At 40.2% G+C, this 60,948-nt stretch overlaps 1 protein-coding gene across 3 annotated transcripts; it reads left to right on the top strand.

The window, feature by feature from the left end:
• Positions 1-2,158: 2,158 nt before the first annotated feature.
• Positions 2,159-60,606, top strand: LOC121317121 (growth hormone receptor-like). 3 transcript variants are annotated; one of them, XM_041252759.1, is made up of 9 exons: positions 2,159-2,472; positions 26,713-26,805; positions 51,475-51,604; positions 52,484-52,644; positions 53,038-53,216; positions 55,295-55,448; positions 55,709-55,799; positions 57,489-57,558; positions 57,985-60,606. In XM_041252759.1, the coding sequence occupies exons 2-9, from the start codon at positions 26,724-26,726 to the stop codon at positions 58,810-58,812; spliced, it is 1,695 nt and encodes a 564-aa protein (XP_041108693.1). In that variant the 5' UTR covers positions 2,159-2,472; positions 26,713-26,723; the 3' UTR covers positions 58,813-60,606. The 3 variants fall into 3 exon arrangements, with proteins under 3 accessions (XP_041108693.1, XP_041108675.1, XP_041108684.1); XM_041252741.1 differs by having other exon boundaries at positions 2,160-2,472; positions 52,481-52,644; XM_041252750.1 differs by lacking the exon at positions 2,159-2,472 and adding an exon at positions 6,592-7,639 and having other exon boundaries at positions 52,481-52,644.
• Positions 60,607-60,948: the final 342 nt, after the last annotated feature.

A 60,948-nucleotide genomic window follows, 5' to 3' on the forward strand; every position in this document is an offset into this window, starting at 1 on the left:
TAATACTCGCCATCACTGATTGGTAAACAGTTCAATGGGGGATGTTACAGGGTTTCTGTGACACCAGTTTTTGGATGTTGGGCTCCAGTTATAATCTAAGTCAGGGTGTCCAATCCTGGTCCTGGAGGGCCGGTGTCCTCTCGGTTTTTGTTCCAACTGTACCCTAAATTAATTAATTGGACCAATTAAGTAATTTAGGGTACAGTTGGAACAAAAACCATGAGGGGCCGTCAGTCTTGTTCAGCTTCATAATGGAGAACACCTGCTCACATATATATAAGAACTACCAAACAAGAAGACCAACTTTAGAGCTTCTCTTCAGAGACTGGGAAACTGATCATGATCCAAAGATCAATAGAATTCCAACAGTGGCATTTCCCTATGCTTGTTCTTCAGCACACTGATCATAGCCATTGTCAGACATGTCTACTATGCATTGCTGCATAGTCATTCTGGAAGGGCAAACATTCTTATAGGTAACTTTTTTCTTTGCAAACAGCATCACATATTTCCATCAGACATTCTTTTACAAAATCACCATCTGTGAAGGGGCTGATTTTGCAATGAGCTGAGAGACTTTGAAACTTGCTATCATAGTAGATTCAAATGTATTGTATTTGTGTTCAAAAACACCTTGCTGTCCTAATAACTGCATTCTGAGATTTTTTTTTAGCTCTGTTTTGTCTCATAATAATGACAGAAATGGTATTCTTTAGGAAAAGCAATACATTCAAGGCAGACAAATGTAGACTGCCAGCCTTGTTTCACAGCACACTTTTCCGTAGGTCAAGGGCATATGTATTTTTTCCAACTGAGGAACAAAATAGAATCAAACACAATATGTGTATAGATTGTACACATGTTGCAAAATCCCCAGATTCGAGGAATGAAAGCATCATTATTTAACTGTGCAAGTTGTACGTGGTGCTCAATGTATTATCACCGATGTAACTGCCAAGCACCCTGGCTCATACCACAACTCATTATCGTGGAGAACAGTGCCTTGTTCAGAGATTCAAACAGGGGCTTGATTATAAGTGGAGGCTGGCTAATTTTAGAATACTGTATATTAAATAAATAATTAACGTATGACCATTCGAAAACATGTAAGTTATATGAATATTAATATTGCATCAGAGAATTGTGATTTTTTTTTTTGTATTATTATTATTATTATTATTATTATTATTATTATTATTATTATTATTATTATTATCATCAGAAGACGTTTTATCCATAGATATCTACAGAGAATAGGGGCTGCAGTACAACTGCTGTTCTGCCATTTAGGTCCCAGAATCTTTTTTGGACTTCTTTACAGTATTTTACCATTTTAGGGAAGATGTTGCGTTTTTTTTCTTTCGGTTATATCCTTCAGTATTTTAAATTTAGCAGTAGCTCCCGACCTTTTGCCGAAAATAACAATTTTATGTGCTAAAATATCATGGAGCAAAAGCTCAACTTGGATGGCTAAGAATGCATTTTTTCCGTATGATTAGGTGGCAAAACAACTCGCAGTGAAAATGCTTTGTTGCCACTTCTAGTTTCTCTATTTTAAAATGACCCTTCTGAAAATCAGGCCCTAGTTGTCACGTAATTAAAAAAATAAAATAAAATAAAATAAAATAAAAGCTTTTGTAGTTTAATGCGGCCCATAGCAATCTCAAAGTGCTTGTGGAAGGCTTGTGCCAGTGCACGTCGGTATATGCACAATAAAAAAAAAAAAAAACTATTTAGACATAACGTGTGTTTTTAGATAAGGAATACTTGTCTGGACAAACACTGTACATACAGTGCGATTATCTGACTGTACGAGACTGCTGCAATTTAAACCAAATTAAACGAGAAAGCTGAGCTTCAGAGGAAAAAGGCGCAGTTTTGTGGAGTGGGTCGTTTAGTGTGAAAGCTCTCTTTGTTTATTAGTTATAACGCGGCTCTGAGTTTCTAAATGTTGATGCTGGACACTGCGACAATCACATTTTATCTGTCGGTTAACTGGACATGTAAAATTCAAGACTGAGCTGCAGACGCTCTCCCCACCACGTATGCTACACGCCCACGTGGTCCGTGGACGGATTTCTTTTTTTCATGCGGTGCAGTGTTAAGCGTCTGTCGACAGAGAGCGCCTCGAATTTTCTTACTGACACACACGCAGAGAGTGAAATTAAAAGCATACAGGAATTTGTTGAGTCTGTATTTTTCAGTTCAAGCTGTGAAAGCTGGCTAAAATATATTGCAACTGCCAGATTCAAGAACTATGAAAGCTGCAGAAGGATCGTTTCTATCGCAGCTGTAATACATGTTCTTTGCAAATGACATTTAGGTTGGAAATAAAACATTTTTCGATCGCCGTCTTGTAACGGGAGCTTTATGTTCTGGGTTATACTACCAGCAGTATCCCTGTTTGTCCCGCAGCAAAAGATTATTGCTTAAATTGTTTTGGATCAGACAACTCCTGTGGGGAAAAAAAAGGTAAGACAGTTGTATGGTGCACGTGTTTCCAAATAACGTATATTGTAGTGAGATTGTACTTTTTTGTTTTGTTTTTTGTGTAATTAGTACACATCACTTCGTGTGCACACTTGGGAGTCGCATGAATGTGTTTTTCTGGTGGTGGTCTGCACTACGGACATCAAGTTCAAGTTCTCACTTGTTACATTTAAAAAGTTTGCAACTGTGTGTGTGTGTGTGTGTGTGTGTGTGTGTATATAGGATAATATATTATATATATATATATAGTATAATAATATATATATATATATATATATATATATATGTATGTTTGTTGTTTTTTTCTGAAACAGTGGATAGCTACTTACGGTCATTTTCTTAAGTTATGTTTAAGAGTTGCGTCGTTATGTTACATCCCACAGATGAACAGCCAGGGTAATGTGAGGTTGGACCGCTGTTTAGTTTGTGAATCTGAACATTTCAATAGTCTTAGAAAAAATAATTAGGCATAAATGTACAGCACATCACGTTTAGACTGTTTAAATGTGTTGAGCCTATTTACTTTACATTAAAAAGTCTCCACATTACGTTTGCAGAATAGTAACAAACAGTATTTTATTCTATTTTATTTTATTTTAAAGCAGGGGAGCCCAACCTACAGACCCACCACAGCACAGCCCCGCGACCTGCTTACTGGCACAGCATAGTTTACAGAGATCCACTGGTTTTATGTATAATTTTCACGTTTCGCATACGGTACTTGCAATGTTTTAGTGTAAACTTATACATAAACTGCTCAGTAATGAAAGCACACCAAGCTTTCCCCAAGAGTAGATTAAAGTGACGTAGGCTACCTATGGTAACCATGGGAACCTTCATCGCAGACTCGTCGAGGTGATTTTTTAAAGTTTATTTTTAGCATGGGTTTTAACTTTACAAAAGAATATTACAAAAAATACAACGCCGTCCTTTATATTTCCTGTAATCAACTGGACAGCATTTCTTTAGACTTCTTAATATCTGCTACTGTAACTGCACTGTAATATCTACACAAGAAATAAGATTTAAAATAAAGTCGAAAGAAATGCTGTCCAGTACCGTGAAAAAAAAGGAAAAAAAAAGTTGATTACAGGAAATAAAGATAAAAATAAATAAAAAAGCTGTTGACATTGTATTTTCTTCCCATGTTTTGTGTAAAAAGCCGAAAAAACCTTGACTAGCTAAAATAAACTTAAAAGCTGAATCTTTACGCTTCTGCAGATTTTCCGTCTGTTTGAAACCCCTTTGTTGCCGAGGTGGATAATGTCCCTGCTTCTCTTCAAATTGAATGTATTGATCTGCAGTGTAAGGGAACTATATATATATATATATATATATATATATATATATATATATATATATATATATATATATATATATATACACACACACACACACCATTCTATACCACGCCTATTGTTTGTTTTTAGTATTTTCTACCTTCAGACCAGAGTTCGTGATTTTTTTTAATTTTTATAGTTTTTGTTAAGGGAACATTTTGTCAATTACTATTGAGATATACACTAGATGAAAATGGCTGGAGCGGAAACGAATGCTTGCACAGTACTTCAGTTCTAATATTCAGGTTAATTAGAAAACTTGATCCAACTTGTATTTTTCTTTTTGGTTTATAAGCTGGCTTCACTGTTTTTTTTTTGTTTTTTTTTGACAAACAGCCATATAGTGAAATATTTAGAAAGTTATGAATCAACCCACAGTTACTCACAACCACAGTGACTCTGGCTTTAGTCTTGTATGCCACAAAACTGTATTACCATAATGCTGTAATATTATTTATACTTTATTTTAGATTTGGTTGGTTTATGCCCAGAAAAATATTTTGAAAAATGCTTTTCTGAAAGTGATCATTTGTATATATCCAGGCCAGTTGATATGTCATCAACAATCTGGGAAGAAGTTGGTTTTGTCACAAATGCACCTTCTGTTTCTGGGTGGGACTCCCAAAACAAAACCATGCCCACCACATAAAAAAAAAAAAAAAAAAAAAAAAAACTAAAGAGAGAGAGAGACTGCCTCAGTAAATACAAAAGGACAAGCTGTGTGTCGATCAGATTTATTGTAACTGAACTCATACCACGAATACCAAGTCTGTCCACCCTAACTACAAGCTGTAATGGTTATATCACCTACTGTTGGCGAGCAATATTTAAATTATTACTGTTGTAAGGTCACTGTTGGTGCTGAAGAAACAGTTTTCTAACATAATTTCTATCCCAATTTTATCAGTTTCCCTCCCCAAATATCTCAGCTAAACCAGAAGCATTATGCAGCTAGTTAGGTCGCGCTTCTGTGCCTGAGCATTGTCTGCTTGGTTTGGAGGTGTAAAATATACCAGGGTCCAGTTAACATAGATTCCTATGGTATAGCAGTTTCAACCATCCCAGGTTTTAATGTGTTTGATTAGCCCCAGAGGATATATGTAAAAAGCTCAGGTGTGCCTTATAAAACTCATAATAAAACCAGGAATAGATTAAACTGCTATGCAATGGGAGTCTTATTTCCATCCCTGCACCCCTCTCCTCATATCAGAAACTGCTTTTCTTTTTCTTTTATGTTTACATTAATTAGAGAGATGTGGGTACGTGACAGGTGAAAGGATTGGTGATCTGTTAAACAGACTGGGACGATTGCTTTAACGCAGAAATACACATGCAATGCCAGTGACACCTGCAGAAAGACTTGCAGTCACACTGCACATAGTAACTGGCAGTTCCCAGCAGTGAGGCCATGAGCTTCCAACTCCACTACTTCAGGGTTTTCTTGCTCTTCACAAATCTATCACTCAGTTTTCTCCATCTGGCATTAGATTCTCTCCAGTCCTTTTCTATTTTCTTCTGAGTAATACACACCAACGCTGTTTCTATTATTATTTCTAATAAAAGTTCCTTGAAGTCTTGCTCCATGAAGGTTGCCAGCGTACGACCTTGCATCATCCAGCCCCATGCGATTTGAGGTTGCAGACGCATGGCAAAAGACAGTACATCTCTCCAAAAAAGACACGCTTTCACAACTGTGGATTATGTAATTCCAACCTGTCTGATCCGTGTTGCAGTTCTGTGAAGTGTAGTAGATGCCATTGCTAAAGGAGCAACCATGCTTGCAAAGCAGTAACCCTCAACTGTCCAGGTGAGGTAATGTCGGCAATCTGTTTGCTGTCAAGCTGCAGTGTCCCGCAGTCAAGTTCAGATTTCACACTGAAATAGAATTCAGTGCTGCTTGTTAACCCTGCTCTTTCCCTGTTTTAGCTCTCTGTGCACTGCTGCAGAAAGGAGGTATCTGCATATTTCAAATATAAATGTAACAAACAGGCAAGCTTTTCCTATACGTTATTATTTGTTTTTTGTTATTTTTGAAGGCACTGAGAAAGACTTCTAGTCAAAAATGTTTCTCATTGAATTCATGGTGTCTTTCTGCTATATACATGTATTTATTTTCTTTTGCATCAATGTGTTGTTGGTGCTCAGGACACTTGATTGGCAGCAGTGCAGGCTGGAGTCCTCTCTCTGGGATTATCCACATAGTAGGGATCACACGAGTCGTTGAATGCAGGCTTTCCTGGGTTATCTTGCAAGTGGAGCCACCTCCATCACTCTCTATTTTAGACATTTGTTCTGGATCATTTATCTACATTTCCTTGATGGTTTCTAGTTAGGGTGATAGTGCACAGTATTTGTGCCGTATGTCGACTCAGGCCGCCTCATTTAATATTTGTTTTCCTTTCTGGAGTGCTATGTAAAAAGCATGTCCAAGTAAAAAAAAAAAACAGGTTGTCGGATAAGGTGTGGCAGAGGTGGGGTTAAATCTATCCCTGCCAACAGTCACAGATGCGGCCGTTCCCTAATTAGGTAATTAAGTGCTAATTGGTGAATAGCCACATGTATATAAAGGAAGCAAAATCCTTTGTTGGGGGGGGGGGGGGTTGTTTAACTGTGTTGTTGAATGTTGTAGTGTAGGTGAATGCCCAGCCTACGTGCGCTTATTTTCTTTTAACCTTTTATTTTGTCCGCTGTGCCTTTGTTTATTTGTGTTTTATGGTATATTAAAGTGCGCTTTGCACTTAAACTGCAGCTTCTGTCTCTGGGTTTGCTTTCCTGCTGCTGACCAGCCTTGACCACAGTGCTACCCTGCTACACATGGCTGTGTAGAATTCTGAGCGCTGTTTTAGTGGGAAGTTGCATTGACAGATGCATCGAAGATCCAGTTCATTAGTTTAGCTGATCTGATCATGACTGATGATGGGAACCAATCCGTAGACCGGTATATACAGCAGGTAGAAATATAAACCAGGATCTTAGACAATTTGAAGAATAATTTTAAATATAACTGTGCTTTTTACCATCGACAGGTCTTAAGCTAATCTGTCAGTGGAATCCACCATCAAACACTTGCATTGATCTACACACCCCCATTGTCCTCTACATACATGGTAGTGATTTACAGCCTGTTTGATTTCTGTTCTTAATATCTATAGGCTCACATAGTATAGTGTTATAAAAGAGCAAAAGTGAAACAACCCCCCTCACATTCTACCAAGAAAAACACAAGGATCGAAAATAAAAGTAAAAAATAAATAAAACACATCTTAGAACAGAATCAGTTAGGGTTTCTGATTTTAGGTTTTAACCAATAAACACATATAAGACACCCCCAATACAAAAAAAAAAAAAAAAAAAAAAAAAAATTAAAATGAAATCGGTGTATATCCAATGAATACAAGAAAAACACTGGAAATAGTTACTTGGTTCACAATGACTTCACTCCTTTCCCCGTGCAGTTAGTTAAGCAATGTCCCTCCTTCCTGGCTTGTATCCAGCATGGATTCATTCTGAATACTTCAAACCCACCCAAAGTACAGCCAGCAAATTCCTACATTTCTGCATGAGACTCAGCAGACAGGGAGGATTGTACACGCTTGCGAGATTTAAAATGGACATTGCAGTTAGATATTGAGGATTGTTGTTGCTCACAGGATTTAAAGCTATATAACAGTTAGATAAGGAGGATTGTACACACTCATATTATTTAAAACAGGATTACAAATTGTGGACTAAAAAAACCACAGAAGGATATGCCCGTGATCATAAGAAATTAGTTGTGGAAGACAGCAAAGGGAAGAAGGTTCTAGTGTGTAAGTACTGTCAAGTTACTGTTCATATTGTGCCAGGAAAAAACGCTTAAGAATTTTGTGAAGTAACTGAAAAAAAAAAAAATTCATACAGTATATAAAATGTGAAAAAAAAAAAAAAAACTTTCAGGGTATCTATATAAAATTAAAATAGCTCAAAATAAACACTGAAAACCAGAAGCCCCAAGTATAATATCTCATAGTTATGAGTGTTAATCGTAATTTACAAGTAGGTGTGGTAAGCAGAGTAATCATTGAGTAAAACACTGTAAATGAGCAGTAATAGCAATGGATAACCTTTTCAAAGGGTACAGTTATAATGGAAGGTTACCAAGGTCAATTTCTGTAAGGGTTGTATTAGAAGTTTAAACCTCATATTATAAAATATACTTTAAGAGTGATATTAGATCCTGACTGACGTAATACAGACATAAAGGACATAAAGAACAAAGTTGCATGTGTGTAACTTCTGTTTACCAGATTTGCAAGCAAATATCGGGAAAGGGACAAATCAGAACAAGCAGACTAGTCTCTAATTTCATAGGGATAAACTTCATGTGGATCTTTTGTGCAACCACGGGGGTCTGGTTTAGTATGCTGCAATTCATATTAAACTGGATCTAGTTTACTAATGATCCCAATGAGCTGATCAATTCTTGGTATGTGGTAATTGTTAGTAGCAGTGATACCAACAGTAGACCAAGCAAGTGGATGAAACACACATAATCCCTCTGTTGGGACTCAATTTGGTACACTGCGATTGACCCATGGTAATGTATTTAGCAGAGTGCTCTGATTTATTAAGAGGAGCAAGGGCAGGTTGAAACATTTTTAAAAAGAAATGTCTGCAGGCATCTTTAATGGCAATATTTTTAGGCATGTCTCACTCTCAGATTGTATGTTCTTCATACAAGTTGTAACCTGTTTTTAGTTCTTTGATCCAGAGGTGTAAAACTCCTTTTAGAAGGGGAGCAAGGGAGGCACATTCAGATTGTCAGAACACCATTCAAGCAGGATAAAGTTGATGAGGACCAACTGTTATGAGGATGAGAAATGGGTACAAACACAATGGGTTTCAAACGCACACATTCTGTCTATTAATACTACTATTAATACTACTACTAAGAAGAAGAAGAAGAAACTAAATGACTCAGGCAAGCCTATATTTTACTTAAATATAATGTTATAGTATGCTAACTGGGAAGTGAAAATATCTGAGGAGAACAGGGTATGTTCTAGAACAATATTTATTTAGTAGTACAATAGTGCAGAAAAAAATGTGTTAAAATCAAAACATTTAATAGCATTTAAAAATCTAGTTCCACTGCATAGTAAAGCTTGGAATCTTGAATTTCTCAGAGCTCTATCTCTTAGATCATTTAATTTGTCGGGCATATTTTCAAATCATTACCTACAGTCTTTAATAAACTCATTACTTTGGTATGTAGCGTCGGGGGGGGGGGGGGGGGGGGGGGGGGATCTTAAACCATTCTCTGTGCCTTCTGGTTTCTGGTCTCCAACTCCCCCACTGACAAAGAACGCTTTAAAAAGAGTCATAAACTAAATACTGGACACATGGCTTATCTTCACGATCGATAAATGACCCATTTGGCGCCACAAGCCAAACAATTCTAGGTGTCTTCAAACTAGATGGGAACCAGTCCTTGTCGTAAATCCAGCCAACGGGACAATGGAGAACAAGGGGCCGCGTCGGTACGAGAACAACCGATGAAAGACACTTCACGTGGACTCAGGCACTGCCCAAAATAACCAAACTAACCAATCACAGGGTTGAAGAGAGAATCACAAAACCCACTGACTTTCAAAGTGTTTGTGGTGAGCTTCTGTTTTGAGCTGAGGTTTCCAATGTGCTGCTGTGAACAAAGTTGCAGAGTCATGGGAGCACATGCTCAAATTCACAGAAGGCACGGAAGAACCAATGTTCTGATTAATAGCTAAAATCATCTTGTGAGGAAGGGCCCTGCCGTCTGTCCTACGAGAGACTGGACCAGTAAACGGGTTACTGCATTACTCGGAAAGCGGGTCTTTGTTTCCATGTATCTACACAAAACGAACTGAAGCAAAACCGTACAGAAGAATTGCCACAAGAACCCTTTTACAAACTATATAACTTTTCAATTGCAACGCATTAGCTGAACTGAGTTATGTCTGATCAGTGGAACTATTCCCAGTGGGAAAACTTCCAACAACAAAGATAATGTTGCAAGCCTTGGAGACCAGCAAGCTGATCTTCATTTGAAAACAACTTATTTGTTTATTGCGAGCCTACACAATACAATGCGTACAGCAAAGTACCGGCTACATTGGAACAGTGGATCTGGAGAGCTGCAGTATTCATCAACACAGATTGACTTCTGTATATGGAAATCGATAAGTATTCAACATGTCTAATATTAAATACTTTATGACTTGAGAAAGTAACTGAAGCAAATGCTATCAAGTTAAGTGGAAACTGTTCTAGGAATAGAATATAACTTCCTGTTTTAGAGTGTGTAAGAAATGTATTATGCTTGTTTGAAATGTGCAACTCAAAGGAGTAGCCTCGTAAATGCAGAGAGTTTCATCATTGCCCCATTTCTGAGTCAGTTTGAATATATAATCAACTGAGGTTGATAACATATTAGTTTGGTACATCATGTCTAAACTAAATGAACATGGTAAAACCAATTTGCTAAATTAGGTATTGGAATGTTGGATTCCGTTTTGAATGGGAAGTTGATTAATTCTCGTGCATATTGACACGATCGATTACAACGAAAAACGGTTATTGACAATACTAATGCAAAGTAGACACTTTGTGTGATAAGACATATCCAATATTAGTATATTAACCATGTATACTAATGATGTTATGGTCTTTGTAATTGTTTGACTATGGAATCAATGAACAGCATATTACTATTCATGCATATCTCTAACCAACCACCTACAGGTAGAAGAACATACAAAAACAACCTTTACAAAGGACTAACCAATATGTGTTGTGACTCAGAGTCTCTTCAGCACTTTGCAGTTTGTTTCTCTGTGTTGTAACATTATACACTGTGATGGGTTAACAATAGTTTTGTTTATTTTTTTTGTGTAAGTAGAATGGAAGAGCTGAAACAAATCTGTTGAAAAAAAAGACAGCAGAATGTATCCATGTGGCAAAGTGGCTGGTGAAGGGAAACAGATTTAGCGGTGATGCGATACAGGAGTGACAGGCAGACAACGATATCCAGTGAAAAAGTGCATTTATTTGTAATCCAGGTCTGGTGACCGTAAAATAATAAATCCCCAGCTATACACAACAATGTGTAAAGCGCGGGAAAAGTAATAACTGGGCACAGTCCCGAACAAAAACAAACACACGGTCACCAGTCCTGGGTGAGTGCAGTCGTGCTGGTGCTGAGTGAAAACACATGTAATTCGTGACGATAGTGCAGTGGTGCTCCGGACAGTGCTGACCCTAGTCGACAGCTCCGGAGTTGTGCTTTAACTGTCTAGAAGTGAAGAACAGACAATTAACAGAACAAACACAATAACACACAACACGTATCTTTTTACACACACTGAGAGCGCCTCTCTCAATCCTTCTCTCTCCAATCGTTTAACCAAAACGAAGGAGAAGATCAGCGTTACCCTGGCCCCTATATGTAATCCCACATGACATCTAGGTAAACGGTTGCAGCTGCCTTATTACTTGCAGCTGCCCCTCGTTTACCTTTCAAGTCAATACGGTCTTACAACAGAGTCTCGCTTCTTTCCAGGCTGACCCACTTCCCGGTCTCGGAAATGAACTGTCAGGCCAGCCCTTCCAGATACTTCTCCTCCCGTTCTTTAGCGCCCTCACAGGTCGGGAGGAAGATTTAACAACAGAACTCACTGTATTTCTGTCACAATCTAGTAATCTAGTGAACACTCCTCCTGGAATCACTGAATTTAACATGGAATGGCAGAAAAGTACATTTCGCGAAAAGCTTTGATGAAGAGGCATGGGCAGGTGCTATAGATCAAGTATCACCACATATACAGTTCTTGTTCCTTGAACCTCTGTAAAAGAAACTCAGTTTAGGTACTCTAATGTTCCAATCAGATTGTCTTCAGAGTTCTGAACAGGACTATTTTCTTAATGTACTGTATGCTGTGTGTTTTTAAAGACCAAATTAATTTGCACACAATCACCCTGTGTCACAATACTCTTTGGAGAGCAGTGTACTTTATATTAAAGGCAGGTAGTGTTGAAAGAAATAAACAATAATGAAATACGCAATTAATTTAGCTTACTTACATCGGGAAAGCTCTGCCTTGAGCGCAGTACCTTAGGTCTTAATTTTTCAGCATAGAATGCAGTGCTTTGCCATTGTTGCCGTCTTATTTGCTTTCTTATTCTCTACGTGTTTACGACTGGCATTGTAATATTTAATGGTATTGACTCGTACATGATCACACAGATTACAGCCAAACTTATACTATCGTACCATCCTCCTATAGATAATCCGATTTCTTTTATCTCTGTCTTACTGAAATATTGCTTCCTTTTCAATTCGAAGATGACCACCACTGCATTAGGTATGGGATATTCCTGCCCTTCGGGTAGGTATTGCTGAGCTCTGTATACCAGAGCTGCCGAAAGGCCCCTTCCTGGGTTGACGTCACTCACAGTTTTATTCTCAAAAATGGTGCGGTAAGATCTCTGTATTGAGCTGAGCGTGTTGATAGAAAAGAGCTTATCTAGTCGATTCGAGTCAGTTGTAGTTCCCCTGCATCCGTGCTGAAAGCCAGCTTGCTGCTGGCTCCGCACCCTCAAAGGTTCCTGGCTTTCCCAGATTTTATGGAGGAGGTACACTCCTCCTGGGACCGCCCGGCCTTGGGGCCTAGTGTGCTAAAACAGGACGCACCGCTCGCTTCCATGGAAGGCGTGGATAAACTCGGCCTGGTGGGGTTTCCCCCAGTAGACGCCATAATCGCGGCCCTAGTTAAGGCCCCGCCGGTAGGTGGTCTTGCCAGATACCCACCGTGCCCGAACCCTCAATGCAGGGTGACGGAGATGCATTTAAAGAGAGCCTATGCAGCAGACGTGCAGGCAACTCGAGGGCAAGCCCTCGGCCGGAGCCTGGCTAGCTTGGTTGTGGCTCGTAGTCAGCTGTGGCAGAGTCCCTGATACTGATAAGGCCATGTTGCTTGTTGCACCCATATCCCCAGGTCATACTTTTGGGCCAGCTGTGGAGTTGATACTGCAAAGATCCCTCCCGTCAGGTGGCCGAGTTGCTCCCTCCCCGTGCCTCTGCATAGGGTAGGTCGAGTCGCTAGCGAGCTCCCCAGACTCGAACTGTCACTAGAACAGCCTTCAGGGCACGCCATCAGGTAACCAAGCCCAACCTGGCCAAGTGTGCAAATGGGAGTAGTACTGAACCGCCAAATGGTGATGACAGACTCCTCCAATCTGGGTTGGGGATCAGTCTGGGAAGGCAGAGGAGTATATGGATTGTGGTCGGACCGCTGGACATCCCTGCACATAAACATGCTGGAGTTGCAACCGGTATTCCTTGCTCTCCAGCACTTCCTCAAAGTGCTGAGCGGTACACATGTGCTGATCCAGATGGACAGCACAACAGTGGTGGCGTATATCAACAACCAGGGAGGCCTATGGTCCCCGGGGTTGCATCACATAGCTTTCAAGCTGTTGATATGGGCTTAGAGGATTCTGCTTTCCCTATGGGCGAAGCACATTCCCGGAGAAGTGAACTGGGAAGCAGACCTCCTCTCCAGGAGATGCCTGCATCTGTCAGAGGGCGACTCCACCCTCAGATGGTGGAGCGGATTTGGGAACGGTTTGTGAAGGCAGAGGTCGATCTCTTTGCTTCGGCAGAAACGACACATTGCCTCTTGTGGTACTCCCTCCACTGCTTAGGTGGTTCACTCAGCGTAGATGCCCTAGCGCACAAATGGCCCAAAGCGTTTTTGTACACTTTCCCGCCTATACCGCTGCTCCCGGCTTTTCTTGAGAAAGTCTGGTTAGAGAAAGCATCAGTTCTCCTAGTGGCTCCCAAGTGGCCCAGGAGAATATGATTCTCAACCCTCTGCCAGCTGTTACATGGCCAGCCCTGGGAGATTCCACTTCGTTTGGATCTCCTCAGTCAGACGAAAGGCTCTCTTTGGCACCCAGAACCGGGCAGGTTCCAGCTATGGGTCTGGCATCTGAAAGGACCGCTGGCTAGCAATAAGACTATCAGACACGGTTGTGGGAATGATGCAGAGCGCAAGGGCAGACTCCACTAGTTCTTTGTATACCTATAAGTGGAAGTATTTTCAAGCTTGGTTTCTGGCTGGGAACCACAACCCCATCACTTGCCCTGTGCCAGTCATTTTGCAGTTTCTGCAAGAACTGCTCGATGCTGGAAGGTGTATTTAGAGGCTATCTGTACTTGCCATGCCCCTGTAGATTCTATGTCTCCAGGTGTGCATTTTTTGTCTACCCGTTTCCTTAAAGGTGCACAGCGATTACGCCCTCCTAGGAGGACTGTTCTCCCCGAATGGAGCCTTAATATTGTACTAGAGGCTCTCATGATGGCCCTGTTTGAGCCGTTACACTCCATAGAGCTGAAGTACCTGTCTATGAAGACAGACTTCCTCTTGGCTATCACCTCCGCTAAGCGGGTCAGTGAGCTGCAGGCGATGTCTGTGCACAGCTCCTGCATGTGTATTTGGGAGGATGGCAGCAGGGTGTCACTGCGCACCAACCCCACTTTCCTCCCCAAGGTGGTTACAGCCTTCCACATTAACCAGTCTGTGGAACTGGAGTCTTTTCATCCACCTCCGTTTGCGTCAACGGAGGATGATAGATGAATTTCCTCTGCCCAGAGCGGGCATTGAGATGCTATGTACATAAGACAAGACCCTGCGTCAATCTGACCAGCTCTTCTTCTGTCACGGGACACAGACCCTAGGACAGCCCCTCTCTAAGCAACGTCTGTTGACTGTCTCGAGTGCGTATAATGGTGCTGGCTTGCCCCCACCTGGTAGGGTAGCCGCACACTCCACTAGAGGGTTGGCTACATCTTGGGCTCTTTTCAAGGGTGCCTTGATGTCTGACATTTTTACTGTGGCTAGCTGGCCTACACACTTTCTCCAGGTTCTACCGTATTAATGTGGTAGACCCTGCCTTGCATTCTATAGGCACAAGGGTCCTTGAGGGTGTAAGTTCACACCACTTACCTCTGGGCAAGACAGTGTTGTGCATCCCTCATATGCTGCCGTTCCTTCTCCCTTGCGACAACTTTGGCACACATTATCCCATACCTAATGTAGTGGTGGTCGTCTTCAAATTGAAAGGGAACGTTAGGTTAATTACTGTAACCCTAGTTCCCTGAAAGAGAAGACAACCACGGTCGCCCTCACTGGTTCGATGGAAGAAGAGGAGGATCTTCCTGTGAGTGACAGTTTTATTCCCTCGGTAGGCGGGACGGAGTGTGTCATCCTAGGAAGCTCTGGTATAGAGAGCTCAGGAATACCTACCCGAAGGGCAGGAATATCCCATACCAAATGTAGTGGTGGTTGTCTTCTCTTTCAGGGAACCAGGGTTACGGTAAGTAACTTAATGTTTTTTTTTTCTTTGTGGTGCAGCTGCCATGTTGAGTTTCAGCAGAGATATGGAGTGAAGTCACATGAATAAACTCACAAAAAATAAATAAAATAATGGATATGGTTTGTCTTCTTCAGTTACTATACACTTAAATGTGTATTTGACTAATGTTCTGATTACATTTTTATCAGTTTCAAAGTGCTTGAGATGAGTTCTGAAATGGTGATTTTTTAAAAGGGAAATAAAACAAAAACCATCAGTGTGAGTATTGTGATTTGTATTTATGTTTATCGGAGTATTTATACTTCTAAATAATGCAGGAAGATTGTGCTTCACTGATTTTAGTGTTCAATTATAAAATGTAAAGCTCATCAGCAGCACTGAGCAGCACTGTATAGGCAGAATAGGCAGACGCCTGCTTTGCCCACCCTGTACCAGATTCGCTGTTGCTCGAGCGAGCTCTGCACGAATGTGATGTGCTTTTGTACAGAGGGAAGTCAGAGAATCAGCTGCAAGACAGACACAAATCTGCTTTCAAAATAATAGGTTTACCTCAAGAGGCTGGAGTCTCAGTTTGAGGTTGATAGTTATGATAATAACTTGCAAAAGTTAATAAACTGAGTGCGAAGGCTGCTGCCAATTACTTAAAAAAATGCTGCATTTTAGCCTTAGAGGGAACGCTGGTCCTCGTTGTATTAGATCGAGATGTGGCAAGGGTCAATTTGGGTTGCCCGACACTGTTGACAGCTTTATGTATGTTTTTTTTTTTTTTTTTTTTTTTTTAATTTTATGAAATTTGTATTTTAAAAAAAAAAAAAAAAAAAAAAAAGGTATTGTAACTAATTAAGCTGGTACAAAAGCTATGGAAATAAAAGGCAACATTGTGTCTCAACATGAATTGGTCATTTTCAAAAAACAAATGATAAGCAGAGATGCAACAGCTGGGGCATTTATGGGCTTTGAACTGGTTTTATTAGCCTTTTCACATTCAGATATGCGAGACAAAAATGAGAACTAGTAAAATGCACCTCGCAAAGTAAATAACCATCCATAACATCCCATCACAAGACTAGCGGACAAACAAGTGTCTTCCGCTTTGCACCGGCACTGTTAAGAACTGAATTGTCTGGAAAAAAATCATTTTTTTGTTACCCAGGCATGAACATTGCTTTAGTCCCAGTCCTCTGATTGGGTGGGGAGATAGATCATAATGGCTTGCCAACATGCGCTGCCCCCATTAAAATACCGATCCTGAGTTGCAGTTATATGATCAATATTGTGTGGACTGTGCTGTCCAAATTCAGGGATTGACTACTGCACCTGCTGTTACCTTCCAGCAGGTCTGTCATACAGTTCTCTATCACTATTTAACACTTTAATGATTAACAGATGTAGTTTATTATCTAAATGTGGTCCCCTTTCTTATTCACACCCTCTTTATTTCTGTGTTGACAGGTTAAAGTTATCAGGTCCTGCTGACCAGAGACCTTTTAAGTACCTGTAAGTCCTGCTACCCTGCAAATACTTGTGTTAGAGCACGATATTACTGTTGCATGTGGATCAAAGATCACATTTATTATTTCAAGCATTTTCTTGCACTTTGTTTGTACTCATGAGTCACTGAAACTTGGCACACACTGTAGTGTACCGTGCTTGACTGTTTGTGACCTTTAAAGTAAGACTGAATGGTTGTTTATTCATTATTTAAACAATTTTTTGACCAAGTTCTTTAAAACTTGCCACAAAGTTGCTTGCCTCCTTCACAGGCATAATTTCACTAAATGTTGAGATGTTATTTGATTTAAAGTTCACTAAATGTTGAGATTTGATTTAAAGTATCCTGCTTCATCCCTGAAAAGCAACAGAATGAAAGTTAATGCTTGACTGCTGTGCAAAGTCTAAACCACCAAAAAAGCACTTCTTTGATTATTGGTTATATGATTTGATTCATTGTGATTACAGCATGACAGTATATTTTATATAATCACAAACAGAAATAAGAGGGGCTCCCAAGTGGTGGATCCAGTAAAGGGGCTCTGCGTGAGTGCAGGATGCTCCCTATAGCCTGGATGTCACCGGTTCAAGTCTGGGCTATTCCACAGCCATCCATGGACAGGAACTCCCAGGGGGCAGCACTCTTGGATGAGCGTTGCCAGGGGGAGGGTTTTGGTTGGCCAGGCTGTTTTCAGCTTACTGCACACCAGCAACCCCTGTATTCTGGCCAGGTGCCTACAAGCTTGTACTGTAAGAATTGAAAGGCACAATAAATGCAAGGTATACATTTGTGGAAAATATAGAACCAGTAACTTCGTATTTACTGTGAGTGTGTTTGTGTGTGTATGTATGTATGTATATAATATATATATATATATATATATATATATATATATATATATATATGTAATATTACATACATACACACACATCTCCCCCGCCACCCATATCTTTTTTGTGTTTTATGATTTATGAATTATTATATAGGATGAGCAAGGTGCCATCCTTCAGTGTTTTGTTATTGTTTATTTGTGTAATTATTTGTATATATGACGGCGAGGAGCTGTAGGTTTTGTTTGGCAGCGTGGATGGGAAGCCCCATCCACAATTTAAAAACCTTGTGTAGAAAATGGCCATTTTAAGTGATTCATTTATTGCTAATCATAAAAGCTTACCGCTCTCTGCACTGGGGGGTGGGTGTTTGGAGGAGAGAGCACAGGCTAATGTTCTTGTGGTTAAAGCCCAGATGGATCAGTTCCCACAAGGAGCAGTCAGATTTATTTAATGTACAGTTTCTTTTTGCTCAATGCAATATTTCCCAGCATGATTCCCTGTGAAAGGTGACAGTGGCTGACCGTTATCTGAACTAGGCAAGTCTTGATGACCATATCTCTCCAACATACTTTTGTGCATGACTGTAGTTCAAACTTCATTCATACTGCTTACACCTTAATCAGAATCAAAATGTAGAATAGGCTGGCATGTGGCTGTGAAAAAAAGGTGTTCCTTTATCAAATAAACATTCCTAACACAAATTATGTCATTTAACACTGCAACTGTACAGTTTAGTACTGTCTCAAAAAGGGGGGGGGGGGGTAGAGTTTATCATTCATGGAAGTTGAACCCTTTCCTTCAGCCACCAAAAAAAGGAGTTTATCTATACAATTCTGATTAAACCCAAAACATCAAAGTTGAACAGCCTTCAATCACTGACTTGGCCTAGAAATAAACTCAGCTTCATTGAATCACTTCTTAGGGTAGGGAGTATAATCACTACTGATAGGTCAGTAAGGGGTTAAAACTAATGACACTTTATAAACAGAAGCCACGGTTTTTATAATTTGTTTGCGTATTTATAACTGTACCTGTGCCTCTGAGAGCTTGACATTACATATTGAGACATAATGTGTAAAGTTTGGCTCTAATGTGTTGTTCCAAGGGGGAGATGATTTATTCTGGGTTTCTGTGGCTGTATTGGGAATCGCAAGAGACAAGTAAAGTTATATTGTATTATATCAGTCAAATAAAAAATAAACAGCAATTAAGAGGTTATCCAGATGCTAATTAGTGTGGATAGGAACTAGAATTGGATAACACAATAATATTATAAGATCATATTACATCTGGAAACAGACTATTATGGTAAGGCTTCCATCACAGGAATGTAAAGATTGATATTTCCTGTTGAAATGTGAAGATTTTCCCTTGTGCAAGCATTCGTCACACAGTGCCTATAGAAAGTCTACATACCCTTTCAAAATTTTCACCTTTTGTGCCTTATAGCCTGGAATTAAAATGCATTAAAATATATGTTTTTTTTTTTCATTTATCTACACATCCTACCCCATAACTTCCAAGTGAAAAAAATATTCTAGAAATTTGTAGAAAATTAATTAAAAATAAAAACTGAAAACTTGGTTGGATAAGTGTCCACCCCCCTTGTAATAGCAATCCTAACTTAGCTCAGGTTTAACCAATCACCTTCAAACATCAAGTTAAGTGGCTGCCACCTGTGTTAAATTGTAGTGATTCACATGATTTCAGGATAAATTCAGAAGTTCCTGTAGGTTTCCTCTGCTGGGTAGTGCATTTCAAAGCAAAGACTCGACCATGAGCATCAAGGTGCTTTCAAAAGAACTCTGGGACAAAGTTGTTGAAAGGCACAGATCAGGGGATGGGTATAAAAATAATATCAGAGGCCTTGAATATCCCTTGGAGCACGGTCAAGACCATTATTAAGAAGTGGAAGGTGTATGGCACCACCAAGACCCTACCAAGATCATACGTATACCTGTATGGTAGGGTGACAAGAAGGAAGCCATTACTCAAGAATGCCCCACCTTGAATTCCGTTTGAAATATGCAAAAAAAAAAAAAAAAAAAACACACGGGAGATTCTGTAGCCATGTGGCAAAATGTTTTGTGGTCTGATGAAACTAAAATGGAACTTTTTGGCCTAAATGCAAAGCGTTATGTTTGGCGCAAACCCAACACAGTGCATCACCCAAAGAACACCATACGGTGAAGCACATGGAGGCAGCATCATGTTATGGGTATGTTTCTCATTGTCAGGGACTGGGGCACTTGTCAGGATAGAAGGGAAAATGAATGGAGCAAAGTACAGAGAAGTCTTGAGGAAGACCTGCTGCCCTCTGCAAGAAAGCTGAAACTGGGACAGAAGTTCACCAAAAGCACACAGCCAGAGCTACACTGGAGTGGCTAAGGAATAAAAAGGTAAATGTCCTTGAGTGGCCCAGTCACAGCCCCGACCTAAATCCAATCGAAAATCTGTGGCAAGACTTGAAGATTGCTGTCCATCAACGCTCCCCAAGGAACTTTTTCCTCCCCAAGGAACAGTTTTGTAAAGAAGAAAGGTCAAATATTGCTAAATCTAGGTGTGAAAAGTTGGTAGAGACCTATCCCTGCAGACTCACAGCTGTAATTGCTGCCAAAGGTGCTTCCACCAAGTATTAACTCAGGGGGGTGGCGACTTGTCCAATTATGATCTTTCAGTTTTGTATTTTTAATGTATAATTTTTTTCTCAATAAAAACTTTTTTCCCCTTTCACCAGTGTGGAGTATGGTGTGTAGATAAGTGGGGAAAAAATCATCATTTAATGCATGAAACTCTTGAGTCACTGACACAACAAAATGTGAAAAAAGTTCAAGGGGTGTAGACTTTCTATTTAGCGATTGTATTTAAATAGGAAAATAGGAGGCACTTTTTTACACAGAGAATTGTGAGGGTCTGGAATCAAATCCCCAGTAATGTTGTTCAAGCTGACACCCTGGGATCCTTCAAGAAGCTGTTTGATGAGATTTTGGAATTAATAAGCTGCTAACAACCAAACGAGCAAGATGGGCCGAATGGCCTCCTCTCATTTGTAAACTTTCTTATGTTCTTATGTTCTTATGTTCTTAAATGTCTTACTTTTTTATTTATTTTATTATTCGGCCTTGAATTTGCTATTTCGTTTTGTTTCCATGAGAGAATGCTTTAGATATCCAGCTATTACAAAAGCTGCTGCTGAACATGATATGGTTCTACTCATAAGCAAAATATAGCAGTCAGGAGAGCAATCAGAATGTTGACGGATTTGAGGGGCTCCCGAGTGACACATCCAGTAAAGGCGCTCTGCGTGAGTGTAGGATGTGCCCTATAGCCTGGACGTACAGCCAACCGTGGACAGGAGTTCCCTGGAGGCGGTGCACAACTGGCTGAGCGTGAAGCATAATTTTCTTTGCACTCCTGAATTCAGTAAGCTTAAATATCCTTTGCCTCTACCAAGAGAGTGCAGTAACTCCCCCCTCCCCCCTCCCCCGGTCTCATTAGAAAAAGGTGATTATTTGTAGTTGAGCAATGACTGTGATTAAGAATCATTGCTGACTATCTACACACAGCAGCCAATGTTTAGCCAATCAGAAATCAAAACTGAGCACTCCACCCCAAGTGCAATAATAAATAGGCAGGGTTGTCTGCCTCTGTAGAAAGCACAGCTGTTAAATGTCAGTACAAAAGGAAATGCTGTGAGTAACTTTGCTTTCTGATGATTTGGAGAACCATCAGAATAGCTGGTGCCTCTCAAATTTGTTCAAATTTAAATGTAAGAGGGGCTTTTTAAAAATCCTAATGAAACATCCTCATAAAGGGCAGGGTTTTACACAGGGGTTAATTTGTAAACAAAAAGGTACCTACTCTTTATAATTAAGGAAGAGGGATAATGTTTTGTTTTCTAGACCTAATGGACTGACCTTGATTTGCAGCAGCTTCCATATACTTCAAGCTGTCAGCTGCATGCCAACCTTTGTCTAGCAATGTTGTAACATAATCTTCAGGTCAGAACAATACCAGTGGCAGGGTGACAAATCTGAAGAACAGAAGCTAGTTTTCAAATATATATATATATATATATATATATATATATATATATATATATATATATATATATATATATATATATATATATATATATATATATAATAAGAGGGTCATGTCAGTTTCATCATTTACAAACTGTGATCTGGTGCAATCTGGCACAAATAAACCCCTGGTTTGACAAATCACATTTGGATTTACACACAGACATCGAATTGTATACCGTGAATTACTTGTTTAGAGGTAAACAGGACTAACAAGTGTTATGAAAGAGCTGCTGACAATACTGAATGTAAAAACTAATTATTATTTTAGACATTGAATTATAGTGTGCTGGGCAACTGGAGGACTGCAAATCACAAGACCTGCTTCAGGACATCACAGCAAACTAGTGCCAGATTTTCACCTAGTTCCTTTCCTGCCCCATTTTAAAACGTTTCATAAAAGAAACTTAAAAACTTGAAGCTTCTGAGGAGTTTTTTTTTTTTTTCTTCTAGTTTCCCTACAGCCCTATTCCATTAACAAGTAGGTATGGGTTATCTTCCAGCACATGTTAAAGAGTTAGAATCCTGGGCACTGTGAAGGAACAGCGTTTCCCCTCGTTTTAAATAATTTGCAGACATTGGACTCTTAAACAAATAATGTGATTACCTACTCTCAGGTTGGGGAGGAGATTATAAAAGGCAGCCTGGGGTCATTATAGAGTCAGAGGCTGGATGGGTACAGGAGGTTCCATGCTTCGAGGAGAGCCTGAGTAGAAAGAGACATTTTCAACTTGCCTGTTTTCAGGGTTTGTTATTTTCTTTATTCTTTAATGTAAAGAAGACTTCCAGAGTTCTTGCTATTTTCTTGTTTATGTGTTCATTTAAAATAAAAACGTTATTGGCTGAAACTTGAAATACCTGCTTCCTGCAAGTTGCATCTTCAAAGCCACTCAGCACATCGCTAAAGGCAATCAAGTTTGTGTTTGCATTTCAAATCAATGGCAGCATAATTGTTTTCACAATTATTTTTTTTTTTTTTTACTAACGCTTTAAAATAGTTACACTCTAATCTTGCAAAAGGAAAAGCCTCTTAAAGAGCTGTATTCATGTGCACAACACTCCTACAGTACATGCTAGCAGCACTCTGCAAGATTAGCTTTCTTTTTGGCTTCAGTAGTTTAAATTGAACTACCTAGTGCATCAAGATGAACATGTGGTGGAAAATACACATTTGTTGCCTTGGTTTCAAAAGTATGCATCCATTAAGCTCTGAGTAGCTGGTTCCCTTTCAATTCGAAGATGGCCACCAAACATCGTTTATAGGATATACGTCTGCCTATTGGTAGGTGTCACTGATCTCTTACTATCAAAGCTGCCGATAGGCCCCCTTCCTTTGATTACCTCCCCGATCCTGCCTACTGAGGGGATATATTCGTCATGCAGGGAAGGATCGACCTCTTTTCGCTTCTCAAGTTAGTACAGTAAGTCCTTCTGTGTTGCATTGAGCCCTTATATTACTTAAAAAGCGCTACACTATAGGATCCTATAGTGGTACTATAGGACATTATGGGACTAAAAAAGTTTTTAGAGAAATCCTAAAGGGTTCTTTTAAAAAAATATCCTATCGTACTCAAAAGGATCACCTTACAGTAGTACTCGAGGACACTCTATAGCACTAAAAAGATTTTAAAAAAACATATAGGATATTTTATAGGACTTGACCAGTATACTATAGGACTTGACCAGTTTACTATAGGACTTTCTATAGGTTATTTCTGTAAGGGCGGTAAGCAGTATTGTTAAAAGAGTCAGTGTGTGTTTTCACCTTTTTTTACTTGGGAGAGCGCTGTTACTCCACCAGGGCTAGGCCTGCCTTGTCCCCGTTGTCGAGTTAGTCAGCCACCTTCAGGCTGCCAGTCGGGCCTTGTCGTTTTGATTGTGCTGAGCGTCCCCGTGCTTGCAAGGATGACTAGCTGCAGCGCGGCTGCTTACAGCCGAACCACCCATGTACTTCTCACCGTGACCTGCCCCGTTGTTGAGCTGAGATATACCTTCAGGCTGCGTTGGCCTACCACCAATGTAGGCCTTACAATCGAACAGACAGCGTGCTCTCCCCCATCTGTACTGCTGTTTTATAATTGTACTGTATTATTGTATTGTGTTTTGCTGTATTGCTAAAGTCAATTGCCCACAGCGGCTTCGGCCCTGTCCCCGTTGTGAACTACGCGCTGCCCAGGTGTGTGACCTTGTGGTTAGGGCAGGCACCGTTGCATAGCTGCCCCCAATGTTTTCTAATACCGCGGTACGTGCTTGGCCCGTGCTATTTCGGTACCATGTTGCGCACGGTGCTCATTGACACACAATACCCGATACAGGCAGTGCACCGACGCTGCACGGTACTTGGTGAGCACGGTGCCTGGCACTGCATGGTACTCGGTGCAGGTGTGCACGCGGTACTCGGTGCACGCGGTGCGCGTTATACCCTGTGCTGCACGGCACACGGTGCACGCTGTGTTTATGGAAAAATTAAAAAAAGTACAAAATATATGTTACAATCAAACAGTCTTCAGTTTCTCAGAGGAAGGACATATAATGTATTTGTTTTTTATTTTATTTTTTTCCTTAAAATGCTATTTTGTGTAATTATTATCAAGAAAAAAGTGTAGCCATTTTATAAGCAAAACCTGGGTGGTTGAAGGCACTCGGCCTATGGCCTCGTGTCTCACAACGCACCCAGGGCATGCGGTAAGAATTGTCTTACTGCACACCCTGTCGTGGGTAATTTCTTACGCATCACCTAGGATTGAGACATAATTATTAAAAAAATATACTAAATGAACATAATTTTGATCTTTTGTTTAACATCATGTAATAATTTTTTTAAAAAAAACTACAAAATTATATTGCAAAAATCTGCCACAATAGTAGTAGTATTTCATTTTTTCCAGTTTTTGTCAGTTTTCGTTTAGTATATGGAAAACTACAAAGCAGTATGTTATTCAATATGTTAGGGTAACATTATTCAGTAGGTTTCATTCGACTTTGTGAAGCAAAATTAGTTCATTCTACAGGGTGGTGCAAAACTTTTGACCATCGCTGTATTAAGATAATAACCCCTGTGTACAGGAAGGGATGTACTACAGCAGCAATCATGTGTTATAATCATGAGGACCAGAGGACTATATATTTTAACCCAGCACATGAATCAAATATTTCCTATTGAATTACAATGAATCACCAGTAGCCTAATCTTCCATTCATGCTCAAGTCCTGATTTATTAATACGAGCTTCCACTTGTATTGTATTTAGATGGGCTATATTTAGATGTACAGTGGCTCTCAAAAGTATTCACCCCCCTTGGACTTTTCCACATTTTATTGTGTTACAACATGGAATCAAAATGGATTTAATTATGAGTTTTTGCTACTGATTTGACTGGGCCACTCCAGGACATTGACCTTTTTGTTTTTAAGCCACTCCAGTGTGGCTTTGGCTGTATGTTTGGGGTCATTGTCCTGCTGGAAGATAAATCTTCTACCAAGTCACAGGTCTCTTGCAGACTTCAGCTGGTTTTCCTCCAGGATTTCTCTGTACTTTGCTGCATCCATTTTGCCCTCTATCTTCTCAAGCTTTCCAGGCCCTGACACAGAGAAGCATCCCCATAGCATGATGCTGCCACCACCATGCTTCACGATAGGGCTGGTGTTCTCAGGATGATGTGCGGTGCTAGGCTTGCACCAAGCATAACGCTTAGCATTGAGGCCAAAAAGCTCTATTTTGGTCTCATCAGACCATAAAATACTCTTCCACTTGGTCTCAGATTCTCCCACATGCCTTCTGGCAAACTGTAGCTGAGATTTGATGTGAGCTTTTTTCAACAATGGCTTTCTTTTTGCCACTCTCCGATAAAGGCCAGATTTGTGAAGCACGGGTTATTGTTGCTGTATGCACAGTGTCTCCCACCTCAGCCGTGGAAGACTGTAACTCCTTTTGCCATGGGCCTCTTGGTGGCCTCCCTGACTAGTGCCCTTCTTGCACGTATACTCAATTTATGAGGATTCCTGTCTAGACAGATTCGCAGTTGTGCCATATTCTCTCCATTTATTAATAATGGACTTTACTGTGCTCCGGGGGATATTCAATGCCCTGGAAATGTTCTTATATCCTACCCCTGATTGGTGCTTTTGAAGAACCTTATTCCGGATTTGTTCCTTCGTCTTCATGATGTAGTTTTTGTTAGGAAATGTACTAACCAACTGTGGGACCTCCCAGAGACAGGTATATTTAACCTGAAATCATGTGAAACACCTTAATTGCACACAGGTGGACTCCATTCAACCAATTATGTGACAATTAGACAATTGGTTGCACCAGAGTTTATTTAGGTGTGTCATCGCAAAGGGGGTGAATACTTATGCAATAAATTATTTTCTGTTTTATATTTGTAATTAATTTAGAACAATTTGTAGATTTCATTTTTCACTTTGACATTATAGACTTTTTTGTGTTGATCAGTGGCAAAAACTCCTAATTAAATGCATTTAGATTCCATGCTGTAACACAATAAAATGTGGAAAAGCCCAAGGGGGTGAATACTTTTGAGAGCCACTGTACATGCCCTGATGTAGGTAAAAACATCTTCCCTCAGTCCTTGATGAAGGGTCATGTCCAGTTTGATTTTCCAGTTTTACTGAAGGTACATCTCATCTGGGTAAAGGAGCCCTTACATGTACAAATGCAGAGCAACATCGTTCAGTCAATTAATAATACATGATTTCTTATGCAAAATCTTAAGGTTTTGTCCTAAGTAGCTGTATATCTCATTGTGTGGCTTATACTATACAAGGCACATTTAAAAAAAAAAAAAAAAAAAGTAATTTGAAGGTAGGTGTAGATCCTGAAGCCTTAAAACACCCTTTATATTTAAAGTGAAACCCTTGGTACTGAATGCTGTAATAATGCTGCTGCAAAGCTAGGATTATAAATAGCATTTTAAAAGAAAGACTACAAACCATAATACTGTGTAATAAAATGTTTAGTTTTTTTTGTGTTATGAACTTCATGTTTCTTAAAGCTGAATCATATTAGTGTACAGTGTACATGGTGAAATTAACACTTTGCTGTCTGTCAATTGCAGGAGCTGACGTCATGACTACAAGGCTAGTTTTTCTGTCTTTGGTATGTGGGGCTGTGTCGGTGTCTGTGGGAGAGCATCTTACTGCATCAGAGGGTGAGTTTGTGAAGTTAAAGTGTTTTTTAATGGTGTATTTGCATGCAATGTATTGTGGTGGTGTGGTGTTTAGTACTCCTGGAGTGGGAGGGATAGCGTAGTTGCACATGCTAGTCAGGCATGCTTCCCTCTCAGAGCTCGACGATGCAGACTAACTGGGAATAAAGTTGAGACCACCAGGTTTCCCAATTTCACCATCAACCATACATCTAAGTTGAATAATAACACATTTAATTATGGTAAGCCCTAACTGTGAGTGTGCGGTGCAAAGTTAATTAAAGTTTTTTTTTTATGGTAAAAATGTCGAGCTATTAATACATTGAAAGCATTTTGGTTATTAAATGGTAATTGGAATGCTTTCAGTGTAAATTCTGATAGATGACTGAACTGCTGAAATTATTAATGCGTTTTTATGGCAAGCTTGTTCTTATTTTAGAAACAAAGAAACACGCTGTTTTGAAATAGCAATACCACTGATTACAAAGTATTAAGGGATTTGTCTTTATTAGTTTTTAATGCTATTAATAAGCTGGAAGGCAGTTTTTTTTTGTTTCATAACAGCACTAATGGATATGCACCTGTTCACCCTCCGCTCCTCGAAAAAAAATGAATGGCAGCCGCAGTGGAAAATCAGCTGAATTGCAAAGAAAAGTCTTGCAGTCAGCTGACCTCACTGGCATTTGAATTGCCTTGACCCTATACAAAACCTTGCAGAAATTAACAAGGAGGTGTGTCTGAAGGAAGCTGTCAGTCAGTTTATAAGAGCACAGGTCATGGAGCTTTTAGTCATGGAATTGACAAGGAATGAAGACCTCCATGAAATTCAGTGACCCTGGGAGTCAACGCAAAGCAACCTTACAAATTGTAAAGCTTACTAAATTCTGTTCCTGTCCTCTCTTTATAATGTCAGATTTGAAGAAAACTAGCATTAATCATGACAGGTTTGAAATGTGATTGTGACGCCTGGAATCAGCATTGCTACAAATTTTTCCACTCGTGTGACAATGAACAGCAGTGCCTGCATGTTGGAAAGGACGTTCTACGAGTACAGAAAAGGAGAAATTCCGGAGAAATGCTGCTAATTGTAACAAAATAAAACAGAAGATACATTAATAACAAAACCAGAGATGCCATACTTGTATATTATGCCGGAACTGCTTTTACTTTTGCAAAGTGGTCATGACAGTAGCGCTAAATAATTAACCATGGCAGGCAGTTAAATGTCCTCAGCTGAAGGCAAGGGCGCTTAAAGAAAGACAAGGTCAGGTAATGACTACTGCCAAGGATATTAGAATTACAATTCATGTTGCTGATTTAAAGTGACTTCAGGATTATAAAGCCTTGTTAGTTTTTAGAGTGCATCTACCAGTGAGATCATGAGCATTCTACTTGGAACCTGATTGGCTGAGACGCTTAGTGAGGTTTTAAATTTGTGAGTGTCCCTGTCATTGACAACTTTTTGCACATTTTCGGGTTCTACACACTGACAGTCTCTGGACACAGCACACTGTGATAACAGTTGAAAACCTGGTTGCTCATTCCTTTTTGTCAAATAACAGAAAGCAAAATAAACCATTCAAAACATAAAACACAAAATAACTCCTAGCTCTCTTTGGAGTGGGTCACACAAATGGCTGTAGGGTGACGTGACAACAGGAAATGAATCCACAGTAAGGTAGTACTACGGGCATAACTGTGTTGCTATGGCGCGCAGTGCTTTTATTAAATAAATAAATCAAAAGGTTGTAAACAGAACAAAACACTCAAACAAAAAGGCATGTTGGCCAAACAAACAGTAACGAAACAGAACAGCAAAACAAGTACAGCACTTACAGCATTTTTTTCGTTTCTACTAGTTGCTTTTACCTCCTTACCCCCGTTCTCTACTCCTCCTAATGAGCACAGAGTGAGTCCTTTTATTCTCTGTGGCTGGAGCCTTAATTACCCATTAATCAAATAATTACCTTGATTAAGATTTCCATTACATGAGAGTAAATGTTAAACTTCATGCTGATTTGAACTCGAGCTCTCACCAAGATAAGCACCAACTAAGACGTAGCTTTACAGTAAACTAATGTGATCCATCTGCATCTTTATCCATTTAGATATCCTTCTGTCTGGTGTTGATTGCTGAAGTGTAATGCTGCTCCAGGGATCAGCTTATTTTGCCTCCCCAGCGCAATAGCACACAACGGCTGTGATGCTGGCTCCGGAGATCAACCACAGTGTGGTCTCCCCAGCGCATCAGCATGACAACCGTCTGGATTGAGCTAAGTAGGGTACATCTCTGGGGTCTTCAAGTGGGCACCTTCCATCCTCAGTGCTTGGTTGACTAGCTCACGACACCTCAAGAGGACTCAACAGTGATTCTGGCGTCCCAGCATCATTCCCCCCTCCATCCCCCACTCAGCTCAGCCCAGCTTACTTACCTGTATATCAGCGTTGCTTTCTTTCTATTGTGCTTGAGATCCCGATCCAGAATCTTTCCGTCTCAACCACAGCCAGCTGCTGCTCCTTTCTGCTGCTTCAGATAAGTTCTTCACTGTGCAGCGCAACTCTTGGCCACTGAACCCGACATCTCTGAGAAACTGGGTTGTAGAATGTGCCACAAATCCTCGACAACCCACCTCCACTGGGTAAACTCGGACTCTCCATCCTCGCTCTTCCGCTTCAGCAGCTAGTTGAGCATACCAAAGTTTCTTCCTCTCATACGCCTCATCCACAGCATCCTCCCATGGCACTGTTAACTCTACCAGATGAACAAGGCATGCTGATCCAGATCACAAGACAATGTCTGGTCAATGGTTAGTTGTGGCAATCTCAAGTGGAGAAATAAGCCGTTGACCAACATCTGCCAGCATCTACCAGTCTCTAGCAGCTTCCAGTTGTCCTGGGCGAGACTTGGTTTTAACAACTTTTCTTAGTGGTTGCTGTCATGGACGGAGGACTGTTGTCTTTTGTGTGTAATGCTTTGATGGAACTGGTGGCAACTTATTGGTCAGGTTATGCTTGTCTTCCAATGCTAAGAGCAAACATCGCAGCACCTGGTCATGATGCCAAGTAAACCATCCTTGACTAAGACCCACCTTACATCCTGTCAAAATGTGCCTTATTGTTGCAGGTAATGAACATACAGGACATGAGGGATCCTCACCCACCCAGAGGTTTAGGTTCTGTGGTGATGGGAGAACATCATATCTGATGAGGAAACTGATCCTGCTCTGTTCCATTGTCCATTACTAAGGCTCCAGCCACATTCTCACAAGATCTACGGTGACTACACATTATATTCAAATAATAAATAATAATGTTGGATGCTTTCGTCCTCCTGCACACAAACACAATATATTATTATTATTATTAGTACTACTACTACTATAATAATAATAATAATAATAATACAGATACATGAAAGAGGACGGCACCCTGTCACAGGGTGCTAACTAAAGTTCAAGATGACTTTCCCTGTCCCACACCAGGCAGCTAAGCGACTTATCGGCTTCACAAAAACTCTTTTCAAATGAATTTAAACAGCGCAGGATTTCAAGTTTCATTATTTTTCTTTTTGTTTTGTTTTGTTTTCCTCTGTCTCTATCTTTCTTTTTTCATTCTTTCTTTCATTCTCTCTCTCTCCATCTTGGTCTCCATGTAGACTCGAAAGTGCCTTTTCCACATCTTTTAAATCAGTCCCATTTAATTTATTCAGTGCACCTGAACAGCGACTCTACACCGCATCAGCGCTTATGTCACCGATTGCACTCTGGGACATGTAGTTTTTCATTCAGCACATATACCACCCATCACATGTGGTCACATACCAGCTACGTATTATCTGACCCTATGTGCCTTCCTTCCACACCTTGCCACGGTATACAATAGGGGGGGGGGTGGGGGTGGGTGGGGTCGAGAGACCCATCGGGGTGAGCGACCTTAGGAAAACAAACAGTGAACCCTAAAGAGGCCATCAGCGTATCCCAATTTTGCACCAGCTCTGTGCTCAATTATAAAATTGTACAGCTGGAGGCTTAAAAACCACCTGGTCACCCTAGCGTTTTCAGGGGAAACTTCAGGGGAGCATGAACTGTTAACAATTTTAACTTCCTTCCTAGAAAGTGATTTTTTTAACTCTCAACTCGTAAAGCCTCCCTTTAAGCCGCTGATATGCCGAGGGTTTTGAACGTTATTATATTGTGCATAATCACATTTGTTTTCCCTGGCAATACTGAAAACACGCCCCTGTTCCTCCCAGTCAATAGATGCGGTTATAAAGCACTCAAGTATGTGCCAGTGTTTGCTGCCAAATGGCCTCTAGTCAGACTTTACTGACATCAATAACACACCGACTACCGAGACTGATAAGGGGGAACCATATTTCTTTGCAAACATAACTGGTAGACTACTGATACTGCAAAACATACTTGACCAAACGCTATTACTTTGTTTACATTATCAGTTTAATCGGGTATAGTTTCAAATTTAAATAGTTCTCCAAACTTTAAACCTTTTAGAGTCTGTAACCTGATCATTACTGTTCATTCAAAACCTCTGTGAAGATAAAGGCAACACAGTTTTCTGTTTTAATGGGTGCTACCTCAAGGTAAAGAAAGGATATAGGTAGCTTTGAGGAAAACACTTCCTATTTGTGCAACAGACAAACATCAGCACCAGCTAATACCTTCTTCCATAATATAATTCTTCCATGTAGAAAGCCTGATTTAGTACTTGCTGCCTAAAGCAGTTGTGGGGCCATTAAATAGCTTTTGCCAGTGGACCTTGGATTACAACAATGTTATGTACATCACTTTGCCCTTTGGGTAAGTAATTTAAAACAGCCTTTGGGTAGGAGGATGCATTTTGGATTTGTTGATAGAACCCAGAAGTAAACGGTATAAAGTATGAAGATTTGCAAGTGTCTGTTCTGAAAAAAAGTGCCGTCTTTACTATGAATAATGTACTGACTTAATTCCTGCTACCACTGACTAAAATAATTACCTTTCACATACAGCCTCGTGTTATAGATTTTAATTAAACAGTGATGCAGGTACACCTATCTCTTGTGCATACAATGCATATGTAATATATATATATATATATATGTCCAGTCATATTGGCAAGGGCTAAACAGGGAGCAGGCATAATGCCAGGGTTAGCTCTTCTACACAGCACCACTCTCAATTAAAAAGTACTCAGGCATACAGTATTCTGGCTGTAAATTGCAATTTGTAATTCATACCCTTTTAAGTATTCATTTTATTTTAAATCAGCTATTCAGAAAGGAAACATCCACAAAAGGTTAAAAAACAAACAATTCTTTATGGCATTTGACAAATGAACATTCCCCAAAATAAAACATAGGGCTGGACCAAGTCAAAGTTAGCACTTAGCGAACGAGGACGCGAAAGCATTCGCGGAAAAAACCACACAAGAAACAGTAAAGCTACGTCTTAGTTGGTGCTCGTCTTGGCAAGAGCCAAGTTCAAATCAGCATGAAGTTTTAACATTTACTCTAATGTAATGGAAATCAACCAAGGGAAATCTCGCGGAACCAAAACAAGCCCTTTTCACTGTTCAAAAAGCAGCTATCGCTTGCTGACTACAACAGTGGGTTGAGAAGGGGAAGTGGTTTGCAATTGCCCGACCAAATCTACTCAATTCCAGCTATAAATCACATCGCAAGACTTTCGCAGGGCCGGATTTTATAGTCAACTTCAAAGTTGTCATAAGCTATCGCGTATTAAGCAAATGCAAAGAAAAATAACACTAAACATCCTGATATTTGCACAACCCTCCCCCTAAAAAAACAGTACATGCCTCAAGATGCTCCACAGACGTGATATATCGAACACTTGCACACAACCCTGAATAATACACAGTATCAAATATTATTATATGAATTATTATTATCATAATATGTTGTGTTTGTTGCACCTTAGACAAAACACACACAAGACCGTTTTCTTTACTACTTTTTTTTTTTTTTTTGCACCAGTGCAAATTAAATGTTTAATAAAGCAATACGTATTATTTCTTTAATACGTATAAATAATCGCTTTTCTACTCACAGAGAGCTTTGCATGGAGCAGTGTTGCTGTCAGTGGTGCTACGACTGGTACTTTTTTATTTTTAAGTCCATGGACATACTTACCCTTCATCTGTGACGTCACCTACTTCTGTTCAAATTATTCATTTCTAAAAGGCACAGTGTTCCATTACACTGAACTTCAATCAAACTCGAGGCTAGCAAATGTAAACAAACTAGAATACTAATAAAGAATGTATGAATGTTTTAACCACTTTAAAGATGTTAACTTTTAGTATAATATTTGGTTACTCACGTAAAGTATTTCAACATGTAAGCCTACACAGAAATATTACATGAAGCCAAAATTCTCGGCATGTAAGAACAAGCCCACCATTCCAGTACAAGGAAGCACAAGTTTTATTTTATACCGTGTCAGCATGCCAAGCGGTCCCCTCGAAATGTATAAATCTGTGTAGATAACACAATTACGTAATACCTATAATGGTAGTTAAACTGTCACCTCAGCAGCATCAAGATTAAGTTTTTTAATGTGCTTTGGGTTTTCACAGATTGGAAATGGCTAGTTTTGGTTTCGGGATAAAGAAAATGCAATATGGAAACTAGCGATATTATAAACAATCTTTTGCAAGAGGGATTGGGGTTTGATTTGGTCCGGCCCATATTATAATTTGGCCCATGGTCTTGCCCATTGGAGCTTGGATCCCTGGCCGAACTATGATGTAATGTATATTGTTTGAATGATAGCTAATTCCAGTGGGCAGGACAAGTGGCACCCTGGGCCACTTTCTCTCTATACAAGGCATGCTGCAAGGTGGAGGCAGGGGAGGCCAGACAGTATACTTGTTGTGCTCTTTATTCTTTTAGTCCATGGTCAGGCCATAACTCCAGGAACTAGAGTGCAAAATAACCTCTGCACAGCAACCAGTATTGAAGTATATAAAGAAAATGACTCTTGACTGGTATATTCTTACACTGCGTTCTTTATCCCCATTCTTTTTTTTCTGCTTCATCAGTGAAAGTGCATTCGAGTGAGCACATTCAGCTCTGCCTCCTTTCTTCATAATCGGCTACCTTTTAAACAGGCCACTGGACTGTTAACATTAATGGGTTGTTGATGTGATAGTCTTCACAGTCAGCTGTCAACACTTTAAAGAGCTTTTAAGCTGATGGCTTTCACGTCTATGTGGTTGGTGGGTAAGAGAGTTCACAAGGCTGTGTATTGTAGCATAAAACAGGAAAAGGGTTTGCTTTTGACTGAGGACCACTTTGATTCCTTAAAATCAAATAGGTGCTGGTAGACAATGCGCTGCTGAACTTCATAGTGCATCTCTTCAAAGTCTGTACAGCAGGACATGCAAACCTTCTGGTTACTATTTCCCAGAAGGATCTAGACAATGTCTGCACTGAGTAGTCAACAAACACATTTGTGTGTAAGTGGCTTGACGGAGCCAAGGGTAAAATAGCTGTGTCTCCTTTGAAATGACAGAAAAAGAAAAAAAAAATAGTAATTTCAAATGCCTGCCACAACACTGTCAGTTCTGTGTATGAGCTAACATGGGCATCCAGGACAAAACTGACTACAAGATTTCTGCAAGGTGTTGCAATTCTGGAGGCATGCATGATCATTCCTCAATGATTCCTGCTTCTGATTCCTTCAGGGACGCTTGGAATGGAAATCTGCATCAAAGTCTGTTCTCCAAAAGGACCTTGCAGAGTCTGCAAGAAGCTGGTTGCAAAGTAACAACTGTGAATTTTACTTGGGTGGTAAATGCACTTCCAATTCTGAAATAGGGCATTGCATTGCAATCAGCAGAAGTCTGACATCAGTTAGTCCAAGATGAAGAGCTGTACTATCTGTGGATTGATTGGTTGTGTGCAGCTTGTTTTCTCTGTGTTGTGCTGTCTGTGTTGGGTGCAGCAGGGGTTCAGTGAAACGTGCAGATAGCTTCAGTTAGCATGGAGAGGACAGACACAGTCCATCCTGTCTGTGATTGTAGACTTGTAATAAGTAAGTGTGTCAAATGTGTCATGAACTAAGAATGCCACATGCTTACAAAAGTAATCCAGTAGGGATTTGTGTGAAAGCTCATTGATTTCACCCTTAAATTTCCAATCAGCTTATTGGGCCTGCTCGTTACCGGCAGTCAGCATTTGAATGCTGTGAACCTCAAAACTTCAAAAACAAGACAGCCACAGTAAAGCTGTTGGCATGGCTACACTGTAGTTAAGCAAATACAAAAATAATGATGTGCTGGAGCTTGTTCGAGACCAGTGAACATGTTTTAAATGTCAGCCGACTTTAAATCTGAATTCAAACATGAAGGTTTCCTGCTATTCTGTCCTGCATTAGATATTTGGTCTTGATCACTTTGACCTCATCATCATGGTAGGTCCCTTGACTTACAGAAATAGCCTGGATTTGTTTAAAACATTCATAACTCAATGCATCCTCTGGAGGCACAAGGAATGTAGATCCTGTTCCTATGCTACTGTCTCAAAGAGGCTTACAGCAGAAAATAAAGAGGATACAGAGATATTACCCATCCAGAACATTCCCGACAACAAAGGAGAAAAAAATATGAAAAAGCAGGCATTCGATTTCAGCTCTAACTCCTAAAAATGAGTATTACAGTAAAAATAATAAAATTTAGGATTTTCTTGTACAGCTACAAAAGTTTAGCATCACCTAGAATTATAGGATTGAGACATAATTGAAAAGAAAAACTACATAAACATAATTTAGACCTTTTATTTAACATCATGTAATCAAAGAAACTACAAAATGAGATCATAAGAGTCTACCGGACGCCATAAAAGTAGTATAATATTTGATGTTATATTTCAAAATTATCATTTTGGCCATAGCTGTGAGAGGTGTTAGTAAATATGCTTGTTTGACAGTGGAAGGAAAAAAATAAAACTGAAAGCATTACCAGACTGGTTTAACCAATTGTCATTGCTGTAATTACAGGGTTCTGGCTAAAGAAAGTTTATCTGTACTAAAGAAAGCTCTTTGTGTTTGCAAACCTTGTTTCAGGTTGTCTACACATTCTTGATATTTCACCTGGAGAACTGAAACAGCAAGAGACTACCTGGAAATAATAGTAATAATACAACTGAGAATGTTCTATAAGAACAAATCAGTTTTCTAATGAAAATACATACTTGCTGAAACTTGTGCTTCTTGTAAAACTACACATTGGAAGTGTACAACGGTTAAGATTTATTGACATTTTTTTGTTCACTTCATTAAGGCCAAAAATAAACTTGCCATTTGGAAATAGAATGCAAGCAGCTGTTTAACAGACAGGGTTTATTTTTGGCGCTTTGCCCAAACACACATTGTTCTAGATTTTTATATTGATGGTTTGTGTAGAGCCACTGGTTTTGAAGGCAGTAGAATGACTAGTTATTATCTCTGTTAATGTTTTTCAACGTCATTTAGATTTGAACAGTTCAGCAAGCTTAGCTATGATGGTAAAGTAGAATAAAGCAGCAGCTTACTTTTCAGTTCTTGCGTGCAGTGCAGCCACTGACGGTACAAGCTCTGGGCCAAAGGCACGGTTCTGTTTGTCCACTGGTACTAGAAAACATGCCAGACTGCTGCTATCATTGGTATCGTCCCAGTATGTACCGATACGACAGCAGACAAGACCACATAATATATCGTGCACACATACGTACAGACCATTCAAATACACAACTGGCTCCATAGCTAGGCGCCGAGTTTTCAAATTAATGAACTGATAACGCCACTGTTTTAATGAATATGGACAGTATTGTAAAACAAGGAAATAATATATAGGTTTCTTTAAAGGCCAGCTGATCTAACATAGCTGTATGTTTTTGAAGTAAAATAAAAAAAAAAAGGCTTTAGATACTGTCTTTTTTCCTGAATGATTTTTTTTTTTATATAAGTGGTGCCATGACAAAGTCTACTGTGGTAGCACACTCTCTGATTTGTAAATGTAACGAGTTCATTCACCTGCAAAGTAAACATCAATCAAGCATTATTATCTACACAATACACAGAAATGCATTATGTTATTCATTCTAGTCACCCATATGAACATAATGATTAAGCACAGTTTGTAAGGTTTTGAGTGTCGCCAGAATGGATTTTTTTTTATGCCATGTTTCTGTAAGAATAATAATTAATTCTAAATATGCTCCTAATATGTTCATTGTAGCCTACTATGATTTCTCAATAAATGAACAGTCTCTCTACAATTAGCAACACTGACATTCTGCAGACAGCTGCATAAAAACGGCCAGAAATTACAGTTAACAGAACTGTTTGTCCCGCCTCAGCTATCTTATGATTGGACTGCTGCAGAGAAAATACAGGTCTTTGATTGGTTGATTGTATCACCGGTCTGACCTTAGTTAAATGTTAGCATGCGTTTCACAGCAAGAGTGCCCTGTCAGTGTTTGGCTGTCCGAACTGCAGCTGCCCACCCCTCACCGGTAATGCACAGCAACCTATGGAATAGCCAAATAAAGCAATGGGCCACAAGATTGGTGTATGACATATTTCTACAGTTAATTTACAGATGTGTGGCAACACACAGCAAAGATAACAGGCAGGACCCCCTCCCCTCTTCATCCTTCTCTCAATCTTTATTCCCATACTTTGATGGTACACGTTGGATGCTGATATGCCTGTGAAGCAGTGAAGAACACATATAACTGTATATTGTACGTTTGTACTATTATACCCAACTCCAGAGTGGACTGTTAATCTGACACTATTTGAGCCAGCAGTATGCAGTTATTGGAACTAATGCATCTCAATTATCGCGCAGATATTGGTATATTCAGACTAATTAGGGCTTTCGCCCAATTCAAATTTGATTGTGCTATGTGCATATTGAATGACCACCTAGAATACATTTGCATCTTATGTTTCTAATTACCAATGCATTATCACATGCTAATAGGACCATATTAAAGGATCAGCAGGAAGGGAGTGTGCTGGACAGAGGTGAGTGCATGTTTCCACACTCGTCTGCTGGGCATGGGAATATGCTATAAACGTCACTATGATATGAACGTGTTATATATGTTATTATGGAAACCAAAAAAAGAGGCTTATTGCTTATTGCATGTTTTTGCCACCAATTGACTATGGTGATGCAGTATATAGGTTTGCATCACCATCAACTTTAGGTAAACTGGACTCGCTATATCATGCAGCATTGAGGTACAATACAAATATAAGATTTAATACTCATCAGCGGCCCGGCTCCCTCTGGTGGCGGAGGCGGCGGCGGCGGCCCGGCTGTGGAGCCACGACGCCGGGCGAGGGAGACCCCGCTGCCGCCGGGTCCGAGGGGAGACCCCGCTCCGCCCGCTGCCGCCGGGCCGAGTGCGGAGACCCTCCTACCGCTCCGCTGCCGCTGGGCCGAGGGAGACCACCCCTCTCGCCGCCTGCGCCCGGGCCGAGGGAAGCCGACCCTCTGCGCGGCGGCGGCGGCCCGGCTCCCTCTGGTGGCGGAGGCGGCGGCGGCGGCCCGGCTCCCTCTGGTGGCGGAGGCGGCGACTGCGGCCCGGCTCCCTCTGGTGGCGGAGGCGGCGGCTCCGGCTCTCGGGCTCTGGTGGCGGAGGCGGCACCCTCCCTCTCGTGGCGGAGGCGAGAGCGGCTGGCCGCCTGCCGCTTCGCCGGGCCCCACCACCTGCCTCTGACCGGCGTCGCCGGTACCTAGGAACCACTACTGCCGCCTGACGTGGAGATCCCTCACTCTCAGTGAGCCTCTGAAGCGCCGCCTCGCGGCTCCAAACCCTCGCGGCTCTGATGAGCGAGGAGAGCCGAGCTCCTCCGCCTCTGAGGAGTTCTGAGACTCTCGCCGTCGCCTAGGAGGAGGGATAGCCCAGACTCTCGCCCGAAGGTGCCCCCGGAGGGAGAGCCCGAGACTCTCGCCGCCGCCGAGGAGCTCTGGAGCGGCGGCGGCGGCTCCTCCCTCTCTGGCTCTGGGAGCGGCGGCTCCTCCTTCTCCTCCCTCTCTGGCTCTGGGAACGACGGCAGATCCTCCTCCCTCTCTGGCTCTGGGAGCGACGGCGGCGGCTCCTCCTCCCTCTCTGGCTCTGGGAGCGACGGCGGCTCCTCCTCCCTCTCTGGCTCTGGGAGCGACGGCAGATCCTCCTCCCTCTCTGGCTCTGGGAGCGACGGCAGATCCTCCTCCCTCTCTGGCTCTGGGAGCGACGCAGGCTCCTCCTCCCTCTCTGGCTCTGGGAGCGACGGCAGATCCTCCTCCCTCTCTGGCTCTGGGAGCGACAGCAGATCCTCACTCCTCTCTCTGAGCTCTGGGAGCGACAGCAGCTCCTCCTCCCTCTCTGGCTCTGGGAGCGACAGCAGATCCTCCTCCCTCTCTGGCTCTGGGAGCGACAGCAGATCCTCCTCCCTCTCTGGCTCTGGGAGCGACGGCAGCTCCTCACCCCTCTCTGGCTCTGGGAGCGACGGCAGATCCTCACCCCTCTCTGGCTCTGGGAGCGACGGCAGCTCCTCCTCCCTCTCTGGCTCTGGGAGCGACGGCAGATCCTCCTCCCTCTCTGGCTCTGGGAGCGACGGCAGCTCCTCCTCCCTCTCTGGCTCTGGGAGCGACGGCAGATCCTCCTCCCTCTCTGGCTCTGGGAGCGACTGGGAGCGAGATCCTCCTCCCTCTCTGGCTCTGGGAGCGACGGCAGATCCTCCTCCCTCTCTGGCTCTGGGAGCGACAGCAGATCCTCCTCCCTCTCTGGCTCTGGGAGCGACAGCAGATCCTCCTCCCTCTCTGGCTCTGGGAGCGACGGCAGCTCCTCCTCCCTCTCTGGCTCTGGGAGCGACATGAGATCCTCCTCCCTCTCTGGCTCTGGGAGCGACAGCAGATCCTCCTCCCTCTCTGGCTCACCAGTCGACAGCAGATCCTCCTCCCTCTCTGGCTCTGGGAGCGACGGCGGCTCCTCCTCCCTCTCTGGCTCTGGGGGACGACGGCTCACCTCTCTTTATTGGAGTGACCGGTGGATCTCCCATGTCTACCGCCAGGTAATTAACCACCATGAGGGCAACCTCTGGGAAGGAGGCCGGGTGGTGTTGTTCCTCCCACTGTTCCCACCTCTCCCCATCTCGACGCCACAGCGTGTTGATAACTATGGGGAGATCGTGGACGAGGTCTGCCTCAGGGTGCATCAACCAGTCCCAGATCTCCTGGGACGGTTGTGAAGGTGGTGGTGCTGGAGGTAGTGGGGTGGCCCCTGATGCCCGGGGTGAACACGGCACCTCTTCCTGGGCCTGGTTGTAGGGGCATCCTGCCCAGTTGTGGCCGTCCTCCTCACACCGGCCACACCAGTTTGCCGGTGGCACGTCTGGGCAGGACCGCCAACGATGGTCCTCCTTCCCGCACCAGGAACACCAGGGGAAGAGGCTGGCCGGGTCCTCCAGCGGTGGCTGCAGCAGCTTACATTTCTTCAGCTGCTGCTTGTCCTGCCTTTTCCGCTGTCTGCTCTTCTTTCCCATTTTTTCAAAAAAAAATAAAATAAATAAATAAATAAATACTGTCTCTGAGCCTCTAGGTGGCGCTATCCCACTTCTGACACCAAATGTGGCAGGCTGGCGAGTGGATAGAGGCCCAGAGACAGACTGCAGTTCAAAAAAAATAACTATTTTATTATAAATAAACACAAAAATGAAAGGGCACAAGGGCCAAAACAAAGCAATTTAAACACAAAAAAGATAAAAAGCAAAACTTACAAAAATAACAGTTTCCAGGCTGGGCAATGCCTTCACTGGATTCAAACTTTCTAAACAACCCCAAAAAAAACCAACCTGCTTCCTCAGCTCCCTCTCCCCAAATGAGAAGCAGAGGCCTCCTTTTATATCAGGTGGCTGGGCGCTGATTGATCGTTAATCAACCTAATCAACTAATCAACCCCAGCCACCTGAACATAATAAACCCAGGCAGGTAGGGGAAGTTAACCCCATCCCTGCCAATTTTAAAGGGCAGAGCTTTGCTCTGCCACAGAGGCTTATCGAATTTGTATGTTTTTGCCGCAAATTGACTATGGTGATGCAGTATATAGGTTTGCATCACCATCAACTTTAGGTAAACTGGACTCGCTATATCATGCAGCATTGAGGTACAATACAAATACAAGATTTAATACTCATCATTGTATATTATACGATTTATATAAAATGTAAAATGATTAATATATGAGATATAATATATATATATATATATATATATATATATATATATATATATATATATATATATAAAATCTCCTGGTATTGACTGTTGAGCTACTAAAAAACAAAAAAATAGGAAGATATTGCATAGTCGGCAACCAGTTTTGGGTCATGCAAGTACTAATATATTTGTGCACAGTCTTTGCAAAGGCTTTGTTGGGCACACAAGCCGTCGTCTTATATATTATAGATTATAAAACGATGACTCGTGTGTCTAGAAAAAAAATGGTTTTCTGAATAAGGTGTCTAGAAGGGCTAGTATTCTGATAGTATCCTAATACTAAATGGGTATTCGGTATCACGTTTTCGGAATACTGGTATCCAGAATACGGACGGATTCATTCGGAATACCCTGTTTACATGGCATGGAATAGCTATTCAAATTTGCCACTATTCCGAATACAACTGGAATCCTGATAGAACAGGACAACTGGAACAGGTGCCCGGATAGCAATGTGGGTGCAGTCAAAACCCCATTAAAAACCCTGCATTATCTCCTCACTGTTTGCTCTGGTACTGGTGAATTTAATGTGTTCCTCTGCACATCGCAGCAATGCGGTTATGAACCTGTCAAGGTGGCGGGACACGGCTGCCTGGGTGATCCCCACTGTATCACCTGCTACCTTCTGGAAGGTCCCGGTCCATACAGACAGACACTACCAATTGCTCAGACAAGGCATGACTGCGCAGGTTTGTTCTGGCCAGGTCATCATGCAGCATGTGGCATAGATGAGTCGAGACGATACCTGGACACGATTTGCTCATTGCTGAGGTCCTTATATGTGTGCCGAGGCCGGTACACCCTTTCAGCATATCTCCGCCTATGTCAGGGATGCTGTTGCTGGGTGTGCCTTGCATCATTCACATCCACATGTCGACCAACACACTGCGTGCTACCCACTTTTCCCATTGTTGTCTGTTTGTAGTCAGTGCTGGAATGGTAGTGTGCGCAGAGTTAACACAGTCCATTTACAATTTTTAACTTTAAAAAAATAAACGTTTTAAGGAATTAGTTGTTGTGGTGAATTACTGCGGTAACCTATACTGTGTACATGCATTAGAAAGTGGACTTTCTTTTTTTAGTATTTAAGTAAAACTATTATTTTAACTGGGTTAATTAGTTGATTTGTTGGGGTATTCAAAGTTTTTATGACTTCTCTTATCACAGTCATTTTTGTCATTGGAGGTAATTGTGGTACAACCACAGCGGGCCCCTCTGCTGCACTTTGAAAAATACACAAGCACAAGGGCTTCAAAGGGTTTTGCAATTTTCTTTTTTAAGCAAAAAGCAAATATGTACGATATGACAAACACTTTAACGTTTCCAAGTAACCCAGTACCTTCAGTATTTTTTTTGTATTCTTGGCACATATTGTGCAAACATACTCTTTTCACCTGCACAATGCCATATAGGTCTGTTTGAATTTCCATTGCAGAAGCAGCAATACAGTTCTGCGTTTGTGCTGCATCAGGTTTTCTTCACTGTGACAGACAAAATCAATAGCTGTCTGTGTGTGTTTAGAGTTATACTGGAAAATTGAAACAAACACTGTAGTTTCATGTTTTTTTATTGAAATATTTGGGTAGGGGTGGGTTTGTTTGCTGTACAAGTCCTGTCTGGGGCCATTACTGTCCGATTTTGTTGTTTTGTTAACTTGTAAAGGTCAATGTATGCCCAGCTCTGCTTAAAGTATTTTATTTTCTTTTGGATACTGAACTAAATTATATTCAAGTTGTCAGTCTTTCAGTAAATTAACATTTGTAGCTTGAAGCCCAGTTCTATTCTAATCAACTATCCCGTTTTAAATAGGTGAAGTTTGTTCAGAGGTTGGACTTAAAAATCTGACACACAGATCTAAAGTGGCAGTTTTTGAGCATGACCATTCTTCAGTAGTTACTGTCTGTATCTGACCTCTGCTAGTGGGGTTGTATCTAAATCTTTGTGTGTGTGTGTGTGTGTGTGTGTGTGTGTGTGTGTGTGTGTGTGTGTGTGTGTGTGTGTGTGTGTGTGTGTGTGTGTGTGTGTGTGTGTGTGTGTGTGTGTGTGTGTGTGTGTGTGTGTGTGTGTGTGTGTGTGTGTGTGTGTGTGTGTGTGTGTGTGTGTGTGTGTGTGTGTGTAATATATACACATTTGTATCATTATGTCCCTTTTTATTTAAAAAATTAAACATGTATGAGGTTGTCAGAGACGGTTCTTGCACGTCTCTTTTGTGCTATAAATCATTAGATCCTTTTGCATGGAATGCCTGGGTTGCAAGGGTGTGCGGTACTTTGATGGACTCAAATTCAGTTAAAATGTGTTTGCCCACTGACGATGGGAATGAGAATGTAGAAATGGGAGCCCAGCTAAAAAGATTTAAGTTTTTGTAGGTATCAGGATTTTAAAGTCTGTCACAGCTACTGGAAGCAGGTTGATCTTTGGGAAACAAACTGAAGATTTGTGAAACTGCAACAAGTATTGTAATGACTGTAATGTGTTTTAAAAAATATGCAACTAGTAGAAAGTATTATTAGCAGATCTGTGTAAGGCCTGTTGTGGAGTTTGCAGAACCAAGCCGAGCTGAGCCTGGCGCAGAGTTCGAATCTTGCTGGGAACGCGCTGATTTGTTAGACATGAATTGGATGATCTATCTTAACATGTATTGATTTAAATAAAATGATATACTCTTAGTCAATAATCATGGTAAAATTGTATGTACTCTGTTTCAAATAGGCCTGTATACTTGGTAAAAAAATATTAAGTAGCTGTTATGTACAGTCTGTGAAAAAGCATGCAGAGAAAGGGCGGGCTGACCAGCTTTTGGCAGGCCCTTATCAGAAGTAGGCAACTCTTTTATATATACATAAATATACAGTGCCTTGCAAAAGTATTCAGACCCCTGACCAATTCTCTCATATTACTTAATTACAAATGGTACATTGAAATTTTGTTCTGTTCGGTATTTTATTTTAAAACACTTAAACTCAAAATCAATGTTGGGAAATATTTTTAAGAAAAATAAAAAACTGAAATATCTTGCTTGCATAAGTATTCAACCCCCACACATTAATATTTGGTAGAGCCACCTTCAATAACAGCTTTAAGTCTTTTGGGGTAAGTATGTACCAGCTTTGCACACTGTGTCAGAGTGATTTTGGCCCATTCTTCTTGGCAGATTTGCTCCAGGTTGTTCAGGTTGTTTGGACGACGCTTGTGGACCGCAATTTTCAAATAGTGCCACAGATTCTCAATGGGATTGAGATCAGGACTTTGACTGGGCCACTGTAGGACATTCACCTTGTTGTTCTTGAGCCACTCCAATGTTGCTTCGGCCTTGTGCTTGGGATCATTGTCCTGCTGAAGGGTGAATTTCCTCCCAAGCTTCAGTTTTTTAGCGGACTGAAGCAGATTCTCTTGCAGTATTTTCCTGTATTTTGCTCCATCCATTCTTCCTTCAGTAACAAGATGCCCAGTCCCTGCTGATGAGAAGCATCCCCACAGCATGATGCTGCTACCACCATACTTCACTTTAGGGGCGGTGTGTCTTGAGGCATGGGCAGTGTTAGGTTTGCGCCACACATAGCGCTTTGAGTTTTGGCCAAAAAGCGCTATCTTGGTCTCATCTGACCACAAAACCTTTTCCCACATCGCAGCTGGGTCACTCTCATGCTTTCTGGCAAACTCCAGACATGCTTTCAGATGGTACTTTTTGAATAATGGCTTCTTTCTTTCCACCCTCCCATACAGGCCAGTGTTATGCATAGCTCTTGATATGGTTGACTGGTGCACCATTACTCCACTCCCAGCCACTGAACTTTGTAGCTCCTTCAAAGTGATTGTTGGCCTCTCTGTGGCTTCTCTCACAAGTCTCCTTCTTGTTTGAGCGTTGAGTTTTGAGGGACGGCCTTTTCTTGGCATTGCCTGGGTGGTGTGATGCAGCTTCCACTTCCTGATTATTGATCCAACTGTGCTCACTGGGATATCCAAACACTTGGATATTATTTTGTACCCTTTCCCTAATCTATGCATTTGTATTACTTTATCTCTAACTTCTGTAGAATGCTCTTTGGTCTTCATTTTCCTTCAGATTCACAGCCTTACCAATGATCCTTCAACAGTGGGGTTTTTATCCAGAAAATATGACAGCAACTTTAATGGTTCACAGGTGGAGACCAATGGTAAGGTAATTGTGTCCTTGTTAGGGCAGTTTCTTTCATCGGTGCAAACTGGGAGCTTCCACAGCACAGGGGTTGAATACTTATGCAAGCAAGATATTTCAGTTTTTATTTTTCTTAAAAATATTTCCCAACATAAAACCAATGTCACTTTACAATAATATATTATGAGTTTCCGTGTTTAAAAATAAAATATCAAACAGAACGAAATTTCAATGTACCATTTGTAATTCGGTAATATGAGAGAATTGGTCAGGGGTCTGAATACTTTTGCAAGGCACTGTATATACATAGTGTAGATGTTAGTGTAGATGTTTAAAGTAGAAAATAAAATCTTGTAATGGAAAAACTGAAAAGACTTACAAAATGAGTGTAGAGGGTAACCGGGTAAAAGAGCAGACTTATAGTCAAGCCTCTTATTTAAAGAAAGGAGTGAGTCCGTTTTAAAGGCAAGTCTCTGATTTAAAAGCAAGTATTCTAAAGTGATGAAAACAGAATAATATTAATCAACAATTTAAAGTCTTAGAACTGCGGCTATATTTCTGGGAGCTAAACCAATGTATAGTTTAAATGACTGGGCAGTCATGTATCTTATTGGAAAAAAAGTATTAAGACTTGATATAAAACGAGCCCCTGAGTTAGAAGTAAATCTTTTATTTAGATTACAATAATACAGCTATTAGAATGTTGTATTTAAAAGGATCAAGACAATAAAATAAAAAAATAGTATAAACTGTAACTCTAACAGTAAACTTACTAAAGGAATACAAACTAATGTTGTAACCTTGATTCTCACCTGCTTGTAGTACAGGCAATGTTGAAAATGACTCATTGGTTTTGGCCGATGAAGCAGGGATTTTTGATGGTCAGCAATTTAAAAGCCAAGATCCTCTTTATAATGAGCAATCTCATTAATATTAATGAACAGAAATACCTTTCGGATAACAGAAGATAGGATTTTATCTTACAAATAATCATTTTCTATATATAACAAAAATAAATTAGAACCTGGCAGGAAGAGATGGGAATGGAAAGCATAGGACGTGTTAATACGTTAAGTTGGATATTGGTTTGAGTATTGAAAAATGCTTACGATAGTGTTTCATATTAATCAACCCTAAAATTGGCAAAAAGCAAAGGTTGTCTTAAAAACCTGCTTTGACTGAATTTTGTATGAACAGTGAAGAAGGTCAGACTTAGTTCAGTCACTGTAACACTATACCATTCTAATATGTTAACAGTAGCCTGTATTTAGACATAAATGACTGGACCTTCCATTCAAAATTTAAAAGATTTATCAGTGGAGTAAAATAATATTACCATTTCTAGGAGCAACTGTTTTAATAAAGTAACTTAATTAGAATACATCTTATAACTGGGTCTCGAGACTCCATCTCTGTTTTTTCTTGATTATTAAAAAGTCATCTGGATACGTTGCAAGCCCAGTGCACGAACAATTTACATACAGGAGTCCGAAACATCTTTATGTCCTTCTTGAATGTCTAGAGGGACTCAAATTCTCATACGAATCATATGCTTAATATATATAATATATATTATATATATATATATATATATATATATATATATATATATATATATAGAGTATGTGCTAGATAGACGCTATTCTGCCAAGATATTGTACACAACCAATAATTCTACATTATAAACATGAATTGTATTTATATTTATTCTGTAGCTGTGTGTACAATACAAAGATTTTGATAAGATACACAATGATACTTGCAACACATGTCTGGTATTTTCTCTATGATAAAGAAATTATTGTGATTTGCTAAAATGCATTCAATTAGATTTTGTCATTATGACTGTATATATACACTATGTTCGATTTGTGAACTTTAACTATTGTAGGACTGGTGTAGCTGGTGATTATACTGCCTGGATGCCCAGAATCACACTGAAAACAATGTCTGGAGCTCTTAGTTACCTATAAGGGAGTTTCAAACCCATAAACTCAATGCTGGTCTTCCCTGCAGATTGCTGACAAGTATGTACTTCAGTGTACGAGTGCTTTCGTTGGTTCACACTGGTATTAAGTCATGGTAGAGGATCTAAACATGATGTTGAGAGTCCTGGTCTATATAAAACTTGTTTTAGGGGAGAGGTTACCCCTTGCTATTGTGCAGGTTTTGAAGGAAGTCCCAGCCTTGAGCAGTGGTCTGCAGGCTTGGAAACCTGATCCGTAGATCAGAAAGCTGAGTATGTCGAGGTGTTGCAAAAGAGAAATCCCCTACAGTAGTTCTCTGGTTAGCAAAGCCAGGCACATATCTGTTGCCCGCTGTTCTATTTTTAAAACACTAATGATATAAAATTCAAGAAGTCTTTCTATTGTGCCATGTATTACAGAGCGCACCATACAGCTATGGCCAAATGTTTTACATCAACCTGTAGAATGAACTCATTTTGCTTCGTAAAGTCGAATGAAACCTGCTAGACAGTGTTGTGTTAACATATTGTATCACATACCGCTTTATAGGTTTCCATATACTTAAATGAAAAACTGACAAATTGAAAACTGTGACATTTCAAAATCTAACATGAAATAGTGTACTACCATTATGGCTTCCGGTAGACTTTTGCAATATCACTTTGTAGTTTCTTTGATTACATGATGTTAAATAAATTATCTATCTATAAATTTTTTTCTTTAATTATGTCTCAGTCCTAAAATTCTAGGTGATGCAAAACTTTTGGCCATTGCTATACATATATCTGCAGACTTCCTTGTCGCATTGTGTGTCGCATAATTGTCGCATAACCTAGGAATGTCTGTCACAGTGTTGCTTTATATTGCTCTGCAGGAGCTTTACTTTTCATCTTTCATCTCCTGCTTCATTGTCTCTCAGACCAAGCCTCCTGCTTCTGGATAGGTAAATGTGCTGAGTGACTCAGCGAGTAAACAAATGGATTTGAATGCTGCCATTGATCTTGCTGTTTCTTTCTGTTGGGAAGAACTGAGGCACAGCAGGAGAGATTGATTCCTGTGTGCCCATGTTAGCAGCAAAGGAAACAGATTTCATAGGGAACAAATCACTGTGGAGTGGAGGTAATCAGCCACTGAAGATGCACATTACTTAGAATTAATTTGCATTCCCAAGAAAGGTCTCCTGCAGCTAAACTACCGTTAAAATATGAAGTGCCACAGTTATTTTAAATACATGCCCTTTTGTATAGTTAAACTGCACTGCTGTTGGTTATCCAAGAATAAGAGCGTTTATCTGATTCTAAGGAAACACCACAGTCGAGGGAGTTTGAGTCTGTTTTCTTTGGTGGTAAAATGAGCCAAGTGTTAGAAAAGACTTAGCCCCAGAGAAAGAATTAATCGGGGTGTCTGCATATGTTTTCCATACTTCCATGTTACAACATACTGTATTACAACTTTTAAATGCCCTCCTGCTGCTTTGAGGATTCACCTGCTCCCCAGGTGCTTGGCAGAAGGGTGTCCTTCTTACCAGGAGGTATAAGTAGCCAGCCTGCCCCACATGGCATGGATAGATATGCTGTGTACCGTTGTGCCTGGAGAAATCCCTGGCTTTGGATGAAATAAAAAGCAGCTTCTGAACTGGCACCCCAGTGCTACCCACAAAGACATTGGCTCCATGAAAACCAACTGAGAAAACAACAACATTATGAAATGGACTTTTTCTCCACTGAAACGTGAACAGAAAAGAAAGTCAATAGACAGTTTACTTTTGTAGTTAACATTTATTGTAACAACTTAATCCAATCAGTAAGCAGTATATTCCAGTTTCCGTTCAGACCAAAATAAAAGCCAGCCCGAAAAAAAAGAGTAAAAAATGGTGATAAATGAATAGTTTTTCAGCTATGTCTGATCATCTCCTATTGAGAAACTGAGACTTGCTCAATTAGCATTACTGGGTAAGCAGAAAAAAAATCATAATAACATTTCTACTAAAACCTGACTTCCCAAAGGAAATGCTAAGCATGTGAAGTGATTGCTACTCTTACTCTACGTAATGACATGCAAACATTTTGTTTACATAAAAATAGCTGTGTACTTAACTGGGTTTTTTTTTTAAAGAATAAAATAAATTAGGCCCTGTTGTGATCAGTAGGGATTGTGCGCTGAAGCTTGTGCGACATCAATATGCATCAGAAAACACAAAGGGGTCAAACAGCTTTTGAGCCAGAGTATTGAGCCAGAGTAAGGTTTGCACTACATATAAACCTGCAGCGGACTGAACAGTATTCATCTTTGTTCTGTGAGCCCCTGTCATTTACTGTATTACAAAATCGTGGTGATGGTGTACTGGCTAGTTACAGGTGATTGCAAAGAAAGGTTGTTTTCTTCCCGACTTTAACAGCTTTGAATGTGAATTGTGAAGAGTTCCTACATGCACCTACAATGTCCAATCAATGTCCTGGAGGGCCGTTCCACTCCAGGTTTTACACATAAAACTATAAATAACTACTTCAGGATCAGGATGGAAGTTTAATTGGTTCAATTAAACAATTTAGAACAGGGTTGGAGCAAAAACTAGGAGTAGAAGGGGCAACTTTGGCCTTCCCTGGTTTCCAGTATATGAAGATTTGTAATCTGTTTTTCTGGTAACATTTCCTTTTAAGCAGTAGTTTTGTTTTCTTACCCTAACCTTGACTCCAATTCCAACTTAAACCTTGCCATTAATAACAGTAATTAATGGAAAATTACACATATGTTGCTGATTAAAACTTAATACATTCTGTAAATAAAAATTGAAAAAAAATAGGCTCTTGCTGTCACTTGCTCCTTTCAACTTTGCTTTAAGTGTTGCAATGTTTGGCTGAAGGACAGCACTTTTGAAACTGTGGCTTCAGTTACTTTAACTATGTACACGTGTGACGTTACAGTGAAAGAGTGAGCGGTAAACATGATCAGTGGGAAAAAACATTAGCACTGTGTACTTGACAGCTACTGCTCTCTACTGGGGGCTCTCTTCTTAGCAATGTGAAACCAGAGAAGCTGTGTGTCAATCTGCTCTTACTGCTGTTGATTTCTAACAGCAGGCAAGCCTGTAACACCATATCTCCATTAGCAGCAGCGAATCTTTATTATTGTATAAGCTGCTAGATCAGTTATAACTTTCTTTCTTATTGTTTTTATTAAAGGCAATTCAATTGCAATGTTTCAGAGATTACGTGATTTAACGATATGTCAGAAGTGCATGCATGATGCACGTTTAAAACGTGTGGCTCACTTGAAGCAAAATTTGCCAAAGTGAGATTTGTATGTTTTTAAAAGAAACTGCAAATGTGTGTTAGTTTGTATGTAAAGTCAAATATTTGAATAAGATTTTAGCTGGTTAATTTAGCAGAAGTAATTAGTGGAAACAGTGAATGGTATTTCCAACTTTATAAAGATGAACAATGAGATGTGTTATATTGTATAAACCCAAAATAATAATACAGTATACAATTTAAATATGGGTTTATTGGTAAGTAACATTTCAAAGTCTTTTGAAGTTATTTATTTTCACTCAATCACCTTATTATTATTATCATAGTTTCACTCAATCACCTTATTATTAGTTTTTTTTTTTTTTTTTTTTTTTTTAATTTAATTTTTTATTTTATACAGTTTAACATGGAATGTTTGCTTTTAAGTCCCCATGGAAACACCAAGCCTACACATTCTGGCATAGGGTGCTCTATACTACGCCTGTCTTTTGCTGCAGACAATGTAACTGTGTGGTGAAAAGCTTTTTGTAAGCATGTCATTGTGGTGTTTTATATTATCCAGTGTGTAGTATTATGAAGGTCATTATATAGGGTTTGTTGGATTGAATGTTGGATATTAGTCAGGTTTCAGAAGCAATTTTTAAATCTTAATGGAAACTATTCCTGTTTGTATCCAGTCTAACTGCTCATGAGACAGTCTTGGTGAACACAGCATTACTAACTCAATATTGACACAATCTATCAAACACAAAATTTCAGTGACTTTAGTGTGAGTCCATTGTCCAATAAAACAAGTACAAGAGCAGTGTGGATTTATTTGTAATTTATTTTGGGGTTGTGTTTGTGAATTCACATTTTGGGCACTAGTATGAAATTATTTCACAATTACATTCAGGATTTGTGCACAGCAGCACTGCAGTTACACAATTAGGCAGTGATTAGTTTTTTTTTTTTTTTTAACTATTGTTTCCTTAATATTCTGCACACTTAGGCTTCTATTTTCTAATGACACTCTCACTCTCTTTCTGTCTCTTTTTTTTTTTAGTTCCGCCAAAGCGTCCTTACTTTGTCGACTGCCGTTCCCCAGAACAGGAGACATTTAGTTGTTGGTGGAGTGCTGGGGATTTCCAGAATCTAACAGGGCCTGGTGCGCTGACTGTCTTCTTTCAGAAAAAGTAAGGGATTCAAATGTTTTTTTTTTTGTTTGTTTCTGGTGAATATTAACAGATTTTTCCAGATGTTGTTGTTTCCATTTAGATTTTGTTTAAATATCACAATTTAAATGATTGATGACCAGGTGCATTTTTTCATATTCACTGCTTGTGAAGATTGCACTTGGATTGTTCTTGGGAATCCAAACATAGCCCCTATAAAATGTCACTTTCCCCGGCAAGCTCAGCGTACGACGTGCCCTTCCTGTTGCAGCAGATGTCATCACCAGTGTCAAAACCCAGTATCTCAATAACTATTTGACAGAGTGACTTCACATTTGCAGGGTTATTTAAATTATTTGTGCTAAATGTGCTGCTGATAAATGAGATTGGCCTCTGACCTAATATGGTTGCCCTATCGATGTCATGTGACACAACTGTATTCTACGATTCTCTCAATAAAGTTCCAATTCAACATTGTCAATGCAGTCGAGTTGTATAAAGTACAGTACGGTACATTTTTACATTTTTGTAAAAACTGAGAACGGATGTATTTTCTTGCCATAAGTCAGGTAACCAGGAAGGAAAGAGGTTACTTTTAATTAATAAGACGTACGGCCACTTGGTTTGGGTACACTAATTCTAACGTTGCATTAAAGTAATCACAGATTTGATACGTTTTAACTAGCAAAATTTAGATTTATCTATCGGTTCGAAGCTCTCTCCACTTAACGCATTCATAGGCTTGTCAGCGTTCAAATGAGGAACATCAGAGCTCAAACTATGAATACATATATAAAACACAAGTGTACCTTTTTGTTTGTGTGTGTGTGTCTGTATTTTTACATTTTGACCAATCTTGAATGTTTTTTGTTTGTTTGTTTGTTTGTATTCGAACAGTAGAGATGTTTGGAGGGAGTGCCCAGACTACATCACAGCTGGTGAAAATCACTGTTATTTTAATAGTACCTACACATCTATTTGGATTCCATACTGTGTCCAGCTAAGATCACAAATCCAGGACCTTGTATATCATCAGATGTGCTTCACTGTGGATGAAATAGGTACATACATATTTGTCAGGTATAAAATCACGAGTTTGGCTCAGCCAGACAACTCATTTTTGTTTATAATTATTAGCTGCACTTTCAAACAGCCAATCATAAATTCTGAAATAAAACTCAAGTGGATCACCATAATGCCTTAATAACACTGTCCAATTGATTCAAGCAGGTATATCAAACTTGCCAGGTTATAGTAGTTGAAGGTTTAATAATACATTTTTAATAATTTTTTGGCAACATGTATACATATATTATTTGGGTGTTAGATGTTATTGAGCGTAGTTTTAATGTGTAAATTGAAAAAGTAAAATTTTAGTTTGTACTATTTTTGTAGTGTCCAAGCTGATCTGATAAAGGAGGTAAATGTACTGTTGACCTTTTTGTATTGTTCAGTGGTCCCTGACCCCCCTGTTGGTCTGAACTGGACGCTACTGAATATTAGCCAGACGGGGCAACACTTTGATATCCTGATACAGTGGGAGCCCCCTCCTTCAGCAGATGTCAAGAAAGGCTGGATAAGTCTAGTTTATGAGCCACAATACAGAGCTATCAACATGTCTGATTGGAAGCCGGTGAGCTGACGTGACGAGAGGAATTTACAGTATTAAGTACATTGGAACTATGCATAATAATGCATTTTTCCTTTCATAGCTTTTTAATTCATAAAACATTAGAAGATTGAGTCCTCAAACTGTCATTATTATTTGTTTATTTAGCAGACACCTTTGTCCAAGGCAACTTAAGGAGACTAGGGTGTGTGAACTATGCATCAGCTGCAGAGTCCCTTACAACAACATCTCACCCAAAAGACGGAGCACAAGGAGGTTAAGCGACTTGCTCAGGGTCACACAATAAACCAGAAATTCCTTTGAACTGGGGACCTCCTGGTTACAAGCCCTTTTCTTTAACCACTAGACCACGCAGCCTCCTAACCCTTAACACTGCAGACCAAGGCAGTCTAACTCCACTCAGAACACACCACTATTGCATTACCTGTAATATAACTCCACTCAGAACACCACACTGTATTGCATTACCTGTCATATAACTCCACTCAGAACAACACACTGCTATTGCATTACCTGTAATATAACTCCACTCAGAACACTGCTATTGTATTACCTGTAGTATAACTCCACTCAGAACAACACACTGCTATTGCATTACCTGTGATATAACTCCACTCAGAACAACACACCACTATTGCATTACCTGTAATATAACTCCACTCAGAACAGAACACTGCTATTGTATTACCTGTAATATAACTCCACTCAGAACAACACACTGCTATTGCATTACCTGTAATATAACTCCACTCAGAACAGAACACTGCTATTGCATTACCTGTAATATAACTCCACTCAGAACAACACACTGCTATTGCATTACCTGTGATATAACTCCACTCAGAACAACACACTGCTGTTGCATTACCTGTAATATAACTCCACTCAGAACAGAACACTGCTATTGCATTATGTGTAATATAACTCCACTCAGAACAACACACTGCTATTGCATTACTTGTAATATAACTTCACTCAGAACAGAACACTGCTATTGCATTACCTGTAATATAACTCCACTCAGAACAACACACTGCTATTGCATTACCTGTAATATAACTCCACTCAGAACAGAACACTGCCATTGCATTATGTGTAATATAACTCCACTCAGAACAACACACCACTATTGCATTACCTGTAATATAACTCCACTCAGAACAACACACTGCTATTGCATTACCTGTAATATAACTCCACTCAGAACAACACACTGCTATTGCATTACCTGTAATATAACTCCACTCAGAACAACACACTGCTATTGCTTTACCTGTAATATAACTTCACTCAGAACAGAACACTGCTATTGTATTACCTGTAATATAACTCCACTCAGAACAACACACTGCTATTGCATTACCTGTAATATAACTCCACTCAGAACAACACACTGCTATTGCATTACCTGTAATATAACTCCACTCAGAACAGAACACTGCCATTGCATTATGTGTAATATAACTCCACTCAGAACAACACACTACTATTGCTTTACCTGTAATATAACTCCACTCAGAACAACACACTGCTATTGCATTACCTGTAATATAACTCCACTCAGAACAACACACTGCTATTGCATTACCTGTAATATAACTCCACTCAGAACAACACACTGCTATTGCATTACCTGTCATATAACTCCACTCAGAACAACACACTGCTATTGCATTACCTGTAAATTAATCACACTCAGAACAGCAGACCATATAAATGTGTGTAAACAGTGTTTTTGTCTACTAATTTAATTTAATTTAATTTAAAGTTTATCTTACAGGTGCTAACTCACTTAGTTTTGAAAGAGTTAAAATAACATTATAACTCAAGTCCATTTTAATAATCTGAAAAGCACAGGATTAAATGCTGCCGCTCTTGTTATTAATCCCTCTGCTGTTTTTCCAGCTGAGTGTGATTTTATTAGCATTCCTGCATAAAACAAAAAACACAGTAGAAAGAGAACCTCGATGATGTATGTTTTACATGTTTTAGTAATATTATATAATCATCTCAGAATGACCTGTGTATTTGAGTAATACAAGCATGAACCTGATCTTTGTAATGCTTCCTCTAATCCCCAGCTGGAAATTGAGAGAGCATGCTACCAGTCTGTTTATGGGCTGAAGACTGGCATGGAGTATGAAATCAGGGTGCGGTGCAAACAGGCTGTTTCTGAAAAATTCAGTGAATTCAGCGACCGTCTTTATGTGTACATTCCTAAGGTGCCTACCAAAGGTGAGACTAATCCTATGAATATTTAGAAAGATTAGTTGTGCCTGGGTCTTTGTTAAATATTTCAGTTTTAAATCCATTTGAGGCAAGTCACTTCATGTCCTCTTGTCCGCCTTTTTCTCTTGCAGATGTTTATAAGAAGGACCCAGCTTGTATTAAGTTGTGTTGTCCGAGACAAATTCATTCTTTATTTGTGGAGTAGTCCGTGCTTTTGTATGTACCAGCATTAGTCACTTTATAGGTATATCCTTGTTTTTTTTCAGAAGCCCTGTTTCCATTTACAATGGTCTTAATCATTGGAGCAGTGGGAGTGATTATAGTCCTAATGTTCATTATTTTCTCCCAACAACAGAGGTAAATATAATCATTCAATTTAATAATTATCCATTCATTCTTTACTTAAAGCCTCCGGTTTTTTCAACCGCTTTAAACATGAGCTAACCCCAAGGCTGATTACCCTCTTCCTGAATTCTGTTATTATTGCAAATTAAGATCAAACACCCCCTCTACACTTTCTCTATTGTCCAATGCAGTATTATGCTAAGGATTTTTAATTCTTTCGGTAAGTTCAGTGACCTTTCATAAAATGTACAGTATTTCCTACAGGATTCACACTGCACTTTAAAGAATGCTTGCACCCTTGGTAATGGGTAACTATATCCTATTGAGGATTGAGCCATCATCCAATTACCCGTTTGGTGATTATCATGCAACATTGTTACTATTTCTACAATGGATGGATATTTGGCATGTTTAATAAACCCCCCCCACCCCGTATATTTTACCTTTGGGGCAGTCTCTGAATAAGCCTGAGCAAGGTGGATTTCCTGTAACGAGGCCAGTGTAAAAAATGACCACAAGGGGTTTGCATAGGTAATCCCCCTTAAAAAAGTGACTGCCCGAAAGAGGCCTGTGGAAGGGTGGTGGGTAATTCACTTGCACGGGAGACAGAACAGATGTATTTGAAACACCACACCGGTGCCCAGTTTTATTTCTGCAAGTACACTCTTTTTACCCGCAGAGGGCACTGTTGCCCGTGGGCTGTCTATCAACGATGATAGACAGCACCACAGGAATACCAAAGCTGGTAAATCAATTAACTACAGACGCACTCGCAGGTGCTCAAAATAATAATGAAAACAGAAAGCGAAAGGAAAAAGAAAATAAAACAGTAATAAAACTACAAATAAAAGGTGCTGCACTTGGCAGCATTATCCCAGTCGTCACTACCCGTACGACCCGGATCACCGACCTACACTATCGGCTCCCTATCTGCTCTAAACAATATTTCGGGGGTCTGCCCAATGGGTTCCCCACTGTCACTGTCTTGCTTTTGGGGTGGGGTCTTTCTCCCAGCTGGTTCTCGGTCCTCGACCAGCGCTTCCGCACATACAGCGCGTCTAAAAGGGCAGACCTGAGGAAACAGCATTATCTTATAGGACTAACAATCTCCCCAAGACCCACCAAGAGAGGGAAAGTCCAAACACCCCCTTTCCCACCTCCACGTGTCACTGCCATGACTCACAGGCGGTTATTGGACGACTGCTGCCCTCTTCCTGCAGCACTATGAACATGCCAACAGAGTCAGCACAGATCTCCCCCTGCTACAAGGCCAAATATGCTGGTGATAGGTCAAATGTTCATGAGTACAGAAGCAGTAATAAAGCATTAAGAACACATAATGGGATAATAAACAGATGCAAAATACAGTATATATCATGCTAATTGAGAGGGTATGAAGTATTCCTTATATGTAGAGTTAGTAACAAGTAATGTGCTTCACTGAGGAATGTTGAGGCCCAGGCATTTCATGTTCCTGGCATGGCCCAGTATAATAATTGTGCTGCATCTTCACATTGCTTTCCTTTTATGGTTAAACTGCAGTATCTGAGTTGGACAGATTGTAGTTATGAAGATTAACAATCAGTTTAAGACAGCCAATCCACATTCTGTGACTGTAATACAACCCTCAGGAATATTTAATTTATGGCTTTTACCTTGACTTCAGTGACATCTAATAATCTCCACATTTATGTTTCCAAGGTTGATGGTGTATTTCCTGCCACCTGTACCAGTCCCAAAAATTATGGGAATTGACTCAGAACTGCTGAAGGTAATGTTACAGTCAGAACACTAATATATAATAATTCATAATAAAATGCAGTGCTAATTTAGACCATTTCTATGTCCTGCTTGCTACAAAAAAGTTGTAACTTCACCTGCAAGTAACTGTTTATTCTCTTTGATTGTTTTGTTCCCATGTTTAGCTTAAGATCTTTTCTGCAAAATATTTGGAAAAATTATTGGATCATTGTCCTTCCAGATCAGCAATTGTTTTTTTATCTTTATGTAAAGAATTTCACCTGCGGCACAGCCAATGATATAGACCCCATATCCATCCCGCTAGATTGTTTGTATGTTAGCATCTGCCCAAGAGTTAGATGTACTCAATATATCACACAACATCTAGTGCATATAAGCGTTTCAGTTGCAACAATTGTCTATTAAAACCTCTTTAAATGTTTTTGTAAATATACAGAAAGGCAAACTGGATGAGTTGAACTCTATTCTCAGCAGCCATCACACCTTTAAGCCTGAACTCTACACTGATGACCTGTGGGTGGAGTTCATCGAGCTGGATATTGACGGCTTAGATGGGAGGTCCAAACACTCTGACACTCACAAACTGCTTGGCTCAGAGAACGTGAAAAGCAACTGCCTGAACATCAAGGACAACTCCGGACGCGAAAGCTGTTACGAGCCGGAACTCCCTGACTCTGACACGCTCAACCGAAGCCAGGCCGAAGCCAGAGAAGAGAAGGCAAGCCTCCTAGACTCTGCCCATTCGCATACCACGGATCCCAGGCCACCTGGCAGGAGCCACCCTGGAGCCACTGCTGAAGGAGCAAGAAGTCATCCCCAGGTTCAGTCCCAGCTGAGCAATCAGAGTTGGGTAAACCTGGATTTCTATGCCCAGGTGAGCAACATCACTCCAGCAGGGGGGGTTCTGCTATCGCCCGGCCAGCAAAGCAAAATTGAAAAAAACGCAGAAGCACACGGCTCCCCCAAAACCCAAAAGTGCCAACTTCTCATGACCACAGACTGTGCCTACACCTCAGAGATGGATGCGAAAAACATAAATGCCACACCTTCCCTTAGTGGGAACGAGCCAAAGATTACAGTGAGCCCCTACACTGTGAGTGAAGCCCCAGCCAGCTCGGTTCCACCAGTCTCAGACTACACCACTGTGCAAGCAGTAGATTCCCAGCATAGCCTGCTTCTGAATCCCTCAACATTGCCCACCAAGGGCACTCCTATGCCAGCTGGATATCTTACCCCAGAGCAGTTGAACAGCATTATGCCCTAAGTGTTTCAAAACCAGACGCAAGTTTGCTATTAACTTTTTTGCTGTAAACCAAAACATGCAGGAGACTAACACTAACTTCAAGCTTACTAAGCAGTAGCCAATAAATAAAACAAATAGGGTTTTACTAGGTTTAACTGCTTGGTTTGTTATTTACCAGCCTTAAATGTGACACTATCTTTAAATGAAATAGCTCTCATTCAGAGGTCAATGAGCCATATGATTCTTAAAATGATTTAACATTTTTTAAAATATATATCAACAATTATTCTGTACATACTTGTTACCTCTCAAGAGCATGAATATAGTAATTAGATTCCTCTTAAGGGGGAAATAAAAACAATGCAATTTCCAGTGCAAAGCCTTTTACTCCTGCACTTTTTGGTAGAGGTTTGTGGAAAACCGTTTGCAAACAGTAGTGGTTAATAGTAAGTTGTTGGCAAAGTGAATTATTGGCAAAATATCAGACACTTAATTTTGTAAGGGTACCTGTTTTATTTTAATGGACATCTTTTGAAGATGAAAATAAAGAAAAAACTATTGGGTTGGGTCAGAGGGGTGGGTGTTGTAAATGTACTCTTTCAAGAGTTCAGACATATCAAACAGATCTAAATAGAAACACGTGTTTTGAGGTTTTTTTAGTAATGTAATATTGCAGTTGACTCAAAGAGCCCCACTGGTTTTTGGTTGTGCATTGCAGTACTCTCTTGTAAGTTTGATATTAGATCTCAGGGTGTAAATTTTTTATTTTGTTTTTTTATTTAAGGAAGGTATGTAACCTGGGGAGGGGTGAGGTGAGGGTGGGAGAAGAGGTTTGAGTTCCGGGGAGGGGTAGAACACTATGCTGCAATAGGGTGGCTGGGAAATCAATGTGGTGATGAGGACGAGGTGGGAAAACTAGTGAGTAGGGTGGGATGGATTAGAGCTGAACAAACCTCAATTGAGTTAAGATGAAATGACTAATGTAAACAACTTGTAGTATTCTTGATAATGTTTTTTTTTTTTTTTTTTGGAGATTAAAGGCGCCTGTCTTGTCTATGATCTACCAGGGGTTCATTTGTGAACAAAATGGTACCAGATCCTTAATTTAAGGAAGAAAGATAGCATTTTTGTTTATAGACCTAATGTACTGACCTTGATTTACAGAAGCAATGATAGATATACTTCAAGCTCTCATCTGCTTGTAGGTTTCATGCCTTATTGTTGGTGTCAGTAGCTGCATGCCTGCCTTTGCCTAGTCATGTTTTAAAATAGTCTTCTGGTTTGAACAGTGCCTGAGGCAGGCCAACTAAACTGATGAACAGGACGCTGTTGTTGTTAAGAGCACTAGTTTTTTGTGCTTCTCAACTTGGGATGTGTAAATAAAAAAATAAAAATAAAAACCTAGTAATTTCTTTCCCCATAAATGTCGAATCCTAAAATATACATTTACAGTACAGGAGTGCATGTTTTTATTGTACATGTTATGCATATAGATTCCATAATTTTAGCTCCTCTGCTGGCATACTGTTCATCTCCAGACACAAGAATTTGCTTGGAATAGGGTTTAGCCATTTTTTTTTGGACGTATAATGGTGTAAACTTGCCTTACTACCATATTACAGTTTTGCATTTAAAAAAAAAAAAAAAAAAAACACTTTACTATGTCTGCCTTAAGGAAACTAAAATATGCAACAAACAAAGAGCCCATGGGAAAGCTGTTCATTAGAAATGTGGTCTGTATTGAAGTACACGTATTTGGCCTCTGGTATCCGGTTTGTTTCAGTGATTTATTTATTTATTTATTTTTTTGGGGGTGGGGGGGGGGGGGGGGGGGATTTGTATAACAGAGAAACCAAAAGCAGTCTGCACTTGATCTTAATATTTGTGAAGATATGATAAGCTGTGGGGAATCCTTATATAATCATAATCCTTTTATATTTCAGACATTGTCCAGATTCTATAACAGATACAATTTTGCTACCTTTTAAATAGATGTTATGTGATAAGAGGCTGTGTGGACCAGTGGTTAAAGAAACCAAGAGGTTCCCAGTTCAAATCCCATCTCAGCCACTGACTCATTGTGTGACGCTGAGCAAGTCACTTAACCTCCTTGTGCTCCGTCTTTTGGGTGAGATATTGTTGTAAGTGACTCTGCAG

Source organism: Polyodon spathula, chromosome 1 (assembly GCF_017654505.1).
Source record: "Polyodon spathula isolate WHYD16114869_AA chromosome 1, ASM1765450v1, whole genome shotgun sequence".
NCBI classification, from domain to species: Eukaryota; Metazoa; Chordata; class Actinopteri; order Acipenseriformes; family Polyodontidae; genus Polyodon; species Polyodon spathula.

Coding starts and splice junctions, on each gene's coding strand:
- LOC121317121 (XM_041252741.1), top strand. CDS start 26,724: ATGACTACAAGGCTAGTTTTTCTGTCTTTGGTATGTGGGGCTGTGTCG. Junction 26,806..51,474: donor GCATCTTACTGCATCAGAGG/GTGAGTTTGTGA, acceptor TTTTTTTTTTAG/TTCCGCCAAAGCGTCCTTAC. Junction 51,605..52,480: donor ACTGTCTTCTTTCAGAAAAA/GTAAGGGATTCA, acceptor GTATTCGAACAG/TAGAGATGTTTGGAGGGAGT.